This window comes from Oryzias latipes, chromosome 1, assembly GCF_053564925.1.
Source record: "Oryzias latipes strain Hd-rR chromosome 1, Olatipes_Hd-rR_3.1".
Classification (NCBI taxonomy): Eukaryota; Metazoa; Chordata; class Actinopteri; order Beloniformes; family Adrianichthyidae; genus Oryzias; species Oryzias latipes.
This window is the reverse complement of record NC_136237.1, coordinates 30,436,735-30,498,718: the sequence shown is the minus strand read 5'-3', so window position 1 is coordinate 30,498,718 and position 61,984 is coordinate 30,436,735. Positions and strand designations below refer to the sequence as shown.

At 39.4% G+C, this 61,984-nt stretch overlaps 4 protein-coding genes and 2 long non-coding RNA genes across 10 annotated transcripts; 4 read left to right on the top strand and 2 right to left on the bottom strand.

Annotated features, from left to right (window-relative positions):
• Positions 1 to 1,511: 1,511 nt before the first annotated feature.
• On the top strand, positions 1,512 to 12,909 carry LOC144992852 (kinesin-like protein KIF2A). The gene is made up of 9 exons (XM_078949451.1): positions 1,512 to 1,548; positions 1,611 to 1,700; positions 1,840 to 1,902; positions 6,615 to 6,706; positions 6,792 to 6,934; positions 7,033 to 7,246; positions 7,328 to 7,438; positions 9,287 to 9,500; positions 11,864 to 12,909. Exons 1-8 carry the CDS (start codon positions 1,512 to 1,514, stop codon positions 9,362 to 9,364), a joined length of 828 nt encoding a protein of 275 aa, XP_078805577.1. The 3' UTR covers positions 9,365 to 9,500; positions 11,864 to 12,909.
• A 1,618-nt stretch (positions 12,910 to 14,527) lies between these two features.
• LOC110015060 (uncharacterized) lies at positions 14,528 to 17,105 on the bottom strand. Its single transcript, XR_002290126.3, has 3 exons — positions 15,859 to 17,105; positions 15,741 to 15,828; positions 14,528 to 15,256 (listed from the first exon to the last, which is right to left on the bottom strand). It is a non-coding gene; the product is annotated as an uncharacterized LOC110015060 (long non-coding RNA).
• A 3,368-nt stretch (positions 17,106 to 20,473) lies between these two features.
• LOC144991144 (uncharacterized) lies at positions 20,474 to 22,637 on the top strand. Of its 2 annotated transcripts, XR_013655071.1 has the most exons (4): positions 20,476 to 20,670; positions 21,373 to 21,562; positions 21,642 to 21,771; positions 21,947 to 22,637. It is a non-coding gene; the product is annotated as an uncharacterized LOC144991144 (long non-coding RNA). The 2 variants fall into 2 exon arrangements; XR_013655070.1 differs by having other exon boundaries at positions 20,474 to 20,670; positions 21,373 to 21,771.
• A 2,262-nt stretch (positions 22,638 to 24,899) lies between these two features.
• LOC101172386 (myosin regulatory light chain 2, smooth muscle minor isoform) lies at positions 24,900 to 34,667 on the bottom strand. 2 transcript variants are annotated; one of them, XM_011475608.3, is made up of 4 exons: positions 33,541 to 34,647; positions 30,142 to 30,217; positions 27,848 to 28,048; positions 24,900 to 27,756 (listed from the first exon to the last, which is right to left on the bottom strand). In XM_011475608.3, the coding sequence occupies exons 2-4, from the start codon at positions 30,188 to 30,190 to the stop codon at positions 27,524 to 27,526; spliced, it is 483 nt and encodes a 160-aa protein (XP_011473910.2). In that variant the 5' UTR covers positions 30,191 to 30,217; positions 33,541 to 34,647; the 3' UTR covers positions 24,900 to 27,523. The 2 variants fall into 2 exon arrangements, with proteins under 2 accessions (XP_011473910.2, XP_078801096.1); XM_078944970.1 differs by lacking the exon at positions 30,142 to 30,217 and having other exon boundaries at positions 33,541 to 34,667.
• A 6,250-nt stretch (positions 34,668 to 40,917) lies between these two features.
• LOC144981285 (NEDD4-binding protein 2-like) lies at positions 40,918 to 53,931 on the top strand. Of its 3 annotated transcripts, none has more exons than XM_078953437.1 (17): positions 40,918 to 41,315; positions 42,926 to 43,925; positions 45,791 to 45,915; positions 46,061 to 46,149; positions 46,336 to 46,412; positions 47,423 to 47,563; positions 48,072 to 50,578; positions 50,915 to 51,000; positions 51,086 to 51,131; positions 51,260 to 51,462; positions 51,541 to 51,665; positions 51,920 to 52,046; positions 52,333 to 52,509; positions 52,859 to 53,027; positions 53,296 to 53,374; positions 53,451 to 53,492; positions 53,636 to 53,931. In XM_078953437.1, exons 1-17 carry the CDS (start codon positions 41,090 to 41,092, stop codon positions 53,637 to 53,639), a joined length of 5,223 nt encoding a protein of 1,740 aa, XP_078809563.1. In that variant the 5' UTR covers positions 40,918 to 41,089; the 3' UTR covers positions 53,640 to 53,931. The 3 variants fall into 3 exon arrangements, with proteins under 3 accessions (XP_078809563.1, XP_078809559.1, XP_078809561.1); XM_078953433.1 differs by having other exon boundaries at positions 53,251 to 53,374; XM_078953435.1 differs by lacking the exon at positions 53,636 to 53,931 and having other exon boundaries at positions 51,287 to 51,462; positions 53,251 to 53,374; positions 53,451 to 53,601.
• A 2,498-nt stretch (positions 53,932 to 56,429) lies between these two features.
• On the top strand, positions 56,430 to 59,700 carry LOC144994641 (rho-related GTP-binding protein RhoH-like). The gene is made up of 2 exons (XM_078953428.1): positions 56,430 to 56,806; positions 57,581 to 59,700. The coding sequence occupies exon 2, from the start codon at positions 57,958 to 57,960 to the stop codon at positions 58,546 to 58,548; it is 591 nt and encodes a 196-aa protein (XP_078809554.1). The 5' UTR covers positions 56,430 to 56,806; positions 57,581 to 57,957; the 3' UTR covers positions 58,549 to 59,700.
• The last annotated feature ends 2,284 nt before the right edge of the window (positions 59,701 to 61,984 follow it).

Sequence of the window (61,984 nt, the reverse complement as noted above, 5' to 3'; positions counted from 1 at the left end):
ACAAAAGTTGATTGTCATGTGTTCCTCTTTTAAATCAACAGTCAGATTTATATAAATATTGTCAAAACATTATAGCTGTAGTTGTTATGCAGTAAATGGACCATTATGGTGTCTTAAGGTGCAACATTTCGTAATTATAATTTAGTTTATATCTCCATTATTAAGAAATAAAACGTTTAAGATAAACTTTTTTTTAAACTCTCATATATTCGGCAGCAAAAAATTCATCCAGAAATACAACAGCAAAAAATGGCTTTCACAGAGGATAAAGTGACCTTCAGAAAACAAATAACACAGAGGAACATCTGCAAAAACTGCTTTTTTTACGACAAAGTAAATTAAAATTAAACAGAAATGAATAAGTATTTTTACTACATTGCTGTGTAATTTTTATTTTATTAAAGTTGTAACTTCTCCCCGATCCACTATGTGGCGCTGTAACTTCCGGGTTAGACCAGCTAACAGAAGAACACATGCACCGTCTGCTTCGAAAAATATACATTTTTATTAATTAGGAAATGACAAATTAATGGAACATTTCCACGACGGCAGCCAATCAGAAAAAGGAAAAATTGCTACGGCACAGTTTCAAATCTTGAAAGTTGTTGGAAAAGAGAGCTCGTTAGTGAGTTTTGTCTTCAGGCAATATTTTTTAAAATAAATTAGAACGCGTAATTCAAGAAAGTGGAAGTATGATATCACTATAGTATGATGGAGGATAATCTGTCCAGAAAACATGTGGGACTGTTTATCCAAATCAGTCGCAGTGATGGTGGTAGGTTCATATTTCCCTCTAGTCTATGTTGTAACGACTCCGAGTTGAGACAGAACTGCTGGCGGCCTGCGCCCCCCTCTAGTTTCTGCCAGTTAAATGTTGTCTTTTTCTTATTTTTAGATTGACATACGTGAAATGTGTCCACTCAATCCAGAGTTTGTGTGTCAACTCAATGCTGCCAACAAAGAAGCTGCTGAGCCTCCCACTGCTGCTACTGACAAAGTAAGTTTAGAATCATGTTTATGTTGAAAAGAGGAATGTTATTCACAATCAAAGATAAGAAAAGTTTAGTAGCTATTTAGATATTAGGAACCAGGAACATCTGTCACTTTTGTAGAAGTATGAACGACAACTTCATTTTTCAAGTATTCCTGCACCTTCCTCCTGTATGTAGATATATATTTTTTCTCACCAACTAAGGGAGTGCTGCTCACAACTATTAGCTTTCTCTGTGCTAGCAGATGATCTTCCTCAGTGTTTATGATTATTATGATGCCTCTAGATAAAATCAGCTGAGCAATTGCTTTATCAAGCTCTGCAAAATTGTGATAACAGTTATTAGAGGCTGGTGATTGAGTTGAGTCAAATAAAAGACAGGATTAATCCGTTTCTAACCCTTTTTTTCCCCTTTATAGCAATATATAGGCACAGGGCAAATTAAAACGGTTTAAAATTAAATTCTGATGTCTGTAGTAACTATATAGTTCTTCTTATTAAAGTAAAAAACAAACCAAAAATGTATTTTATGATCGTGTCATATTTCTACCTGCTTGGTGTGAAACCTGGGCTTGTTTGGAGAACAAAGCTTTACTATATTTGAATCATTTCCCTACAGCATGCAGCACATCCAGCAGTCTTCCTCAGCTCACCCTGAGACCATTCATCCGGATCTTAACCCGCCAACCAATCAAAGTTTCTGGTTCTGGTTAGTATCAAACTTTTTAAACCTTAAAAAAATGGAGTCTGTACAGTAAATGTGATGCATCTCAATGGCAGACATTTGTTATATTAATCTCTTTTCATGTTGATGTATTTATTATCGGTCTCTGTTTCTTTTTGTACAGCAGCTCCTAAACAGCACCGCAGAGGGAATGATGCCAAACCGGCGCCATCGGTGCCTTTTCTACGTGAGTCGAAAATACGGTGGCCCAGAAGGGTCACAACACAACACATTAACTTTATACACAACACACTAACTTTATACACAACACACTAACTTTACACACAACACACTAACTTTACACACAACACATTAACTTAACACACAACACATTAACTCACAACACATTAACTCACAACACATTAACTCACAACACATTAACTCACAACACAACACATTAACTCACAACACAACACATTAACTCACAACACAACACATTAACTCACAACACAACACAATAACTCACAACACAACACATTAACTCACAACACAACACATTAACTCACAACACAACACATTAACTTTACACACAACACATTAACTTTACACACAACACATTAACTTAACACACAACACATTAACTCACAACACAACACATTAACTCACAACACAACACATTAACTCACAACACAACACAATAACTCACAACACAACACAATAACTCACAACACAACACATTAACTCACAACACAACACATTAACTTTACACACAACACATTAACTTAACACACAACACATTAACTCACAACACAACACATTAACTCACAACACAACACATTAACTCACAACACAACACATTAACTCACAACACAACACATTAACTTTACACACAACACATTAACTTTACACACAACACATTAACTTTACACACAACACATTAACTTAACACACAACACATTAACTCACAACACAACAACTCACAACACAACACATTAACTCACAACACAACACATTAACTCACAACACAACACAATAACTCACAACACAACACAATAACTCACAACACAACACATTAACTCACAACACAACACAATAACTCACAACACAACACATTAACTCACAACACAACACAACAACTCACAACACAACACATTAACTCACAACACAACACAACAACTCACAACACAACACATTAACTCACAACACAACACATTAACTCACAACACAACACATTAACTTTACACACAACACATTAACTTTACACACAACACATTAACTTAACACACAACACATTAACTCACAACACAACACATTAACTCCCAACACAACACATTAACTCCCAACACAACACATTAACTCCCAACACAACACAATAACTCACAACACAACACATTAACTCACAACACAACACATTAACTCACAACACAACACATTAACTCACAACACAACACATTAACTCACAACACAACACATTAACTCACAACACAACACATTAACTCACAACACAACACATTAACTCACAACACAACACATTAACTCACAACACAACACATTAACTTAACACACAACACATTAACTTAACACACAACACATTAACTCACAACACAACACATTAACTCACAACACAATAACTCACAACACAACACATTAACTCACAACACAACACATTAACTCACAACACAACACAACACATTAACTCATGGCCCAGAAGGGTCACAACACAATACATTAACTTACCTCACAACACACTAACTCACAACGGAAGTAAAGCAGCAATTGAAGTGCTTTTATTCTGAAATTTCTACTGGGCTGAGCAGCTAACTACCTAACAGAAAGTAATGTCACAGTGAGCTGTGGAGGGAGCATGTTATTGCTACAAGAGAAGCTAGCAGCAGTGTTGCCAGAAACTTTGTCTTTACTACAGTTCTCCTTCCTCTAAACCAGTGTTTTTCAACCTTTTCGGAGCCACGGCACACTTTAACCTTAAAAAAAATCCCGCGGCACACCAGCATCCAAAAATTAAAAAAAAAGGAGAAACTCATACTCTGTATTGATCTACAGCCCCTCCACAAACTCACGTGCATTTTTGAGATAATTGTTGCAGAAAAAGCTGGAAACTGCAGCTGTTTTTTTTCTAAAAGATGCAATAAAAGATAAGTTAGAAGATTTAAAAACAGTTTGATGTGTGTTCGTTGGTTTCAAGACGTTTAACAACAGATCTCCGTATGCGCTGTCACTCTCACAACCCAATGCATCATGGGAGATGTAGTGCATAAAACGGCCGGAGATCGGTTTTCGGAGCTTCATTGTTTTGTTCACTTGTTCCACGGTCTGATACCGGATTCTGTGGGAAGCTACACCGCTAAAGACGAGCTTTAGCTGCTATTTTTTTTAGAACTGAGCGACTTTACGAACTAAATCGAGACAAGGAAGTGAAGACTTTAACCACTTCTGATTGGTCAGACTGATGACATGTGATTAAGCCTTCAAGAATGATTGGTGGAGACAGTTAAAGGGACGGGTCGTTTCCAAAATACAGCCGAAGGTGCAGCTGAATCGCGGTACCTTATCAAAATGTCTTTAATAAAATAAACAGTGATGAAAGTCTTCCGGGAATTCCCGGAAATCCGGGTTTTTGAGCAAACCGAACGTACTTTCCGGGAAATAAAGACCTGATCTCTACGGACAAATCGCTTTCCGGATCAAAAAATGGTCTGAAATCAGCTAATTTTAGCTTTATTTTCTATATTTCTCCGCAGATCGCTTCCTCTATGGTCGTGGCCATCTCTCGTCTTCCCGGCCTAATTGACCAATGACGGGACGTTTTAGTTGCTTTCGGATGCGTCGACGGGTCTGATTGGCTCTGTCTGCACCACGTGGTCAGCGTGACTCGCTTCCCTAGAGACCAAAACTGGCGGACCCACGCTAAATTTTCACAAACACATCTGAAGAGTTTGCGATCAAATTTGTGTTAAAATAATGGCAGGCATCGTCATTATTGAGCGTGGTCACGACCTCAGTTGTGAGAAGACGATAAAAAACAAATTGAAGTGGTCTTGGCTGGAAAAAAAAGATTTTTAAGGTAGTGTAGGTCAAATACTTTTTTGTGTAAAATAATCTCAAAACCACATTTTGAAATAATTTCAATTTTAGTTTTGAGTTTCAGTTTTTATTTTGAATACATTTCTTTATCTAATTTATTTGTATTTCCTAATTACCATGATTTAGTTCAGTATAGTTGACATTAATTATAAGTATTTGATGGTTTGGACCCACACTCCCTTAAAAAATAATGTTTACAATGTTTAGTTTAGTTTGTATGTTTGTTTTGATATTTCCCAGATTACTTAGTATTGGTGTTAAAGAATTGATGTATTATGTTATAGAATTATAGTTTAAAGCAGATCCCATATTTTGATGTAGTTATAGTTTGAGAAAACAGTGCAAGTGGATGTTGTACATCAGTCATTTCTAAAGCAGAAATAATGTATAAATAACTGAGGTATTTTCATAGAATATAATAGTTACTGGTGTTCTTTTTGCCATTTGGGGCTTTGATGTTACTATATTTTAGCAATTGTATGTTTTGCAGCTTTAAGGAAAAGCGTAGATTGTAGGATTGTGTTACTTTGAGCAATTTTCCAAATTCTTTTTTAGGACCAGCAAGTCCTTAATGGAGAGTCAAACTAGGGGTTTGAATGACAAATCATGATGCTCCAATTAGTCTTAGTTTCTTGATAAAGAAGTGAATAACTAGTTGCCAGAATGCACCAGAATGCATCTAAGACCACGTATTTTTCCAAAATTTCGCTCTGTGCCCGCCATATCGCTCAAAGAAAAGTTCAGGGATTTTTTCCTTGCCTGACTTTCATCACTGAATAAAATAAACACAAAGAAAAAGTATTTTATGATCTTTTATATTCCTAACTCCTCAGTGTTTTATCAGGGCCTGTTTGGATGAACAGAGAGCTGAAATCATGGAGATGGTAATTGCTTTTAGATCAGTTAATGAGGGCAATTTCCAACGGCACACTTGACCATCTCTCACGGCACACTAGTGTGCCGCGGCACACTGGTTGAAAAACACTGCTCTAAACACACACAATATGAACGCACACTCCTCCCTCCGCTCTGACACCCCCCTCTGTCGCTGCACGCGCGCTCCTCTCCTCTCCTTTTTTCCGCTCCGTCCTCTCACACAGGCACGTGCAGTCCCCAACACACACGCACACACAGGACGGAGCGAAAAAAAAAGGAGAGGAGCGCGCGTGCAGCGACAGAGGGGGATGTCAGAGCGGAGGGAGGAGTGTGCGTTCATATTGTGTGTGTTTAGAGGAACGAGAACCATAGTAAAGACAAAGTTTCTGGCAACACTGCTGCTAGCTTCTCTTGTAGCAATAACATGCTCCCTCCACAGCTCACTGTGACATTACTTTCTGTTAGGTAGTTAGCTGCTCAGCCCAGTAGAAATTTCAGAATAAAAGCACTTCAATTGCTGCTTTACTTCCGTTGTGAGTTAATGTGTTGTGAGGTAAGTTAATGTGTTGTGTTGTGACCCTTCTGGGCCATGAGTTAATGTGTTGTGAGTTAATGTGTTGTGAGTTATTGTGTTGTGAGTTAATGTGTTGTGTTGTGAGTTAATGTGTTGTGTTGTGAGTTATTGTGTTGTGTTGTGAGTTATTGTGTTGTGTTGTGAGTTAATGTGTTGTGTGTTAAGTTAATGTGTTGTGTGTAAAGTTAATGTGTTGTGTGTAAAGTTAGTGTGTTGTGTGTAAAGTTAGTGTGTTGTGTGTAAAGTTAGTGTGTTGTGTATAAAGTTAATGTGTTGTGTTGTGACCCTTCTGGGCCACCGTACGAAAAAGGAGAATGAACCTGAGAAGATGCCGCCGCCTATTATTTTGACATTTGAAAAGTGTTGATCTTCTCTCATTTCAATAAAATTGTATTCTCTCCATTTAGCCCAAGATGTTTTCGCCCATCTGAACTACAGGAACTTTGCTTATCTGGATTCGTCTGTCTATGTCAGTTTCTTTGAGATCTACAATGGAAAAGTAGGAAAAAGTACTTTTTCCATAACTAAGTTTTGCATTTTATATTCGTAGTAAACTCCAGCAAGGTATATCTTATTACATACAGGTGTATGATTTGCTGAACAAAAAGACCCAACTCCAGGTTTTGGAGGATGGCTGTCAGCAGGTTCAGGTGGTTGGACTGGAGGAGGTCTGTGTGTCCACACCAGAAGATCTCATCAAGGGTTTACAGACAGGCTGTGCATGCAGGTATTTAGCTGATTTCAAATGTAAAAAAAAAAAAAAAAACATGTTTAAATTTGTAAAACTTGAAATTATGCTTCTGCCCTCTTTTTATGTTTTCTCAGAACATCAGACCAGACGTCAGTCAATGCCAAATCCTCACGCTCCCATGCCTTCCTCCAGATTGTGGTGCGGCGCAATGATCGTCCCAAAACCTCACATGGCAAATTCTCATTGGTCGATCTTGCTGGCAATGAGCGTGGAACGGATGTCAACTGCAGTGACCACAGCACTCTGGTTGAGACTGCAGAAATCAACTGCAGCCTACTCGCTATCAAGGTAGTTTTTCTTTTTCTTTCCAACAATTTACTTAACATGTTCCACTTAACATGTTCACTAAACCAATGTTGTTTCCTATAGGAGTGCATTCACTCACTGGGAATGAACAGTAATCACATTCCTTTCGGAACAAGCACTCTAACCAAAGTGCTGAAGGATTCCTTCATTGGGGAGAAGTCCAGAACTTGCATGGTGAGCATTGGCATAATAAATATGATAACCTCTAGAAATCGTTTGGTCTGCTTGAACAAAATTAAGAACTATGGAAATACAGTGTGATAAAAAATATATCTTTTAATTTAGTTGTGCAAGTTGTCTCACTTTAATTTTAACAAGAATTAGGGATGCAAGGTTGAAGCTGAACTCTAGAAAGTTTCACTTTGCTAGAAGCCTGGGGCCGGTCATCCTTTGTTTTCACATGCACCAAAACAAAGAGCTGCTGATTAGGGAGACCAGGAAGAGAAGAGAGCTGAAATACTTGGATAAACCCTTTCACATCTATGAGGACTACATCCCTGAAGTTGTTGGCCAAAGGAAGGAGTACAGATCAGTGATGTCCGAACTGTATCGGATGGGATTGAGAGCCTTGCTGCTTTACCCAGTGCGGCTCCGCATCACTAAACATGATGGGACGCGGCAGAGCATCAGTTCGGTGCTGGAGGCTGAAAAGTTTGGGAAGGATCACAAGACGGACTAATTAAATAATTTGAACATGGGTGAAGTATAAAACTTTGTTCACTTTTAAATCGTGATTTAGGCTTTTTCAGCCACACAGCGGTTTATATTAATGACTGCCCCCTAGCGTGTCCCTCTTGATCTGGATCATGTTGTGAGTTTGTTTTTGGCTTTCCGGCCACTTGGTTTTTTATTTTTATTATTATTTATTTTTCTTCGTACTCATTATTACCAGAATACTTTGCGTGTTACCATGAATGTTTTATTTTCTATTTGGGACAAATTTTCTATTTTATATTTATTTTTTAAGGTATTGTATACATATTTCAGAAATATTTGCAAGTCATGGTGTTGCATTCTTTCAGGTATCTCTTTATTTTAATTTTAAATCAGGGCATAGAAGGGTTTAGATTTAGTGTGGAAGTTTTGCATTTTGATAGGGTAGGTGTGCTGTTTGTTCTAACAGCTAGTATCACCAGGTCGTTTTAGGGTTTCGGGGGAGGGGGGAGTATGGTTTTTAATTCCTTGCTGTCAACATTGAACCAAAGGTTTATCTCTGCTTTCATCATCTCAGCCAAAATATGCATTTATGACTGTACCTCGACTAATCACTGTGCTTACTGTTATGGTATCCTTTTTTTTTCTTATCTAAATATATTTAGGCCTTAATGGCTTGTTCTGTTGATATTGTAACCTGGAATGTCAAAGGAAAAAAGCTCTCACTCACTTAAAGAAAATGGGTACAGGAATAGCATTTGTTCAGGAAATGCACCTCAAAAATGTAGACAATGCCCACTTGAGAGGTGGTTGGGTTGGACAGCTATTTCATTAGACTTTTCAGGCGAAGGGAGTTGCAATATTAATAAATAAGAATATCTCTTTCCCCCCTCCTCAGTCTTAGCTGATCCCAATGGTAGATATGTAATAGTCACAGGTTTACTCTATACCTATATATAGGTTTACCCAAGGTCACTCTAGCTAATATATACGCTCCAAACATTGACAATCGAAATTTCTTTCTCGTAATTTTGAACGACTGCCATGTTCAAATTCCCATGTTCTCATTATGGGTGGAGACTTAAACTTGTGTTTGAATCCAGAAATGGATAGATCCTCTATTAAACCAGGATACGCAATACCCAAAGCCGCTTCCGCTTTCAGTCTTTCCTCTCTACCTATGGCGTCTTGGACATCTGTCGTTTCTTGCATCCACATGACAGACAATACTCTTTTTCTCCAATGCTCACAAGACCTACAGTAGAATAGACTATTTTCTAACGGTTTCAAATGTAAAAAAAAAAAAAAAAAAGTTTAAATTTGTAAAACTTGAAATTATGCTTCTGCCCTCTTTTTATGTTTTCTCAGAACATCAGACCAGACGTCAGTCAATGCCAAATCCTCACGCTCCCATGCCTTCCTCCAGATTGTGCTGCGGCGCAATGATTGTCCCAAAACCTTACATGGCAAATTCTCATTGGTCGATCTTGCTGGCAATGAGCGTGGAACGGATGTCAACTGCAGTGACCACAGCACTCTGGTTGAGACTGCAGAAATCAACTGCAGCCTTCGCGCCATCAAGGTAGTTTTTCTTTTTCTTTCCAACATGTCTATGGACATGTCTATAATGCTGCGAGCAGTACAGTATACATTTCTTGGCGTCTTAAGACAATCCAGAGAAAGATTAGATGAGAATCTACCCCTTCAAATAGCCTCACTGGCATTTCTCAAGTGGGAGGTAATACATTTACAAACTGGTTACATTATGTCAGCTGGTGTAGTAGAAGAAAACAGAAGGTTTTAGGTTTGTATGCTGTCACCTCTTTCACATAAGTACCGTATTTTCCGGACCATAAGTCGCCCTTTTTTCATAGTTTTGCAAGGGGTGCGACTAGGGCTGTGACGATAACTGCATCACCGCGGTGATGATCGCATCACCGCACTTTTTTTTTTTTACTTTTTGCATATGGTGCATGATTGATTTCATTAAACGCATTCATCTTTGCTGATAATTTCCTTTTTCTGCTAGTCCTGTGTTCAGACTTTCCTTCTTTCTTTCAGACTGTTGTCTCCTTTTCTCCCACCGCGCCTGTCACTCTCTCTCGTAGGTGCGCGCTCTCACTGTCTGCCTCTGCGCTGCACGTGACACGCGGCTCCTTTTACAGTTACACAAACAGGCGCGCGCTTTCAGAAGCACACATCCTCACTCTACAACAGAAGTTTCCGTCTCGCAAGGAAATACAACAAATTTACTGCTTTCTAATTATTAATTTCCATTGTATTCATTTCCATTACAAGCTGCGTGCGTTCTTAAGTGCGCGACACTGCCACCCACCAGAGGATTTTGTGTTGGAGGGGGGGGGGGGGGGGGGTGGTATTACTGTTCTCCTTCACTCTGTAACACCAAACATGAACTGTTAGATTTCCATGAATATCACTACATGTTTTGTTTGGGAACTATTTTTTGCAGCGTAACGTTACGTGTCTGTATAAACAAAGGTGGAGCCTCCTGCCCCGCGTTCTTCATGGGTGTTAGTTAGGCTTCACGGCTACCGGAAAGGTGACAGTGTCTGCAGTCTGCTTATTACTGGTCAATACATAATATTTGAATAAGATGTCTGTACCAGAGAGAACAGGTGAAACTTGCGTGCAGCTCCAGAGCGGTCCGCTGCAGAAGAATCAACACACACCCCCAACACACGTGTGCGCACCTACCTACTATTCCTACACAAGACACTCCACGCTCACACACACAGTCAATCTACCACACCTATAGTTAGTTCACAAGTTAGATATGTAGGTGTTACTGTTATTTGTTAACAAAGAATAGTACGTTGTAATTGTATTTATTTCCGATGCGGCCGCCGGGGGATTTTGTGGGGTTTTTTTTGGGGGGGGGGGGGGGGGGGGGTGCCTGGTGGTTCATCACCGCGGTGATCAAAAATTCGACACCGTCATAGCTCTAGGTGCGACTTATACTTCGCAGCGACTTATATTAGAAATAAATTGAAATAAATACATTGTTAACCCTCCTGTTATGTTCATTTGTGAGGAACAGAGATGATGTTCCTGGGTCAATTTGATGTATGAGGTATGTTAAGTGTTAAGAGTATGTTAAGTGACTCAGAGAATCAGCAAACCTTTTTTTACAGTAAGATCTTGAAGGCTAAAAACATAATATTCTATTTTCCAATGATTTCATAGATTCAGAAATGCAATAAAAATGACAATTGTTTCTACAAATACAGGATGAAAACAGAGTATTAGTTGGCCAATGATGCTTCATGAAAGGAATAAATAAATAAGTATGAGAGAAATACTGTGAAATTATGAGACAAACAGTCTGCTATGATTGTGTTATATCAGTTTGTGCAAGTTATTATATCTTGGTCTCAGATTTTGTCAAATAAATTTCCCGTCAAAATGCGACTTATAGTCCAGTTCGACTTATCTGTGTTTTTTTCTACTTTATAATGCATTTTTGGGCTGGTGCGACTTATACTCCGCAGCGACTTATAGTCCGGAAAATACGGTAGTTTGTATGTCTGACATTAGGAAGCAGCTTTCCACTAACTAGATTTCATGAACATTTTCTTGGAATTACTGTAGTTACATTATTTTTTAAAATATTTACATATCTGATCAGCAACTAAGACTTAATTTCTTTAAAGTGTGTGTGTTCTTTTCTTCATGGGGCCCTAAATTCCAGAGATCTGTTGTAGTTGAGGAGCAGCTGGAAGGAGATGCTTGTCAGGAGGCAATGTCTTTGCTCAACCGTACCACAGACACTACACTCATTTTCCGAAAGAGAACTTTCAGCATAGGCAAAAACCCATCAATGACTCAGACAAAACAGTGGACATCCTGTCTTTCATAATAATAAAAATAATAACTAAAATAAATAATAAAAAATCATTTATATTTTTATTTATTTTTGTGTTGCAGAAACTTCCTTTAGACACCATCGTGTATGACGCCATATCCAATGTCACAGAACTGAAGGAGAAAGTCTGTGCTGAGCTTTAAGGTATTCTTTTGTTGTTGTTGTACTTTGCAACTTTTTAAAGCAAAACAGCTTTAATAATGATTTATTTTTACTTCAAGAGGGGAAATGATTTTATTGAGGCAATGAAACAGCCCTCATACAACATTGAGTTGGTACTTCCAGACTTGTTGAATTATTCTCAGAAGTTAATGGGTTAGTTCAAACCCCAACTCTATTAGTTTTAATAGAATAATAAATTAAATGTAACCCCTTCATGATGTGCAATGTACTATATGATGTCAAAATGTATGTTACAACCTGTTGAGAAAAAAATTGTAAATGGGTTTAAATAATATGTTTTGTCTTTGTCATTGTTAGCGCCATTTATGTGACATGTTTATAGTTTATTGCCAGCGATGTTATAATTTAATCTTAAAGAACAATGTATGCTTTTATTTTGAAGTCAGTAAGTTCTGTTTTTTCTAAAAGGAAATCTTTTGGGTTAATGATGCAATGTGCTGCTGGTGAACTTCTGAAAAAATGAATGGAACGGTTGTTATACCGTTGTTGGTATGGATGGCATCATTGGCACCTCTACAGAGCCACTCAAACGATTAAGACCGTCTCTTGTTGTTCACTGAGTTTGTTGGATTCAAGATTGAAATGAGAGAAACAAGAGAGTGCAATGAAGAAGAAAGTTTAACAAAGGTAACTTTACAGTCATCCAGGGACTATTCTGGCTGCCGTGGACTAGGAGCAGATAGCGAAACTAAACCACTGGAACTGAGCTAGAAAAATGAACAAAATGCAAGTATTTTAGGAACATTTTGTTGATTTCTTTGTTGTTTTGTTTATATGCATAACTCATAAATTAGAGTTTCTATTTTCTAGCTCTGAATTGAACTTATCCATCTATACACTATGTATTTTTTTCCATTTGTTGATTAGATTTGCATTGTTGTCCTGCATGTGTTTATAGTTAATAAAACCAATTTTTGGTGGATAATATTGTATGTGAGTTTTTTTTAAATAAGACTGAAATTGTCGCACTTTATTTTGGGTAGTGAAAACATAGGAAATCATGAAAAAAAGGGGACATCAAGATGTTTACAAACCCATATTTTCTTTTTAACATCACAACATAAAAAGGCAGCAGGTTAAAGAAAAAAGCCTTCATCACCAGCGGCATCCATAATTGGTTGCCAGATTGTTTTTTTAAACTCTTCAATATTGTCATGAAGGGTATGCGTTAGTTTTTCCAGAGGGAGAATCTTCAAAACCTCTTCACATGCTAAAGGTATGTGCACAATTTATTTATTGCGTTTTTCTTGCATAGGTTTACTGCCAACCTTTGGTGCGATCTATTTTTGAAGGGGGTGTGGCTACTTGCTTTGCTTAGACAGGAAGTGGAAAGACCCATGTAAGTCTACATTCTGATTTGGAGCAGCTTTAAAATAAGCCCTGTGTCCGAATTACCGCCCTAACCCCTATATAGTGCACTATATAGTACGGTCGCCATTTTGTAAGGGTGTCTGAATCTACAGTTCCAAAATCGAGTGCAGTAGAAATTTCCCACAAGTCTCTGCGAAAAACCAGTCTGGATCGATGCTCACTACATTAGCAACTATAGACCACAATGCATTGCGTTTGATCTATCCGAAAGTGGCGGACGGTGGGGCGAAGGTGACTTATAAATGTAAGTATGTTAAGAATTAAGTATCTGTTCTCAAGTATATATTTGTATATATATTATATGACGTGTAATATGTTATATTCCTCGACAACCTACATTATTTTGAAACGTATCAATTTCGGTAATGCTATAACTAACGCTAATTAGCGTCGAAGGCTAAAAACAAACGCAGTAGGCAGTACATCTAAAAAGGACGAGTTTTAATCACAGTCATAAGTTATGAACACATCTTTTAAATGTGTTAACATATATAGGGACAGACAAAGATGTTGAGAGATTGATCCGCCTGCGGATGGAGAAAGATAGCTAGTATAGATAGTTTTCAGGCAAAAGATTCGCTTTAGATGCCGGATGGGAGTAAGATGATTACAGCTCAGATTTGTATTCATTTATCATTAAACTGTCATCATTTGGGGTAAAGGTTTTTGTTGTTCCCTTGTATTTACAGCAGTGATACATGAAATGGGGCTGACATAAATGACAAGTCCAGCCAGAGCAGCAAAGAAATGGAAAAAGCTAAAGACAACATATAAGGTTTGTGAAGAAATGAAGGCCTAGACATGTCCATGCAGTGGTACTGAGGCAGGGGAACCTTCAGCAGCTTTGTGGAAGTGGTTCTCCTTGATGAATGAGGCAATAGGCAGCAGGGCATCAGTGAGGCCTCCATGCCTTATCCTGGGAGAACCCTTCCACATCCTCTGCCTCAGTGCAACAACAGCAGGAGCAGGCAGGGGAAGATGAGGAGGAGCCCCCGCCAGCTAAGAGGCCACGGCGAGGCAGCCTATTCAGTCTGCTAGAAAAGGCAGAGCAGAGAGCAGGAAAGAGCCAGAAGGGAGGAAGAGCGACAGGAGAGACTGTTAAGATTACTATAAAAGACTATTGAAAAAATGTAACATTGTTGTTGTTCTTATTTTTCCAATTATTTTAATAAATGCATGAACAGAAATTAATTACATGTATTATTTAAACCTGAGCCATTTTTAACAATCTCAAATAACATTAACAATCATAAACATCAAAGGTAAATATTTACAGTTTCATCTTATATTTAACACTTTTGTGTACATCTTAACAATACTCATGGTCTTCTAGAACCATTTGTGGAACAGTTGGAGCTGACAGGAAATATTGCTCTCCACCTTGTCTTCATCATCCCAAATGCTCTCTCCACCACAGGGCCTCAACCGCAATCCTCAGGGGTTCCCTGTAGGGTGTCAGCAGTGTGATTAAATAATGTTTTGGGGCCTTAATTCTTATGTGGCAGCCATCAATGCTCCCGACGACCTCTTGGAAGGCAGCAAACCCAGCAAGCTGCTTAAAACCAATGGCCACTAATGGCAGTTAATACTGGGAAGCCGGATGACCCTTTGCATCAGCAGGCAGGATGCGGTCCGCCGTCCTGTGGACAATGTCACTCACAGTGGACCGTGGCATGTCAAAGGCCCTGGCTACAACACGGTAAGATGTGCCAAAAAACGAACACCAGGACCTCAGTCTCCTGCGCCCACCCCAGATTGTGAGGAACCCAAAGCTGCTCCACCAGATGCTCAATGGTCCTGCGGGCCAAGTGAAAATCTGGTCTTGTGTCGGACTGACCGTCAGCGTAGAGGACCAGGACAGACACCTTTATGTTGGCAAGGCAGTAGAGACGCGGAAGACCCTGTAAAATAGAACATTAATGATTTCATTTTGGAAATTAAATCTCATTTTTGGAAAGTTTCTATTTATTCTGATGTCTTACATTTTAGTTTATAAATTATTTTTGAATGCTGGAAAATCTCATGTGCTTTTGGCTGGGTTTTAGGAGTTTCATATTAAGTTTGAAAAATGAAAGTATTTTTGTTTAAAACAAGTATGGTGTAAATCTTTTTTCTAAATAAACTGATATAGAATACTTTGTGTTGAAGGCTGATATGGTTTGACTTACTCTGAACTCACATGTATTTAGACTATACAACTCATAATCCAGTGTTGAAAAAGAATGTAAAACTCTTGCCCAGCAGATGGCGTAACCCCAAATGCTGAAGTGTAACTCACAAGTTGTTCATATTATATGCATAATAACAAGAACATAGAAAATATAATAGAACCCCTGTAATGCATAATGAAAAGATCATAGAAAATATTATGGAACCCCTTTTCACCTCAACACTGGCTAGGGCAGCCAGAGGAAAACTTCTGAATCTGAGACGTCTGCTTCTCCTCCTTGCCGCTGTGAGACGTCTGCTTCTCCTCCATGCCGCTGTGAGACGTCTGCTTCACCTCCTTGCTGCCCCGTGCTGCATATCTGCTCATTTTCGGATTGATCTCACAAAAAACAATCGAATTATTGCAAACAGGAAAACCGCCAGGTTAATATTTATAATATATATATAATATTTAGTTTGCCTCCAGACCAGGTGGTGGCAGTAATGCGCCATTCTGTTTTCTTGTCAAGTGCCATATGAACAACACCCGAAAGAGAAAATTAGTGAGCATGGGTGTCCGAATTGCTTTTAAATCATGGGAACTATCTAGTGCCGCACTATATAGGTTTTAGTAGTTTGGGATTAGGGTGGGAATTTGGACACAGCCAAGGTTTACTGACTTAAACACTAATACTTTCTATTAGTGGCAGACAATGGGAGATTTCACAACAAGTGGCAGAAGATCTCCAAAGTAATAAATATATGCTCTTGCAGGTTAGGGGACAATCTTAATGCTTGGTCTCTGAATTTTTTAGTATTTCTTTTTAACTGTAGAGCCAGAATAAAATAATTTTGAAGATACAAAGAGGTATTATTTTTACATTTGAAAAGTGTTGATCTTCTCTAATTTTAATTCAATTGTATTCTCTCCATTTAGCCCAAGATGTTTTCGCCCATCTGAACTACAGGAACTTTGCTTATCTGGATTCGTCTGTCTATGTCAGTTTCTTTGAGATCTACAATGGAAAAGTAAGAAAAAGTACTTTTTCCATAACTAAGTTTTGCATTTTATATTCGTGAAACACACCTGAGAATTAACTTAGGAGAAAAGCTTTTTTCTTGTGAAGAATGTGGTAGAAGCTTTAATCAGAAGGCTTATCTCCAAGCACACCTGAGAATTCATGCAGTGTTTACATCCCTCCCAGAGCGCACGCAGAAACAGCAATGGAGGTGGTTGTTAATACGGTCATGGAACTACAAGCACGGCACCCACAGGCACTTGTGGTCATCTCAGGGGACTTTAATCATGTCTCCCTGGATTCCCCCTTGTCATCTATGCAGCAGTATGTGAACTGCCCAACTCGCAATGACATGACGATTGATTTGTTTTATTGCAACATCAAAGATGCCTATCAGGCCACACCCCTCCCCACTCTCTGCAAATCAGATCACGTTTTGATCTCCTTACAGCCTACATACACACCTTTGGTGAGGAGACAGCCTGCAATAAAACGGAGCGCGAGGGGGTGGACACCTGAGGCGGAGCTCAGGGACTGTTTTGAAACCACTGACTGGAGTGTCCTGCTGGATCATTATGGAGAGGACATCTCAGAGAGAGCATCTCAATGCATAACAGATTATATGAACTTCTGTATGGAGAATGTTGTGCTCACAAAAAAAGTTAATTGCTTCACAAATAACAAACCCTGGATAACGAGGAAAGTTATCCAGGGTCCAGTTATCAGGATCCTCCTGATCCACGGATTTCGTTTCTCGTTCACAACGGCCGTGTCCTGTGGCACATCAGCTACCCCGAACGCGGTAATATGATTTGTCAAATTCGAATTTACTTCCATGATTAAAGTGAGGCTGCACCTACGATGACGACACTAAACGGTGCACAATAATGTGCCTTGGCAGAAGATTATGTTGCCCAGTGGCACAACATAGTTGAAACAAATGCATAACTCTTCTGTTGCTTGTTGCCAGAGATGTTGCCGAGTTGACGTAGATATCACTGCCGACTTCCGGAACTGGTACCGAGTTGATAGCCAGAACTGCCAATGTCGTACCCTGACTAGGGAGGCTCAGGGTGTGCTAACACTTGCCCAAGGTGTACACCCAGGCTAGTGGAGGGAAGGAGGAGCCTTACATCTCCATTCTAGACCGGCTCCAAGCAGAGTCTAGCCACTGCCCTCTGTCACCTATTACACCAGGAACATCTGTTACTTTTGCAGGAGTATGAACAACAAGTTTGATCTTCAAGTATTCCCGCACCTTCCTCCTGTCTATAGATACATTTTTTTACTGACCAATATGCTACGACCTGTCTTAATAGCTCATATTATTGCAAAGCTACTGATTCAGCGAGCTCAAACTTCAAGAGTCAGGTCAGCATATTCATTTTTTGGAAGTAGATGAACCAAATTTTCAAATTGCTGGTTGTAAGAGCAAAAAGAGTTGCTGGCCTCTTAATAAACTATATTTTTACTGTCTCTGCTTCTACTAAATCAATCACTGGGGTGAAAATCAAAATTAGCTTCTTTTATTTTTAATGACTTTTCAGCTCTGAGTGGCAGGCATAACTGAGTGCTGCTCACAACTATTAGCTTTTTCTATGCTAGCAAATAGATGATCTTACTCATTGTTTTGCTACTCTGATCCACAGATCCACTGCCCTTTATAATAATAAAATTAATGGGAATAATAATTGGGGCTGCAGGCCATGCCTCGAGTGGCGAGGTCCAGACATTTTGGAGTTGCAAAAAACGCTTTTACTGGGGGCAATGTAGGAGGAAAGGGAGGACTTTTGCCGTCAGTGCAACCTCTGCATAGCCTGCAAGGGTCCCTCAGACCAGTCACATGCTCCTCTCCAACAATTTCAGGTGTGAGGGCTGATGGAGAGGGTGGCAAAGGACATCTTAGGCCCATTGCTGCGCTCTGCCAAAAGGTAACCGGTATGTTCTCTCTGCCATAGATTACTTTACTCTGTGGCCAGAGGCATACGCATTGCCTGACCAGGAGGCAGAAACGGTTGTGGACGCCCTCCTGGAGGGCATGATTAGCCGTTTTGGAGTTCCGGAGACCATACACTCCAACCAGGGCCGAAACTTTGAGTCCCGGGTGTTTTCCCTCATGTGCAATCGTCTTGGGTCACACAAGACTCGCATTACCCCCCTGCAACCTGCACACCCCTCTTTCTGCCAGTTGCTGGAGGCGGGATCTACCTATGTGTGTGCATTGGGTGAACATCGTTGCCCTGCAGAATGAAAGAGCAGGCTGCGCCATTTTGCTCCTGTTGTAACCGTTCCGACGTGGAAAGTGAATAAAGAAAGCTTTTTGACAATCGCCCGACTAAGGAGTTTCCTTGTGGCCATTACAATATATTTATATTTGTTGTTGTTTTTTCACCCCTCCGGGACATTAGTTTTTCTCTGAATTCGCTTCCTCCTAACAGGTCGAGTCCATTCAGCCACAGTGAAAACCGTGGACAGTGAAATCCACATTATGGTGGAGTGGATAGAGTGGAATGTATGCAGAGAAAAACAGGTTGATTTCTTTCTCTAGTCAAAACAACTTGTCTTTAGTTTTTATTTTTAAACACGTGAAATGTGTCCACTCAATCCAGAGTGTGTGTTAACTCAATGCTGCCAACAAAGAAGCTGCTGAGCCTCCCACTGCTGCTACTGACAAAGTAAGTCTAGAATCATGTTCATGTTGAAAACAGGAATGTTATTTACAATCAAAAACTAGAAAAGATGAAGTTTTTGTCACCACCATTTTGAGCAAAATGCTCACATGGTTTTGTGCAAGAAAGTTTTTCCAAGCAGTCAGCAGTTGATTTCCATCAGTTGGCCTTTAGAGTATAGAGACATGTTGGTGACAAAACTCAACTGTTTTATTTATTTGACAGGAGGAGCTGAAAGTCAGTTCCAAAAGCAATCACGCACCCAAGACAAACTAGTCTTTCAACAGTTCCTCTGAGGACTTGAGTTAACCTTTAACTGTCAAGTCTTTCGGAATAATAATAATAAATAAAATAAATAATAATAAAGTTTGTGGTAGACCCAAAAAAAATCATTTATATTTTTATTTATTTTTGTGTTGCAGAAACTTCCTTTAGACACCATCGTGTATGACGCCATATCCAATGTCACAGAACTGAAGGAGAAAGTCTGTGCTGAGCTTTAAGGTATTCTTTTGTTGTTGTTGTACTTTGCAACTTTTTAAAGCAAAACAGCTTTAATAATTCATTTATTTTTACTTCAAGAGGGGAAATGATTTTATTGAAGCAATGAAACAGCCCTCATACAACATTGAGTTGGTACTTCCAGACTTGTTATATTATTCTCAGAAGTTAATGGGTTAGTTCAAACCCCAACTTTATTAGTTTTAATAGAATAATAAATTAAATGTAACCCCTTCATGATGTCAAAATGTACGTTACAACCTTTTGAAAAAACAAAACTGCAAATAAGTTGAAATAATATGTTCTGTCTTTGTCATCCAGGGACTATTTTGGCTGTTCAGTCTGCCGTGGACAAGGAGCGGATGGCGAGACTAAACCACCCAATCCCCCAATGAGACTGAGCTAGAAAAATGAACAAGTATTTTAGGAACATTTTCATGATTTCTATGAGGTGCCGTGTAGGACATAATTCAGAATTAGCATTCACGAACACATATGAAATCTCTCACACACACTAGTGAAATGCTTGTATACATACAACTGAAAATGTATTCATTCACATACACATGTGAAATCTCTCACATACACATGTGAAATCTCTCACATACACATGTGAAATCTCTCACATACACATGTGAAAATGCTCTCACATACACTACTGAAAATGCTCTCACATACACTACTGAAAATGCTCTCACATACACTACTGAAAATGCTCTCACATACACATGTGAAAATCCTCTCACATACACATGTGAAAATCCTCTCACATACACATGTGAAAATCCTCTCACAGACACATGTGAAAATGCTCTCACATACACTATCCAAAATGCTCTCACATACACTACTGAAATTTTCGACAGAAACGGAAGGCATTTCAGTAGAAACGGAAGTTGGCTGATTATCGCGAGATAATCAATCGTCTGAATCATTCGAAAATGGCAGCCGGTTGCGCAAGGAAAACCACCGAAACGTGTAAGTATATTAAAAAATATCCAGTATCTGTTGTAAAATATATTTGTAAATACTTAAGATGATGTGTTTAATATGTTATATTCCTCAATCAACAACCTAGATTGTTTTGAAGCTCATCAATTTCAGTAATGCTAAAGCTAACGCTAACGCGAATTAGCGCCGAAGGCTAAAAACAAACGCTAGATATTACATCAAAAAGCAGTGACTTCTAACCGTAGTCACAAGTTATTAACACATGTTTTAAATGTGTTCATATATGTAGGGACAGACGAGGATGAGGAAAATCCGATCCATTTGCGGATGGAGAAAGATAGCCTGTGCCAGATGGGTAGAGACATATGATCAGATTTGACTTCATTTTAATAAACGGTTAATCGTTGTCGTACTGGGTTAAAGGTTTATGTTAAAGACCCAGAAGAGAGAGGAGGAAAGGGCTAGAAGGGAGGAACAGCGACAGGAGAGTCTGTTAAGTTTACTTGAGTTGAAATTATTGTTCTAAATGTAATGCAGCCATTGTTTTTCCAATTTGTTTAATAAATGTATGAACAAAAATGAATAATTTACATGTATTATTTAAATCTGAGCTATTTTTAACAATCTTAAAAGGATTTTCATATAAATATCAGATGTACATATTTAGAATTTCGTTTTATATGTTAATATTTATTTTTATACATGTTAACAATAATCCTGGTCTTCTAGAGTCATGTGTGTCACAGTTGGAGCTGAAAGGAAAGCAAAGATTTGTCCTTGCAGACAGACGTGACTCTGCTCGTCCTGCATGTTCCTGGTGTTGTCCTGCTGTGGCTCAACATCTGTGGCTAAGCAGTCGCCTTTGCTGATGCACAGAGTGTGCAGAATTGAACTGCAGGCAATGATTTTCATTGCAAAGGTTGGTTTTACTTCCAGTGCCCCCAGAAATATTGCTCTCCTCCTCATCTTTATCATGCCAAATGCTCTCTTCACAACAGAGCGTGTTCTGGAGTGGTTCTGGTTGTAACTGCCTCAATGGCATTCCTCATGGGTTCCCTGTAGGGTGTCAGCAGCATGATGGGATGTGCAATGCAGGGATACCCACCATCACCCAAAAGGATCCTTCAGGTGGGTTCGTTTGATTTACATAAATTGGGCTTTTACGTAGAACCCGTGAATCATGGATTGATCCTGGATTCCCAACAAAAATATCTATAAATTTGGCATTAGAGTCACATACAGCATGCATTTTAATGGAATAAAAAAGCTTCCTGTTAAAATAACAAGCTGCATTTTCTTTTAGGGCCTTTATTCTTATGTGGCAGCCATCAATGCTCCTTGTGACCCTTTGGAAGGAGAAAGACCAAGCGAGCTGCTAAAATCCAGAGGCGACTTATGGTAGTTCATTCCCACTGGGAAGCTGGGTGACCCTGCTCATCAGCTGGAGGATGCGGTCTGCCGTCCTGTGGACAACATCGCTCACAGTGGACCGTGTCATGTCAAAGACTCTGGCTACCACACTGTAAGATGTGCCACACGCCAGCCAGAAAAGAAACACCAGGACGTCAGTCTCCTGTGACCCCCCAGAGTGTGAGGAACCCGAAGCTGATGCTTCAGGACCATCGACCCAGATGCTCGATGGTCCTGCGGGTCAACCGAAAATCCAGTCTTGTGTCGGACTGACCGTCAGCGTAAAGGGCCAGGACAGACACCTTTGTGTTGGTGAAGCAGTAGAGACGTGGAAGACCCTGGAAAATGCAACATTAATTATTTCATTGAGGAAATTCAATCACATTTTTTTAATGTTTCTATTTATTTTGATGTCTTACATTTTAGATTATGAAGTATTTATTAATTCTGGAAAATCTCGTGGTTTTTATTTGGCTGGGTTTTTGGATTTTCATTTAAACTTTTAAAAATGAAAGTTTTTGTTTTGTTTTTGTTTAAAACAAGTGATATGGTTTGACTCTGAATAAAATATTCTAAACTTTGAACTCACAAGTGTTTCATGTAATTGGACTACACAACTCACTTGAAAAAGAATGTTAAACTCTTACCCAGCAGACTGTGTAACCTTGAGCATGATTAGTAACAAAGTTTAAGTTAAAGTTTAAGTTTAACTAAAAAAAAAGCTTTAAGTTTAACTCAAGTTATTCTGTCTGGTCAGGGCATCCAGAGGAAATCTTCTGAGATGTCTGCTTGTCCTTGCCGTCCTGTGATGCTGCATATCTGCTCGTTTTCAGTTTGATCTCACGAAAAACGGTTGAATTATTGCCAGGAACACGGACAGATTCATTTTCAAAGCCATTTTCAGTAAGGTGTAAGAAAACTACAGAAAAAAATGCCTCCTTGCAAGAGCCCGTTAATCGTTCAGTGGCACAAAAACAAAATAAATATTGGCATGAAAAAATAACTTGGGGGTTTATTTATGAACAAATACATTAAATCAACACCAAAGTGTTTGTAATTTAATTATTTATAAATCAGTCACGTTTTCCATGATCAGAACACAGCAGATTCATAAATAGTCTTTGTAAAATGTTCATATTTATTATGTTTTTACTCTGACAAATAAGTGTCATTCTCCGCGTTAAATAGGAGTAGTTCGCCTCCAGACCAGGTGGTGGCGGTAATGCGCCACTTTGTTTCCGTGTCAAGCGCGTTATGAACAACACCCAAAAGAAAAAAGTACTGAGCACGGGTGTCTGAATTGCTTTTAAATTCAGAGAACTATATAGAGAACTATATAGTTCTGCACTATATAAGGTTTTAGTAGTTAGGGATCAGGGCAGGAATTCGGACACAGGTTCATTTCCACTGAAATGCCTTCAGTCGACCAACTTCGTTTCTAACAATAAAGTAAAAAAAAAAAACGTTGTTTCTACTGAAATGCCTTCCGTTTCTATTGAAATTTTCACATGTGTATGTGAGAGCATTTTGGATGGTGTGTGTGAGAGCATTTTCACATGTGTATGTGAGAGCGTTTTCGATAGTGTGTGTGAGAGCATTTCACATGTGTATGTGAGAGCATTTTCAGTAGTGTGTGTGAGAGCATTTCACATGTGTATGTGAATGAATACATTTTCAGTTGTATGTATACAAGCATTTCACTAGTGTGTGTGAGAGATTTCACATGTGTTTATGAATGCTAATTCTGAATAATGTCCTACACGGCACCTCATAGATTTCTTTGTTGTTATGTTTATATGCAAAAACTCATACATTAGAGTTTCTATTTTCTAGCTCTGAATTAAACTCATGCATTTATACACCAAGCACTTGTTTTTATTTTTAGATTGACATACGTGCAATGTGTCCACTCAATCCAGAGTTTGTGTGTCAACTCAATGCTGCCAACAAAGAAGCTGCTGAGTAGAGGGCTGCATTGGGATTGGGCGGTTTGAATTGTGCTGCGGGCGGCTAAAAAAAAACCCGCGGGATCAGTGCTGCCATGAATATCTCATGAATATATATTAGCGGACTACGTTAGGCTGTGCGGCTGTTGGATTCTTATGTACTGAAGCTCCGTGAAGGCACCAGGTAGAGACGCCCAATGGCCTCTGTCATCTAACCTGTTGTTGGGGGTGTGCAACGCCCCGCCCCGCCTCTTACTAAGAGCGCGCTTCAGGCGCGCACGCACACACGCACACTTTTAACCGAACAGGATTTGTGAAAATATATTTAATAATTAAGTTGCAAATTACACAAAGGAGGAATGCATGAAAAGATGAAGCTGGAGGAGGACATGAATCTCTTTAGTAATATCAATACAAATACGTGTTTTTTTCCTGCGGGACGGGAGACGATACAAAATCAATGCATCTCTATTAATGTGCGGGACTAAATTCTATGAGTTTTGCGAGTGCGGGCGGGAGTGGAGATGCATATTGCGGGTGCAGGCGGGAGTGTAACGCATACGTTGCGGAAGCGGGCGGGATTGGTCAGAAATTCAGCGGGCGCGGGCGGGATGAAGAAAATAGTCCCGCGCAGGGCTCTACTGCTGAGCCTCCCACTGCTACTACTGACAAAGTAAGTCTAGAATCATGTTTATGTTGAAAAGAGGAATGTTATCTACAATCAAAAACTAGAAAAAATTAAGTTTTTTGTCTAGTTGTGCATGCACCACTTTTGCAGCTGCTACTTTTGCAGAAGTATGAACTACAACTTCAATCTTCAAGTATTCCTGCACCTTCCTCCTGTATGTAGACTCTGGGTGAAATAAAATTTTGTTCTCTCCATTTAGCCCAAGATGTTTTCACCCATCTGAACTACACAGTGATGAAAGTCAGGCAAGGAAAAAATCCCTGAACTTTTCTTTGAGCGATATGGCGGGCACAGAGCGAAATTTTGGAAAAATACGTGGTCTTAGATGCATTCTGGTGCATTCTGGCAACTAGTTATTCACTTCTTTATCAAGAAACTAAGACTAATTGGAGCATCATGATTTGTCATTCAAACCCCTAGTTTGACTCTCCATTAAGGACTTGCTGGTACTAAAAAAGAATTTGGAAAATTGCTCAAAGTAACACAATCCTACAATCTACACTTTTCCTTAAAGCTGCAAAACATACAATTGCTAAAATATAGTAACATCAAAGCCCCAAATGGCAAAAAGAACACCAGTAACTATGATATTCTATGAAAATACCTCAGTTATTTATACATTATTTCTGCTTTAGAAATGACTGATGTACAACATCCACTTGCACTGTTTTCTCAAACTATAATTACATCAAAATATGGGATCTGCTTTAAACTATAATTCTATAACATAATACATCAATTCTTTAACACCAATACTAAGTAATCTGGGAAATATCAAAACAAACATACAAACTAAGCTAAACATTGTAAACATTATTTTTTAAGGGAGTGCGGGTCCAAACCATCAAATACTTATAATTAATGTCAACTATACTGAACTAAATCATGGTAATTAGGAAATACAAATAAATTAGATAAAGAAATGTATTCAAAATAAAAACTGAAACTCAAAACTAAAATTGAAATTATTTCAAAATGTGGTTTTGAGATTATTTTACACAAAAAAGTATTTGACCTACACTACCTTAAAAATCTTTTTTTTCCAGCCAAGACCACTTCAATTTGTTTTTTATCGTCTTCTCACAACTGAGGTCGTGACCACGCTCAATAATGACGATGCCTGCCATTATTTTAACACAAATTTGATCGCAAACTCTTCAGATGTGTTTGTGAAAATTTAGCGTGGGTCCGCTAGTTTTGGTCTCTAGGGAAGCGAGTCACGCTGACCACGTGGTGCAGACAGAGCCAATCAGACCCGTCGACGCATCCGAAAGCAACTAAAACGTCCCGTCATTGGTCAATTAGGCCGGGAAGACGAGAGATGGCCACGACCGTAGAGGAAGCGATCTGCGGAGAAATATAGAAAATAAAGCTAAAATTAGCTGATTTCAGACCATTTTTAATCCGGAAAGCGATTTGTCCGTAGAGATCAGGTCTTTATTTCCCGGAAAGTACGTTCGGTTTGCTCAAAAACCCGGATTTCCGGGAATTCCCGGAAGACTTTCATCACTGACTACAGGAACTTTGCTTATCTGGATTTGTCTGTCTATGTCAGTTTCTTTGAGATCTACAATGGAAAAATAAGAAAAAGTACTTTTTCCATAACTAAGTTTTGCATTTTATATTCGTAGTAAACTCCAGCAAAGTATATCTTATTACATACAGGTGTAGGATTTGCTGAACAAAAAGACCCAACTCCAGGTTTTTGAGGATGGCTGTCAGCAGGTTCAGGTGGTTGGACTGGAGGAGGTCTGTGTGTCCACACCAGAAGATCTCATCAAGGGTTTACAGACAGGCTGTGCATGCAGGTATTTAGCTGTTTTCAAATGTGAAATAAAAACACATGTTTAAAATTGTACCTAAAAATATGTTTCTGCCCTCTTTTTATGTTTTCTCAGAACGTCAGGCCAGACGTCAGCAAACGCCAATGTTACTCTAGCATCTGTCCATCTCAATTCATAAGATGTTCCTGTAGTGCAGCTGAAAACACTTAAGACTGTTTCTTTACATTGCTTTGACCTATATTCTATATTTTTTAGGGGGAATTTGTACATTTATATTTTATTTATATACTTTGGATCTTTGCTATTAAACATAAAATTAATTGTTTCCTAATTTTTGTGATTTTATTTTATTTTTGTAGTAAAAAAGACAAACTCTGAATTGTGTTTTTTGTATGCCATATCTTCACGACTATAAGACACACTTAAAAAGTCATAAATTTTCTTCAGCCAGCAGGGGGCGCCCTATGCGCCTTTGTAGTTGCGGGGCTGCTTTGGCAGAGAAGTAGTAGACGTAGAAGACAGCATGAGAACGAGTTGATGGAAGTGAGGACGTGTTACAAGACAGCATGAGATTGGACAGGGAAGTGAGGGCGTGAAAGAAGACATACCCCAATAGTACAAAAGAGCAGGTGTGTGCATGCAGCAGAACATCGTTTCTCCAAGCCTGAAAATGCTGCCTGCTAAGAGACACGCCTATGAAGCGCCTAGTTAGGGAGAAGAATAAAAAGGTTTTCTGTAAAAGAATAGAGACCTGTTCTTTTATTAACCTACTCTAGAGGCTGTGAGGGTCTGAATTGGGCGTTAAAGTGCCCGTGCTTTAACACCCGATGTGCCTTTTGTATGTGTCAAAGACTGAAAAATCCCCTGTAACTGAGACCGCGCGCAATGACCCGGTGCGCCTTATGGTCGTGAAAATACGGTAGTTTGAGGTTCATGTGAAATTATTGCGGAATATTATAAAATCCCTGGCTGGGATTGTACTAAGAAGTGCCACAAAAAACTACTTTATAGGTACGTTTTTGGAGCAAATCGTATAAAAGAAAAAAAAAGGCTTAGAAGGGCCCAGGACTTCTCAGGCTTAAGAAGGCTTTCCTAGAAAACCCTGTTAAACAGATGGACTTGCCTGTTCCCTCTTCATCAAAGCAGGCGAAAGCGTTGCAGATCACATCCTCTGGGTTGGTGCCGTTCAGCTTCTCCCCAAACACGGTCAGGAACATGGTGAAGTTGACTGGGCCTGGAGCTTCGTTCATCATGGCTTCCAGATACTCGTCTGTGGGGTTCTTACCTGGAACAGATTCAAGTCACAACTTTAGAAAAACAAACCCCGGATATTTACCGGCCCCACATGCATAGATACACATTTGATAAAGCCCAACCTAAAGAGGCAAGCATGTCATGAAGGTCTTCTTTGTCAAAAAAGCCGTCCCTGTTTTGGTCGATCATGTTTAACGCCTCCTTGAACTCCTGGATCTGGGACTGATCGAACACGGCGAACACGTTGGACGTGACCCTCTGGAGACGCTTCTTGGTGTTCTTGGCCCTCTTGCTTGACATTTTGGCTGCTGCTTGGGCGACTTCTGAAATGCAGACATCAAGACAGGTCGGAACTGATGTACAAAATCCAAAAATTATTTGAGTGAAGTTACAGTTTGACAGATGGGATGTGACTGAACAAATCCTCAGATTTTAGAACATTTAGTTTGTGAACCTGTGAAACAGAAGCTCTACCTGAAAATAAATCCATCAAACGTATATTTTAATTTCTTTGGAATATTTAATAAAGACAAATGATTGTCAGTTTCAACATAAACAATAGGCCGTGTTGGTATTGTTACCAAACATAATATTAACAATTATCTTTCTATTCAGTATTACATGTTAAGACATTATTGTAATAAATTGATTGTGTGCTAGATTACAGTTTTTGTTTATATTGAGTAGTTTTTATAATCAAAACACTTTAGTTTTTGTTTCTTTGCTGAAAAACCTTTAAAAAGAATCAACAGATCTGGTCTGTTTGAAATTATTTTGAAATAAATTAGATGCAACAAAACTGTGATTTTTAAAGCACAAAAACCTACAGAACAAATATTTTTCTAAACATATTTTTAATGTCTTATTATGATATGATCCTTATTTTTAATTGTAAAAACAATATTAATAATATCTTTTTTATGGTATCTTGTTAATTGTTATATTATTGCTAGCATCATCTGCTACAACACAAAAATAAACGTAAAATTATATCAGTCATTGGTTAAAAATAAAGCAATAACAAAAAAAAAGGATGATAAAGTGTTCTAGTGATGTCCTGACAAAAATATCACAGTTAAAGAAAAATATCCACATTTTACTTGTAAAAAATTTTTTTTTTAATTTATCTCATCTCTTGACATATAACTAACAGGCTGGGCTAGCTTTAGCGATACAGGGGATTACTTTAGCACTAAAGCACATCTCCGATGACTTTAAATCGATGAACACTAATCTGTTCACAGAATTAAAGACCAAAAAAATAACCCGAATGACCCACCTTAGTGCAAATATTGATCAGAGAAAATGACGATTAAAAACTAAGCCACAGGCTACTGAAGAGGAGCGTCAATATTTTATTTTCTGGTTATGAAAATAGGCCAATCAGAGGGCAGCTGGACGAAACTAACGGTCTAGAATGTTCCACTTTGCAGCGCCGTATTAAACACATTTTTAGTTTTTAGTATATATTCTTAAAAATAAACATTCAAAGTATGAGGCATTTGTGCTGAAATTTATATTTATTGGTAATAATAATAATGTAATATTAATAATATGTATTTACATTCATTTATTAAAAAGATTGTAGTAAATGTTTCACCACTAGATGAAAACAAAACCAAGGATAACGGTTTTCTCACTATATTTTTATGTATAATTTTAATTCAATTTTATTCATTCATAATAAACACTGTCACGGCTTTGGGTGCTGTCATCAAACTCAATAATTATATTGAAATAAAATATCATTGCGTCTCATGATTGTTTTTGCCCTGCAGTCCAGTGCTCAAGGGAGGTCTGCATTTAGATCCAGATTGGCCCTTCTGTTCTCATGTTCTATATTTAAAGCGGCTCCGGCCTTAAAAGGTTCTGACAGTGTCTTTGCATTCTACCGATTGGTAGCCTTATTTCTGCTCAGTGGAAAGCTGCCGCATCCACGGCCCCTCGCCCTGCCGCTTTGCCTGGAACTAAACCTGATTTTAAGAATAACAGATAAAAACTGATTTTGTTGCTTGCAGGTGTTGGCTGAAGCATGCATCCAGCACATGGTTTATTCAAAAACATTACGTAGACAGTGATGGGCAGGGCGGCTGAAACCAAGCTTTACGTATTCATATTTCCAGGAAAATATATTGGAATTGTGAGTATTTATTTATTTATGGGCTGCATGGTGACGAAGTGGTTAGCGCTTTTGCCTCACATCAAGAAAGCACCCGGTTCAAGTCCCAGCTTGGGGGGACCTGAAGCTGAACATCAATGGGGGACCTTTCTGTGCGGAGTTTGCATGTTCCCCGTGGGTTTTCTCCGGCTTCCTCCCACCGTCCAAAAACATGCTTCATAGGTTCATTGGCAACTCTAAATTGACCATAGGTGTGAGTGTGAGAGTGAATGGGTGTGTGATTGAGGACATTCTAACCTGCGACAGACTGGCAACCTGTCCAGGGTGTCCCTCTGCCTTCGCTCATAAGTGGCCGGGACAGACTCCGGCAGCCCTGTGACCCCGAAAGGGATAAAACGGAATAGAAAAAAAATGAATGAACGTGAGTATTTATGGACAGTCATCTTTAGACCAAACCTTTAATCCAAAACTTGTTTGCTGTAGAACATCATCAGATGAGATTGGATGGAAAACTGCTTGTGTAATCGTTTAACTTGTTTTATGGCAACTTTTTTTGTCACAATAAACATCACTTTTAGGTAGTATTAAATACGTTCATTTTTGTTTTTTTTGGTTGTGATGAGACAAGTTCTTGTCCAGTCTTGTGATGCTCTTTCCACACTTTTGATCAACATATTTTGGTTTCAATTGATCAGTTTGCAAAATTGTAATTTTTCTTTATTAAAAACATTTTGTTCTAAAGAAAGACGGTCATAACAGCAACTCTTTCTACAATATTTGGAGCAGATTCTAACCCCCCCCCCCCAGAGTTTTACTAATGGCCCCCCGTTCTGAAATCCGTCTACACGAATAACAGTTAGATTGACTTACAGAGCTGGTAAGGTAAAGGACGGCCAGTGTAAGTTGGCGGGGTGGCCTTCACGATGTCGGGATCAATACAAGCGGCGCAGAAGCAGCATCTGCACCAGCATGACTATGAGAGCAGCTATTACCTAAGCACCAAGTCGTCTGTTAGCCAGCAGGCTTTCTCTGCCTCCGAGACCACCAGCAGGGCTCCAGACTAACTTTTTTCACTAGGAGCACTTAGGGGCACAACCAGAAAATTTAGGGGTGCATAGCGTAAATCAACATTCAAACCAAATCTACTAATTTCCACTGTGAAGAATAAATACTATAATAATAGATGCAGAAATTACAATGTGCTGTTTCAAAATCAGTGTCACATTTTATTCTGCACTTTTGAAGATGCAACAACAGGTAAACTGACAGCACCATCGCTGTCATGACAGTACAAATAGTAAAAAAAAATACCATACATTTAGAATAAAAAAAAGTTTTTAGTAACAAGTGATTACCGTAGTAACCTTTCGTCATTTCACAGTTTCAAACAATACTTAAATGTATGTAAATATTAGAGGATGGAAATTCATGTTGGCGACACCAAATAGGTTTAGCCAAGATGCACAATAAGTGTGTTTGAGATCACCCAGATGGACGCAACACTGCACAGATCACCTGGTGTGTGACGTATATTTTTGTTTTTGCTCTAACATCACCTGTCAATCAAAACAAAAATATCAACAGAAAGGGGTGGAAGCAAGACCCCAACCTGAGCGAACACAGCTGGAAATTTAGTACTGAACTGACTGAAAGCTGCCCTACAGACTACAAAACAATGCATTATGGGACATGCGTCCTGATGGGTTTTTTGTAGTTCAGTGATCAATTAAAATAATTTAAAATACCAACTGATTAAAAAAAGGCTACATCCATTACAAAACATTAAAATAATTATAAAAGATGTAATATCACAGATCATACTTAGGGGGAGAGGCATATTAAAACTAAATTGAATGTTAAGGACAACTCCTAATTCCTGTTATCCTTCAGTCTCGCTGCAGCTTCGCCTTCATGCCCCCACCCCCAGGGCGCTGGTTCATCTTAAACACGTCTATCTATCGTTGCATTTCCCCTGCCTGTTTTAAATCGTGTTGTCGCTCACACGTGTTTAATGTCAAGAGCCCGTTAGCTGTCACGCATGAACGTGTGGGGCATTTATTCTCCTCAGCTGACCATCTCCCGCGGGAGCGGTGTGCTGCCGTAACAGCCGTGCATGATGAGAACCGCGGTTTGCTTCGCGAGTTTGAGACCCCTGCTGTACACTCTGGCTCTGGTACACTAGCCGCAGGTCGGAAGAACGAATCAATCGTTCGCTTGCTCATAGCTCAGACGCACATATCAGGTTGTGATGATATTTGTCTCCGTTTCCTTCACACAGATGTTTACGCGCACTCGATTATCTCTAGGCCCCGCCACTCCACATATTTTAGCCACTTACAGGGACTTTCCCTATTCTTCTCACACGCATTGGCTGCCTCAGGCATCACTCAATGACACACGAGTGTGCGCTTGCGTGTGCTCCAGTCTCATGAGTATTCGCGCGAGTGTGTGTGTCTGTCTGCGTGCGTGTGCGCTCGCGTCTCATTGATGATTTCATTGCTCATTTCATCGATCATTGACGTGCCCCTTCCACGTTTAATGTATAAAAATACGGAGGGTGGGGGAGGCAAATTTACTGGTTGCACATGTGCGACCGGATGTAAAATTCAGTCGCACACTCTCAAATTTTGGTCGCAAAATGCGACCAAATGGTCGCAGTCTGGAGCCCTGACCAGCCGTCGGAATAATCCCAATCAGCTGAAGATCCCAGACCATTGGTGTCAGCTGTCAGTCAAATCAGGGTCAGATGAGTCACTTCACCATTATTCTTCTCCTTCTGGGATCTTCGCTGATTGGGATTATTCTGTTTTTATATCCGTATACCCAGAAGTTAGAAAACATTTCATAATATGTATCTAAAAACCTTTATAATCTAAGAGTTTTTATGTGTTTTTTAATGTCTAAATCCAACAATAGAGGATTCCTTCAGTGTCTTTTTGTGAAGTTCTTTCACCAGGCGTGTTTAATTGTTGAAATGTCATCTATAAAACAAAACATTCAATCTTCACTACAAACACAGTCCACTTTAGAAATTATTCATATATTCAACCTCCATTCAATGTTTGCCTTATCTTTGCAATCTTCAGATTTACTTTACAAAATACATCAAACTTATAACTATACAGTCTATAGGTTTGTTTGTTTGTGAATGAATTAAAAAAAGCAGCAGAAAACCTATCTTTTTAAAACTGCTTTTTCATAGTTATTTTGTATATTCTACGCTTTACCGTGAAGCACTTTGTGAATTAGTATTATTATTTGGTTAAGCTTGGCAAGGAGGCTGGCGAGTTCACGGTGAGCGTGTACAACCCGGAGGAAGAGGAGAGCAAGGAGGGCAGGAAAGAGTGAATGCTTGTATTGATTAGGCCTTAACGTACCTCACTAGGAACGAAAAGGTCGCTACGATATTTTTATGAAAAAATTAAAACCGCCGCAACAACTCAAAACCCGCCTATTTAAATTTTTCCTATCCTCCAAAAGCCATTTTTACCCGCAAATTTAGAACCGATACCGCCAATTTGCCCGGAAAACAGCCCAATCTCGCAACACTGTACGCTCATAAACAGAGTTTTTGTGTAATAACAGTCACATTACCTAGCTTGAAACCGCATAAACTAACTGTTAGCTTGAAGCTAAGCTAAACGTTTTAACTACAATACATAAATGTATGTAAACTTTTACATCAAAATAACTCACAAAGGATTGGTGTAGTTCTGGTTTTCCATTCCGATGATCGTTTCTAGTCGTTTTCCACAACTCTTTGACAATCCGGAGCAATGTCCCTTGCGTCAAGCGGGAAAAAGACTGGCCGTATTTGCCGCGCTTGTATTTATAGCTTGGTCAGATGTGGGCGAAGCTTTCATATGTGAGTGACATTGGTTTGACCAATTAAACAACAGTTCTAACTATCTTTGTCAAACAAAAATTTGTCAACCATTAGACCCTATCTCTCCCTCTTTTTGTTTCATTTATTCATTTATTTATGTATTTATTTATTTATTTTGGGTGGTTCTGGTCACATATCAGTTTTTTTCCTTAACACAATAGCTATTTATGTTATTAAGTAGTTGTACTTCATATTTATAGATTAGCTTTGAGAAATGACACATGAAACCTCACGCTCTGAGCAATGTTTTTTATTTTTTTATTTATTTTAAAAATTGAAATATAATTATTACAAAACTCTCGCAGACACAATCAGGAGTAGTCGCAAAAAAGGTGATGGAAAAGGCCGGTCTTGATCCATTGGCGGAGGCCTGGGGGTGGAGGTGGGGTTGTCAAGAGGGCGCCCCGGCATCATTAGGTGGAAACGGAAATTCTCCAAGATTTCTAAAACTTTGGAAAACTTTGTGAATGAACGGTTCAGCGTGAAAAATGCACTTAAAACATGGCAAAAACTGCTTATCGTTTTACTGTTATACTGTTACACTGAAGCTCTAGTTCCACTCCAGTGTTTAAATTCCAACCAAAGGATTAAGGCGCCATGTTGTTGCCTGTAACCAGGTCCTCTTGATTTTTATTGCACTGGTAATGATAGGTGGCGGATGCGAGTGTCTGCAAGCTAGTTGGAGAGACTGTGAACAATGTCATGATGACCTGACGTAATAATATGACAACTTTTATGTCTTTCCAACGCAGTTTTGATGAGGTACCACTCTGCCGTGAGCTACTGGAATTCATCTTTAGAGAGACCCAGCGGCTTTGTGATCAACTGGAATCACAAAGCTACGTAATGGATTTGGATTTCCTTTATTCCCGCAATGAAGAATTCCATTGAATACTTCTAATATGTGCACACAGGGGACTTTTACAAGATGTGGACATCATTGAAGCAAATATACAAAAAGTGCTGCAATTACTACAAGCCCATAATGAACCTTCTTTGGGATTCAGGCCTTCCTTGCTGATAACTGGAAATTGGGAAATTTCTTGTGAACAATTGCAGTGCTTTCTTGACTCATTTTACAGTGAGGGAAATTGCACACTTATTTTGTGTCAAATACAGCAGTGTTTTTCAACCTTTTCTGAGCCACGGCACACTTTAACCTTAAAAAAAATCCCGCGGCACACCAGCATCCAAAAATTAAAAAAAAAGAAGGAGAAACTCATAGTATGTATTGATCTACAGCCCCTCCACAATCTCACATGCATTTTTGAGATAATTCTTGCAGAAAAAGCTGGAAACTGCAGCTTTTTTTTTCTAAAAGATTCAATAAAAGTTAAGTTAGAAGATTTAAAAATAGTTTGATGCGTGTTCGTTGGTTTCAAGACGTTTAACAACAGATCTCCGTATGCGCTGTCACTCTCACAACCCAATGCATCATGGGAGATGTAGTGCATAAAACGGCCGGAGATCGGTTTTCGGAGCTTCATTGTTCTGTTCACTTGTTCCACGGTCTGATACCGGATTCTGTGGAAAGCAACAGCGCAAAAGACGAGCTTTAGCTGGTATTTTTGTTAGAACTGAGCGACTTTACGAGCTAAATCGGGACAAGGAAGTGAAGACTTTAACCACTTCTGATTGGTCAGACTGATGACATGTGATTAAGCCCCTCAAGAATGATTGGTGGAGACAGTCAAAGGAACGGGACTTTTCCCAAACACAGCCGGAGCTGCAGCTGAATCGTGGTACTGTCATTCTTATCCAAATGTCTTTAATAAAATAAAATAAACGCAAAGAAAAAGTATTTTACGATCTTTTATATTCCTAACTCCTCAGTGTTTTATCAGGGCCTGTTTGGATGAACACAGAGCTGAAATCCTGGAGATGGGAAATGTTTTTAGATCAGTTAATGAGGGCAATTTTCCACGGCACACTTGACCATCTCCCACGGCACACTAGTGTGCCGCGGCACACTGGTTGAAAAACACTGAAATACAGGACCACACGGCGAAGAATCTGAAAATATGGTTTATCTGTCAGAATGTCTTACAGTGACCTACCAGATCCGGATCTTAAAGACATAATCAGTCATTTCATTTGGAAATTTCCCAATTCTAGGATTAAAACTGGCTCTGGATATCTCAGCAGCATTGGATTACTGTATGTGTAACCAGAAATATTAATAATTAATAAATTATCAATTTACAATGTAAGCTGTACTAGTACTGATATGGATTCTGTGTTATATGCTCTTTTAGAATCCAAAGATCTCGGATAATGGAAACTTTAAGACTTGTTGATCCAGTTGGAACCTTTTTTTATGGTCTGAGCATTAATATTATTCCAAGAAGAGTCTACTCTGTACCAGCACCCATGGCTCTCCGGCACATTGATGGGAATCATAAATTGATACGGTACACATTCTTTGCATGGGGCCGGTTTAGCTCGTGCTGGTTTGCAGCACCTTCCGTCCGTGAAACCAGGGTTAAATTCCAGACTGCTCCCTATTCCCTCCTCTGCTGCTGTGCCAGTCTCAAGCCCAGTTGGATTGAGAGGGTTGTGTCAGGAAGGGCATAAAACATTGCCAAGTTAACCATGCAAGTCATCCTCAAGGGAGGGTTGTTTCCAAAAGTGAAAGTAGAAAACACATTCTTTGCATATTTTATTTTTGAACAATTTTGGAACACTACTTCACTAGTAATTTTCTTCTTTTGCTGTGTGCAGATGTAGGATCGTCATTCATGGGGGAATCAATGTAAAAATTGTGTACCTCAAGGCTGCTGACAACAAAAAGGCATCCATTGTTCTTTCAGCCTTTCTTGAAGCCATTCAGCAGTTTGGAGTTCCAAGACATGTCCGCGGTGAGAAAGGGGGTGACAATTTCTTGAGTAAAATTGTTATTGCACGAGGATCCCTGATGTGACTGATGAGACTTTTATGAATGCATGCATTTGATATTCATTATGCATGCAATTTTAGGAACAAAATTTCAGATTTCAGTTTCTTAAAGTATCTTAAAAACAATGGGATGAGGATGAATGCCTTGATGTAGTATAACATTGGATATGTAAAGTGACATTTAATAAATCAAAAAATTGATTTCTGTTCTGACTTTATTTTCCAAAACTTTAATTTCTACATTCATAGCAACCCACCCTGAACTTTTTTTCCTTATTTTGATTTATAAATATAGCAAGGGGAAATTGCCTAGACATAAAATTGTTGTATTCTTGCACTGAAATCTTCATTTTCTTTATGCAGAGAGAAGACCTTTCATTACAGGCCAAAGCGTCCACAATCAGCATATTGAGAGGTTATTCAATTCAATTCAATTCAATTTTATTTGTATAGCCCAAAATCACAACAACAGTCGTCTCGATGGGCTTCGAAGTAAAACATGAACTTAAAAGGATCACGAATACAAAGAGTTCAATAGGAAAATACTAAAATGAACTAACAAACTGACTAAGCTATACTGGCATCCCTGCCCTTAGACCCCCCTTCGCGGTAAGGAAAAACTCCCAAAAAAAAACGGAATCCGGAAAAAACGAAGAAACCTCAGGGGTGCCCACAGCTGAGGAGGTTATGGAGAGATGTTTGGCGTGCTGTTACTGAAAATTACTATCAAGCTCTCCAACACTTGTTTCATAACAATGCCTTAACAATGTCTTAACAATAACCATGTCTTTAAGGCGTGAAGTCATGGGATGCTGCAACACCTCATCAATCTTTTTTTTTTTTTTTTTGGTCCATCTGTGCCCACACAGATTCCAGTTCTGTTCCACTTGAAGAATAAATGGCAATGCGCACCATGAAGGTCCAGGAGAGCTTTTTTGTGTGGCAGACAAGTTTAGGAGTATGCTGTTAATTACATTTTTATTGTTTAATGAATACAATGGCATTTGTCTCTTCATTTTGAGTGTTCAAAGGCCTTACAAAACTTCTTAGATGAGTTACCTTCAGAAATTTCAGTGGGTCGAACCACTAATATTATGGAAATAACAGTCAAAATCTTTGACTGGATTTTGACCTTGATGTTGACCTTTTCTTTCTAATTTGTTATGTATTTATTTGACCACGAGATGGCGCACTCGGGACCAAAAAGAAAAGTCAGTTCCTCTGCGGGTAGCAGCTAACTGGCGCCCCCTTCAGTTGGATCACAGGCTACAGTTTTCTAAGAAGATATTACTGAGTAGTACACAGACATTTTTATAAAATTACAATTTGATTTCAGGTTATGTGTTTGGAATAGGACTCTCACAGTGGACATGTACCTAAAATGAAAGTGTCAGACCCCTTCAGTCTCCCACTGAGGGGGTCTGACACTTTCATTTTGCATCACTTGCGTCACAGGGTGTTGATACTTCTTTGCCTCACTGTAATTAAAGTGAATCATTGATCTTACCCCGTAGTTTCTTACACAATAACATCAGTTTACCTGAACACAACACCACCAGTCTGTCTTTGCGCTTTGAATTCTCATCATAGTAGAAAAAAGGATGAGAAGAGGACTTGATCAACCACACATTTCTCAGTGGGGAATTGTTGTGATCATTTGGATCAAAGCAGAACCACAACCCAGCCGTGCACACACTGTTGTTCCAGTTTCCATTAGATTCAATGTCATAAACTGGTCTCCCCTCAGTGCCGTAAAATATTTCCAGGACCCCAGCACAGCGGCTGTTCAATTCCACCAACATTAAATGGGCTGGAGCAAAATAGAAAGTGATGTAAAAATAAGTCATTCTGTTAACAGCACTTTTCCTCTACCTGAACAGGTGAGGGCAACAGCTTTGCCAGAAAAACATAACTTCTGTGATGAACTGCTGCCTTTGCAGTCGAGTAAAGCAGACTCGTGACTTTCACAGAGGAACTCTCTGCTCCAATCTGGAGCTTCTGTTTCTCCATAGAGCGCCCACCAGAGGCCTAATGGAGCTCCACAGCCCAGCTCCCTATAGATCACTTCTGCATCCTGCTGGTCAAAGACTCAGGACCACAAGCTGTTAAACCTCATCTCCAAGCCTGTCTGAGCACAGATCAGCTCCAGCCTGATGGAGTCTGTGGATCCAGAGGAGAAGATCAAGAACAAAGTTTAAAAAGAAAAGAAACCTTCTGAATCCTTTTGCTAATATGTTGCTAGCCTTTTGTTCACATTTGTATGATTTTGGCATAATACGTTTTTATGGAGAGCAAAATATAATACATTTTTTTAGGATTAATATACCTGTCTGTTTTTATTCATATTTATGCTCAAAAGGTTTAGTTTAGCTCTAGTGTGTTCAATAAATGTTGTTTGGCCCGCAACCTAAAGCGTGTTTTGGATTTAGGCCCCCTGTGTTACTGAGTTTGAGACCCCTGTATTACGAATATATAAAATTAATGCATTTCTTTTGTGTAAAATGGCCAAATATAAATAGGGAACCAGTGGCGCCACTGGGGTGGTGGGGTTGTATGTTCACCAAAGATGGCTTGTGATACAGAGATAAATGAGTCAGGGTGCCCCAGGAGAGTTGCAAAGACTGACAGAGACACGGTGGGTATGTAGGTATAACGCTTGCAAGACAGTGACAGACTGCCAGCCATTGTACATCTTCTAAAAGAAATATCAGAAGAGCAAAATGGTGACAGAACTGTAGAGGCAAGATGTTTGTTAGCCCAAATAGACTATAGCTATAGCCTCATTCTAACATTTACCAGTTTTCTTGGTGAGATAAACTATCTGTTAGATCATTTACAGTTTCCACAACTTGATTTGGGCACAGCTGTCACACTTGTGGACTCTCTTGTTGACACATTGGAGAGTTACAGAGAGGGCTCTCTCTTTAATGACATCTGGGACAATATTTCAAGTCTTACTGAGCAATCCAAAATTAGTGACACACCTTCAGGGCTTCAGGTCAGGGCAAGCTCTTTGCCTGAAGGGCATTACTTGTTCATGCCATTGGTTCAAAGACAAGGGAGCATAGAGGAGGAGTCCAGTCGGACAGGTTTATTTATTCCTGTTATTGATGTGCTTCTCTCTGAGGTGAAGAAACGATTTTCTAAAGAACATTGTGTCATAATGAAAGGGATAGGAGTGTAGAACCAAGAAGGGCTAGGGACATAGATCTTGATGACTTTGTGGATGTGTTTGCCAAAAAACATAGCAACATGCGCATAAAGCTATTCTGAAGCGTGGTAAAGAGAATCGCGGACTATTGTCCCTGTTAGGGAAGTATTGTTATATAAAACAGCTGTTATGCAAGTATGTGATTGTTTCTGCACATACTGTATTTCTTGTTTGTATCTGGTTTCCCCGGCTTTGTTTTGTTTGCAATAAATGCTCACCTTTTGACAAATGTAATTGGAGAATAAAATGTTTGTGCAACTCAAAATGTTAACTGTACTTTTATTTGTTCACATTGTTCGCATTTTAGCATTAAATAGTAACACAATAAATCAAAATATATCAGTAGCCATTTTACTCTCTGTTAGTTATCTAAAGGCGGTTTTACAATGTTTATTAGAATGATTTTTGAAAATATAGCTCATGGTTTTCGTGTGCCACCAAGATTTAAAGTGGCCAAGGTGTTCCCAGCCAGCTCAGAGACGTAGTCTCTCCAGCATGTCCTGGGTCTTCCCTACGGTCTCTCGATGGAGGCGTCCAGGACGCCACCTCAACTGGCTCATCTGTATGTGGAGAAGCAGCGGCTCTGAGCTCTCTTAGGGTGACCAAGCTTCTCACCTTATCTCTAAGGAGGCACCCAGGCATCCTACAGAGGAAGCTGATAAATTGAACATTAGTTGACAGCAACCTGACAGATACTTCATCATTAACTCCAAAAGATGGCAGTAGTGAAACATTTAGGAATCAGGCTGGTTTGGGGAAAAAGAGAAAAGATGATTTTTTTAAATAATCTTTATTTATAACAAAGTAGATTTTAAGAAAAAAATCAATTGGAGTATGAAAGAATAACTTTTCAACACAACAAGAGCATATACATGTTTTATTTGAATATTTATGCACATGTACATTAAAAATCAAAATAGATGCTTGGATTAATCGAAATCATTGGTAAATCTGATTACATATTTTATAATAAATGTATTTAACTTAAATATGAGTACTTTGTTTTTAAATCCTAGCAATCTGCACGATCTATTAAATACCGTTTTTTGTTTGTTTTGAAAGTAAACAAACGAGCACATTTTTTTGTAGTTTCACCACTTGGGGCGCTGTTGAGCCCTCCCCTGAATTTGATTTTTGCAGAAGGAAATCGTGTTTACAGTTCTAGGCCAATCATCCTCTGCTTTCTCTTAGCTAACAGCTTAGCCCCAGTAGCGCCTAATGAGAGCCATCAGCTGCTGCACAACATCCACAGAATGCCTCGAAGAAAGAAAACCGGCCAAAGCCCCGCCAGGCCAGCAGGTGGGCCACCAGAGGGAAGACGCTTTGGCTATAACACTGGGGGCGATCACCTTATGGCAAATAACAGCTTCTCACCGAGTTCCACCGAGAAGGAGAGGATCGTTAAGAGCATGCAGGAGATGTTTTCCCACCTGGACCCGGAGGTTATATACATCGTCCTGTCCGAGTGTGACTTTAAAGGTACCCGAATGCAAACCAGCCCTTAAGCCGGTGTTACCTGGCTAACCTGTTAGCCGCGTCGCTGTTGTGGAGCTAAGGGTTTGGGCTAAACAACTCCACAGTGCCTGGGTGACGGTGTTTTGACTATCATTGTAACAGAATGAACATGTCACAGTCACTGCTGAGTTTTGTCATTCCTCTTAACAAACTCATACTGTCATGAGCGTTGAAAACTGATGAAATGCGCGCGTGATCGGTGACACAGACACCTGCTAGCTTAGCGCGGCCAGTGGCGGACTTAACACTTTGGGGGGCCCAGGCAACAACACGGGCCCCTCTGCAGCCTTGTATTCATCATCATCTTCTCTTTTTTTAAATCCTTACCTGGGGTAAAATTTCTGTTACAACTTCTTCACTGGTCCACTTGTAGACGGCATAAATGTCAAGAATACAAGTGTTTTCATAAGGATTTAAAATCCCACTCCAACAACCTTTTAAATCTTTTGTAAAAGCCTTCCCTGTGGTCTTTTATTTATGGTTGTTGTTTTTAGCCAAAATAAAAATAAAAAAGTTATTTTTCTTAAATAGTTTCAGCAAAGCTGCAGTACGTCATTAGAAATTCGTCTCAGAGTTGGGACCTATGCGCAGTAAGCCAGGCCCCCTTCCCATCATCCATCTGTTTAGGCGCTGTCTCCCTCCCTCCACCTTTTGAGCCAGATGCCAGCTCGGACAAGGAAAGCGAAGATGTATATGAATCTAGTCGTTCACAAGTAGATGCATCAGAATGGAGAGGAGCAGGGAGCTTGTGGCTTGCCGTAGTAACTTGTACACCACCTCACAAGCTTTTTCCAATGGAATTATTTCGTCGGCTCCTGATTCACAAAAGTTTGAATATAAAAATTCTCAGATGTGCAATTTTAAGCTTAATTTTCTATATATATATGTGATCAGCATGAAAAAAGTGCCACAAGAAAATGTAAAAAAAACAATTTTTGATTGGAGGAGGTTTTTAAATACTTTGATTTTGTTCTATATATTTTTGTCATTGTTTTGTCTCCCTGCAAATGTGACAACACATTTCTTGCTTTCTCTTTGCTTCGTTTTGTAACTGATAACTGCCTCGCTTTACCACTATTTTTCAAATCTCTTTCTGTTTGCTTACTTGCTGTTGATGGAATAGTCCATTACTGCAGAGGGACAGGGGAGGACTAAACACTTTCTCACAAGCAGTCTTTTGTCATTTCAGCGATTTAAAAAAAAACAAACAAAAAATTTTTAATTTATTTTTTTGTGACAAAGTTGAAAAGAAATGGCTATGGAATTTATTTTAGACATTTTATTAGGTGTCCAGCTCTGGGACCTCAAGGTATTGGGTGTCCCAGGCATTCGCCTACCTTTGCCGAAGCTCACCCTTGAGCGCAGTTCCATTATTTACCAACAGTGTCTGGAGCAAAACTCTGAAATGAAACAATATGCTTCATAATGTGAATTATTGGATTTATTGTTACTGCTTTAGCATGTGGGTTTGTAATTTGCACATTTAGTTTTTAAAATTATACTTGTGAATTATTATCCTACATGAATTGAGCATGCGCCACTGTGTGGTCTGGTAATGTGTGTCCTCTTTGTAGTTGAAATTGCCATGGACTCCCTGCTGGAATTGCATGTGGCCGCAGAAGGGGCCGTCCCACCCTCCATTTCTGGCTTTGAACGCACCGCTGCTGCCTTGTTCTGCTCAGAGGACTCTCCACAGAGCAGACTGATTGCACATTCCCCAGGAGAACCCCAACAGCCCAACTTTCCCTCGCTCCATGACCCGTCAGCAGAAAACCTGGACCTGCTTATTGATCAAGAGTTAGAGGCTCTCAGCTCTTGCCAAGAAAAAGAAGAAGGCGGGACCTTGTTATCACCTGATGGGGGTCTCTCCTCTTTCCCTTCACTGCCTGCTCCTCAGCAGGCTCTCCCAGAGCTGCTTCAGAGCGGCCTGGATGCTGGAAGTAGAATGCACCTCACCAAGCAGCCGCCTCCAGCAGGAGACATGAGGGAGCAGATCTCTGGAGCTTCCTCTCCCATCAACCAGCACAGACTATGGGGCAACCAGATTCCAGAAACACAGAGAGATGTTCTGGATTTCACACATCTGTTGGCAGAAACGTCTCCAGAAGAACAGAAACTTTCTTTGGACCTGGGAGCTTCGGGACGTCCCTCAGCCTTTCAGGTGTATAAAAAACAGGAGACATTACTCACACATTCAGAGAGTCCTGCATCTTCAGGTACAGCTGTCAGCGGCTCCAAATCTGAAATGAACTCACTACATTGCAATCCACATAGCCATGGGTCCTTACCATGGAACCTGGAGGCACCAGCGTTTTCTCCTCGTAGCCACGGAAACCAAAGTCCATGCTTCATCACTCCCGTGGCCTATTCACCCTCCGTGTGGACTGGCCAGAGCCGACTTCTTTTCTCCCCACCAAGGCAGCAGCATCCTAAACCTTTTGCTGCTTTTCCACGGCCTTGGGCCCTGCCAGTCCCCCCACGTTTTACCTCCACCTCTAACAAGCTGCAACTGCAAGGGAAGGTGCTTGTGCTGCTTCGTGGTGCTCCAGGATCCGGCAAGTCAACACTTGCAAGGTAAAAATCTTTTGCTATAGTCTGACTGTGCAGATTCTTCTTTTGTCATGCATTCTCAGTTTTTGTCATTTTTATCTTGTTTCATTGCATGTTTGAGGTCAAGCAAAATAAAATTTAGGATAAATTTAATATTAAGTAATTTTTTTTCCTTTGTCACTTTTGGTTTTTATATATATAATGTTGTAAATTCCCTTGTCATTTTAAAAATATTTAACATATTGATTAATTTAGTATAAAGAAGTGTCAGGAACCAGTGATGTAGGAACCAAAATAAAGGAGACCAGACTTGATGGTGAAATTTTAAACATTTAATGAATAAACTTGAACATGACTAAACAGAAACCTACCCTGAATTTACGACTCCCTTTGTGTCTCTGTTGCGTCTCTGGTCCTCCCTCCTGGATCCAGGAGGAGTGGTTTGTCCTGCCCTATTTACTCATCCAAAACTTAAGCGATCAGTCCCCATGTCCTCTCCTTTCTCACTAAGTCCTTCTAAAATGCATGTTTCATATCATAATGCTATGGTTTTGTACTGCCAAAATTTAACTTGTCATACATGGCGAAAATAAATGCCGGGTTTTATCTGTAGTGTTAAAGTGCGTTATCGGGTGGGCGCGGCCTTAAATAGAAAACAAAAATTGATAACGCTTTATTTTGAAAGCCGGACCGATTTCCTGTTTGTTTTTTGCCATGACATTGACGCGTCAATGGACTGGAAATGGAACTCCTGCATAAAGCTCGCATAGTGGCGCGGAGGGACGGATGTGAGACACAAACTTGACGAAGGCGATGTGAACACTTGGATTGATTATTGAATGTTCAATTTTTTTTTGTGTCGACGGAACGCAGACAGACCAGTGAAAATCAGCCTTTAGGGTGACAAAGCAGATAATCTGATGGGGTGAACTGAATAGCAGATGCATATATGCTGAGGATAATTAACAGAAATGAAAACAGCTGTGAATCGTTAACTTGAATGACTGTGACAGGGAGACAACTTAGAAAAAAAACCTGATTAAAAACCAAAAATCATCCATGAAAAAAGCAAACTAGACAACTTACAACAATTTTAAATGGTAATACCACAAATCACAATATGTGGTGTGGCACTTAATAAAAAATGATGTAATAAATTAAACATTCAGCTGGTAAAAATTTTTGTCTCGTGATAAAGAAATATTTTTTAAGTTGTAAATTGCAAATGTGAGCCCTATATTTTGTAAGGGCAACACGTGCAGTTGATTTTCAAAAATATTCATATCTTTTGCTCTACTTCCACAGCTCTAATCTATCTGCATTTGGTATTTATATTTAATTTAAGGGTGGCTGTGGATCCTTAAAGCCTTGAAAAGTCTTAACATTATTAGGACTAAATTTAAAAGCGTTAAATTGTCTTAAACTCTGGTGAATGGGTCTTACATTTCAAACTCCTTGTTGCAAAAAAATAAAATAAAATTCAAGACACATTTTGCCACATGATCGTGAACTGGTAGTAAATAACTTAACCTCAGCTAGCTAATTGGCTCATGCTCGTCAATGCAGGATGCATGGGTGAGTGTAAATTCATGGAGAAGTGGCTTGGTAATAGGGATTACCAGCAGTGCTTAAAGTGAATCGCAGATGCAGAGCAAGAGAAATGGTAGACTCCAGCTATTTGTTTCATTTTCTTTGTACATGTGGTTTTAAATCAGAAGAAGATGGGTTCTTGAAAGGGTCTTAAAAATCCTTAAATTTAACGTCTTTAAATCTGTTGACATCCTGAATTTTTTTTTTTTTAACATCACCCTAAAAGTTCTTATTCTCTGTTGCATGAAACAGTGACAAACTAGGCAGCCCTAAAGCTGTTTTTGCTTTTGAATTTGCAGAGCTTTTCTGGAGCAGAACCCAGGAGGAGCCATACTGAGCACAGATGACTATTTCCTTCGCAATGGAGAGTATCGGTTTGACCCCACAGTCTTGGGGGAAGCCCATGAATGGAACCACAAACGAGGTTAACAACACGTGTACACAGAGTTGAAATGAAGCCCGCACATCTGCACAAAGCGCCTTTCACTTCTTTCGTGCCACTTGTTTGACTCCTCTTCAGGTAGACGGCAAATGAAATGTCATTTTCTGTGATATGCTTCATCCCACAGCCAAGGAGGCCTTTGAAAGGGGCACCAACCCCATCATCATCGACAACACCAACATGCAGGGCTGGGAGATGAAACCCTATGTGGCTCAGGTCAGTCAGCTCTGCAGGAAAACACAAATTAAAAAAAAAACTCTTGTGAAAAATGTAAAAATAATATGCAAACCCACTGAAAATTAGGTTTGTTTATTTTCTACAAGTTTTTTGTTCTAAAGTGATTTGTTTTTTTTAGCCAAAGCTTATTTGAAAAAACTGAAGAAAATGTTGTCTTGATCCTAGGCCCTGAAACATGGATATAAGGTGCTGTTCAAAGAGCCGGATACTTGGTGGAAGAACAAACCCAGAGAGCTGGAGAGGTGAGAAGAAACAGAAACTAAACAGATGAGAAGCTGCTCACACCTGCTTTTATGATTAAACTCCAACTCCAACTTTATTTATTTATAAAGCGCCTTTCATTTCGGTTAAAAACACAAAGCGCTTAACATCAAAGCAGATAAAATAGTCATAAAATATGAAAATGAATTAAAACAGAAAACACAGGACAATCACAAACAGATTGGACCCCTCCCTCACAAGATTCCTCCCTCCCTCCACCCACCCAGTTCCCCCAGTAGAACCCTGAACAAAAACACAACTGCAGCTTTAAGAAAATTACCGTAGTTCCTCTTGCCTCCATTTTTTAAATAAAAGGTTTTAATAAAGAAAAGTGTGCACTTTTATGTCAACATTTGGATATCAGAAATATCAACTTAATTGTAACCAAAATATTTATGAATGCGTTTTCCTACTAGTTTTAATATGTGATGCGACCATTTAGTTGGTGTGATGTGACTGTTTTATGTAACAGAACTTAAATCATAATCATTTTTATATTTACATTTTGTTTTATAACAATTAAATAAACTCAGAGTATGCACTTTTTCAGTTTCTTTTTATGTATTGCTTTGAGTGCTGGGATTGAAAAGACCCCAAAAAACATGACACCAATGGTAGATTCATACAGATTTGTTAAATGTTTTCAAGCATATTCCCAAATTTTCATATAGAGTTAAGTCTGGACTTGTGAAAAAGCAATGACTCATGCCTGAGTTATCATAGATGTGTTTTCTTGGAATTAACCCAAGCTATCAGAAGAGATGACTTGACCAGAGAAAGGTAGTTTTCCCTCACATTGGGTGGAGTGCTTTTGCCCCAGGTGGAGGAGTTTAAACGTCTTGGGGGGTTTTTGTGAGGGACAATTGGAGCGCGAGATTGACAGGCAGATTGTTGCGGCGTCCGTTGTTATGCGGTCGCTGTAAGCCATCAACGACCTTTTATCACAGCCAGTTAAGTCAGGTATGTTTCATTGTGGTGCGTTTCTGTGCAGGCGGACCGCTCATAATGTGGTCGTGGAAACAATCCGCCGCATGCTGAGTGGATATGAACGCTTTGTCACAGTCCAGTCCATCATGGGCGCGCTCATGCCGGAGCGTAAGCAGCACATTCCTCAGGAGAACAAGCCTTCAGAGTGAGTTTGTTTTCTTTTATAGTAAAATTGATTGATCAACAATAATTAAAGTTAAGGTTTTTCATTGGGATGAGGTAGTATAACAGTATATTTTAAATTGCATTTATCAATTCATAAAGAAAGTCCAGTAAAAATCCTTGTTTTTTCACTTTGCTGACTGTAAAAGCTTAAAAATGAACTCTTAAATAAAAAATCATGACGTCATTTTGAGAAAGTGTGTCTATAAGTAGGATTTTTTGGGGGGCTCATTGAAATCAGTTTTTTTATAATCAAGCAATTTTTGGTTTATAAGGCTCACAGTTTAATAAATGAATTCATAAAGCTTTAAAACTGTAAAAAAACATATATTTTGTTTGAAAAATGTAGGATGTTTTTGGTAAATTTAGGTGCAAATTTTAAGGCGCTCTTGACCAGACCTTTTAGAACACAACAAATTTCGACATTATTCCTTAAAATTAAAAAAATGGCTTGCTTTTTTTTTATTTTTTATATTGTGTATTGTTTTTAGGCCACAGCCATCCGCTCCTGACCTTATCAGTCGGCCTGAATTAAGAGAGGGATGCAAGATGTCTCAGTCGCAGCTGTTTTCTTCGCTCCCCGATTTATCGTCTCTGAGTTTCCCAAGTGAGGTCACGGAGTCCGATCACAACACCAGCAAGTCCACCGAGTCTCTCAACCTCAAACTTTATGGAAAACCTACCAGGGACACCAACATTTCTACACAACATGAGGGTATTGATTTGGGAGGACTGGATGCAGAGTTAGACGTCCAGTTGGAGCAGAACAACCAAATGTTGGAGCAGAGAATCCCAGATTGTATTGTGGAATCAGTGATGAACGAAGAAAATGCTGAGGAGGAAATGTCTCTGCCTTTATCTGATTCTATTGCACAAAGAGTGAAGAGGGAACGGCCAAGCAGAAGGTCTGATTTTGAAGTGGTTATGAAAGATGCTAACCAGTCAAAAGAAAATCCAAAAGCAGAGGCAGCAGGGTGTGAGGACATTGGGAGGGATGTTGGAGAGCAGGAGATGCTTCATTTTGTTGGAGATTGGCCTTCTGCGGGGTCTATGAAGCAGCGACGGGCGAGGAAAAGAGAGGGCCATGGAGAAACTCGTGCCAAAGCAGAGGAGGAAAAAGCCAATGGGGATGAGAGAACAATCCATGTCCAGCCGGGTCCAGACGTGACGGAGTTTCAGAAGCTCATTGATCTCCTTCAGAATGGTACTTTTTCAGCTCAGACAGACTCTTCTGACTCCCAGGCTTCTCCTGAGAGGGCTGGAGAGCAGTTTGAGGTGGAGGATGAGCCAGGCGGTGTGTTTGAGGAACTCTGTGATTCCAAACCTAACATTGAAGAGACTCAGCAGAACATAAGACAGCTTAATAGCAAAAAACAGGAATTACCTGACTGCGTGTCAGACAGGAATGCTGTTGACTGTCTCACCATCGTAGAACCGAAGACTGATGAATCAAAAGATCTCAAGACTGAGAATGAAATAAATGGCATCAGTGAAGGGAGTGATCAAGCAGGCGGTGTTCCCACTGTTCAAGACGAATGTCGTCCAGGTGTTGGCGTGAAGGTTTGTTCTGAAAACCACAGGGATGCTGAAGTGGAGAACCAACGCAGCCTCCTCACAGAGGCTCCTCAGAATCTGGGATGTGACAGCTTTGTGGAAACGGGAAGTTCCGGAGGGAGTCAGGAAAAAAAGCCACGTCGGAGATCAGGGAAACTGTGCAAACTAGCGCTGTCCTTCCCTCAAAACAGCCCTGCTTCATCATCAAGTGACCCCCACTGTTTAGACTCAACAGTACAGGGCACAGATGAGGACAAAGCTAGCGGAGAACCTGTTTTGAATCCTCAAAATAAAACCTGGCAGGATGAACCGGTCTCTGACCCGTCTGTCCCTTCTATTGATGAAGCGCAACAGCAGTTGCCTAACTCTCCTGGTCCAGTGGTAACGGGCTGCTACATTCAGACGGAACCTCAAGACTTTGCCCGTCTTTGGCGTTTTAATCACCATGGCGAGAGAGATGATGCAGTCATTACAGATGGACCCCACTGCGGGGATTTTAAAGTTCTGCTTGGCAACTCCTCACGTTTCGTGCCGGAGCTCTCTTCTGCGGTGTCCGCTGCAGTTGCTGTTCATCCGTCCGGCCAGACGGAGGTACCCGACCGCGTGGTGCACGAGAAAAGCACACAAGTGGAGGAGAAGGAGCTTGGGGTCACTCAAGACCGGCTCGAGAGCCTACGCATTCTCAGTCGCCACTTTAAGCTAGTCAGCTTTGACACATTGGAGGATCTCTATGAGAAGTGCCATCAGGACTTAGAGTGGACCACCAACCTGCTGCTGGACTCTGGAGAGAGGTTCTTTAAGGATGAGGATGTGGAGTTGGAGAAAGACTGTGAAGCTGCAAACAATTCATCCAGTCTGCATGGACATGAGGTTGAGGAAAACCAAGAATGCACCAATGATTTAGATGAACAACAGCTTGAAGACCAGTTAGAGCAACCTGGAGCTATGGAAGGTCTTCAGCGAACAACCTGTGAGACCGTCCATAAACCAGATGAAACCCCCACTAACATTATCGTGGATGTTTCTGGAGCTCCGTCTGCCTCAGGCACAACTGAGGATCAGTCAGATGCAGCATCAGCCTTAGAAAGCCGTTCGCATGCAGACGTTTGCCCAGCTAAAGCGCTAAAGAATTTAGATCAAAGCCACATCGCTGATCTTGAATCTATATTCAATCCTGACCTGGAGGATGGAGCTTCAGGAGGGAACTGGGATCACGCAGAAACAGCTGATGAGCCCACAGTTCAGACGGAGGATGAAATCGCCAACATGGACGAGATCAACCGACTGCTGCAGGCAGAGCTGGAGGAGATGGAGAGGGAGGAGAAGCAAAAACAGCAGACGAGGCGGAGCCAGCATCTGGATATTCAGTCTGTGGAGCTGAAACTACCCACAGAGCTGGCGCTGCAGTTAACCGAGCTGTTCGGACCTGTTGGAGTGGAGCCAGGTAACGCAAGAGTTTGTTGACATCAGAAAACAGTGGGACAATTTAGCTAAACTGAAGAAAGAACAAATCATTTAAAAGAAGATTGTTTGAATGCAGTCTTTGAGCATCATGTAGAAAGTATTACATTTCCTTTTTTTTTTAATAATTTTTTTGTGGTTAGTTGGTAGTACTATGTAAGTGGATCTATTAGATTTTACCTTAGAAATGAATCTCTATTAAAAGGTAAACAGTGGTTGCTATTTTTGGGGAACAATTTAGAGATCTTGTTGTAAATCTTAATGCTTAATATTTATTTATTAAAACAATAGAAACAGCTCTTTTGTGTGATAATCACAGGTACCTGCTTAGACGATGACTTCACCGTGCAGATTGATCTAAATTTGGCTAAACAGCTCCATCAAAAGTGGAAGGAAACCATCCAGGTGAGGCTGCTAACATCCCCACAATAATACAGGTGCTCTTATTTTGAAAAGCTTTTGGTGCACTTATGTGAATTTTGTTTTTCAGATAAAGCAAAGACAAGCAAATATTTCTTTCCAATTGCTTCAGCAAGGTGAGTTTTACAATCGTATACATAACCAATTTAGTGCTTAATCAGATATATATATTTATATTTTTAAAGTAAATATTAGTTGAGGAAACTGTCTTTTAACTAGTAAAAGTGGATATTTGTATGTTTAGACTCAGCTTTTTGGGGTCATTCCCAAGGCACCAAGCAGGGGCCACATGCCTACGCTCATCCAGCTAACTTCCTGACGAGCAGAGATGGTTCCCTGTCCGCTGTGAAGCAGCCGGAGACGGCAGTCCACTGGAATGTTCCCCATCCACCGGTCTCTCTCAGAGATATTATGAAAGAGGAGCAAGCTTTGGAGAACGTGCAGAAGGTATTAAGAAGCACTTTGCAGTCACTTGCATTTGCCACATCTTTTGGCTTCATTTGGTTGTCTTTCTGTCGGTTTTAGAGCAGACAAAGTCGCATAGACCTCGATCGGCGAGACGGAGCCACCATGTTGAAAGAGAAGCAGCTTTATTCCATGTTCCCCACTATCGACCGTCGTTTTCTCCAAGACATCTTTAAAGAACACAAGTGAGAGAATAATTACTTACTACATTTATCATGTAGCCTATTTAACACCACCGCCTTGTGATTGTGTGTTTTTTTTTATGTAATTTTTTTTCCATCTACAATGACAAATGTGCTTGATTCACTACAGCTGTAATGTACAAATAAAGGCTTTTTTTAATGTAATTATTATATTCAGTGAGTATATATTGCAAAGAATCAAACATGCCCAGCAGTTTATTTGTGTGTATTAATAAGGTTTTGGTTTTTTTTAACAGTCACAGCTTGTCACAGACGGAGCTGTTCCTTCGTTCTCTGCTAAACGAGGAACCCGTGAAGACAGTTTTTGCTCCAGAAGTTCCTCCGGCCGACCATCACAGAGCAGCCAGCAAGGAAAGAGAAAAGGTATTCACAACACGGGCAGTAATAACTTCAACACACAGATGCTGCTTCAAAAACATTTCACTAAGCAACTTTGGTTTGTCAAAAAGGGCCAAAGTACTTTCAAAATAATGAAACTGAAAAATAGACAATAATAAATAGCTCAACTAAAATCAAATAGAATCAACCTTATAGTAAGTCATAAATGCCAATAAAGCAGATGAATTTTTAGAGACTTAAAATCTAACAAGATGTCCCACCTTTACAGTCAGAGGCTGCATCATCAGGAGATTCCCTTTTGATTTCACAGAGACAGAAAACTCTGGAATTGGCTGCATCCGACTATCAGGACACCCAGGACCCAGAATACGAGGACTTCAGGGCGGAGGCCAGCCTTCAGAGGAGTCGACAGCTGGAGAGCTTTGCGAAGGCGGCGGAAGCCTTCAAGCAGGGGCGCAGACAAGTGGCTTCATTCTACGCCCAGCAGGTAAGAGCATCAATGCTGAGGTTCAACCAGATTGTGGATTGGATAAAGTTTATCCTATTCTCTTGTTGACTGTACAAATGCTGTTTAAAGTTTGTTTCATTTTTTTAAACAGCACTTACATCTCATGTTAACATTTAAGTAAGTAAAGGTGTTGGATGTGGACCACTAATTTATAGTTCAGTGAACAATTATTTGAACAAAGTCAGCTGGATAAACATATTGACATGCGAATAAAAATCCTTTTTGGTGAGATCTAGAAATGAACAACAGATGAGTCAATTTTATAGCGTTTACAATGTCATCTGAATGTGCAGCTTGGCTGTTTTGCGTGAACCTTTTTATCTTTTAGGGACATCTGCATGGCCAGAGAATGCGCGAGGCCAATCATCGTGCAGCAGTTCATATTTTTGAGAAGGTCAACGCATCACTTCTTCCCAGAAACATCCTGGACCTCCACGGGCTGCATGTAAATGAGGCCTTGGAGCATCTTACTCAGACCTTACAGGACAAAACCGCAGGTACTCTACTGTGACTCTTCTTTTAGATGGGATCCATTCAATAACCAAAATCATATCTAGAGAAGAGGTGATTTCAAGGAAAACCTGCACAGAGATGTTAAATTGAAGTTTTTCTTTTCATGGTCACTGCCATAAATGTCTTATTTCACATCCTCTTGTTATTTTGTTGCTGTTAAATACGTTTTTTGTGTTTTTGTTCTTGTTTTTGTGTGTCTTTGTGTAGAGTGTGCACAGGGTTTGTGTCAACCTCAGCTCTCTGTCATCACAGGAAGAGGGAACCACAGCCAGGGGGGAGTGGCCCGCATCCGCCCCGCTGTCATCGACTACCTCACTAACAAACACTACAGGTATGCACACACGTGCTGAGAGGAAAACGAGCCGTTCTTCTTCACCCACCTTCTCTCCTGTCTCTGTTTCTGTCAGGTTCACCGAGCCAAAGCCAGGTCTCATCTTGGTGTCTTTGAAGTGAGAAGACCTTTTTTTTTTGTTTTTTTGCTGCTTTAGAGGACAGTTTTCTGCTTCTTTAGCACAAGAAAGAAATACATGTGAGGAGCATATAAACACTGCAAACCAGTTGAAGTATTTATTTCTACCTTTTTCATCTTCAGTTAAAGCTACAAGATGAGATGGACTGCATTCATATAAAAAATGTTTATTTCTGCATCTGTAAAACAAAAATATATTTTTATTGTTAAAATGATTTTATAGTTGATAATTGTCTTAGAATAAACACACCCTGGATTTAGCAAACTCCATGTTGGAGAAGTAATTTTATCCTGCAGTATTTTCTAACTTGGAGTAACCTTTAGGACACGATGTATTATTTTTATGACGCCTCTCTGAACTGCAAAATATATATGTAATATGAGTGTTTTTGATGCAAATTCTAAACTATTATAAAGACCTGGAAGAAGAAAACTTCTCTTTTCTTCACAACTTCACCAATAATTGAAGACCACCGAGCAGAAGTCGCACAACCGGATTCAATAGACTTGGACCTTTGACTTCTTCATCAGTTCCTCTTCTTTGATATCATCACAAATGCTCTGCAATATTTCAAAACTTTACTTTTGAATATGTTCAAGCAAGAATAACCAGAAAAAAAAAACAAGTCACAATTTTAGTTCAACTTTCTTCTATTTCAACTTTTGCTGGCTCTTTGTTTCCTATAACAGCTTGTGCCAAATGCCGTAGCAGTTAGCTTTATAATGTGGCTACAAAACTGTAAAACTCAACTCTTTTTTTTCTTGCCTTTTTAAAAGAATTTCTTAAATTTACATTTTTTAATTTAACAAATGTTTCGAGCTCATGAAACATTTTATTTTTCAATGCTTTTGGTTTGTAAGATTTTATGGAGGACCTATACTGTGTAATAAAGTCTATTTATGTAAAACATTTACATTTGTCATCATTTGGGGATTCAATTCATTTCAATTTTTTTATATAGCCCAATATTAAAACACGGTTGTCTCAATGGGCTTCACTAATTGTACAAAACATAAAATCAGTTTTAAAATACAATAGCTGATTGTTAAACTAAACTAAACAGACTATGGCGTATACTTATGTAGCGCCTTTGTTCCTACAAGGACAAAGCGCTTTACAGTCACGGACCCAGTCACTCACACATTCACACACTGGTGGCCGCCGACTAAGCTAACGTGGACATCGCGGCCCTTAGACCCTCCCTCTCGGTAAGAAAAAACTCCTAAAAAACAGATTCCAGGAGAAATCTGTTTTCCAGTTGGCCATCTGGAATCTGGAAATACCCCCCCAACTAGCCTTGCAATAAGCCTGTCCAAAGAGGATTGTTTTACACCTAACTGTCGGCATGTATTTGTATTCTTATACTTGCATCTCTATATCTTAGACTTGAGTTACATTCAGAATAGAATTTTTTTGCTAATATAAATGTTTTTTTGTCCAGGAGGCACAGACTGATGTGTGATGTGCCTCAATGCTCCATCCTGGTTCCCACACATTTAAACCTGTACACGCTTGTGCTTGATGTCAGGAGACACAGCACTGACTTTCATAAATACACATACATCACTTAATTATATGTAGCTTTGCCTCCTGATGATAACAGGCCCATTGATGATGTTTGAAGATGTATTTTAGATTTTGAAACGTGGATGAGAGGTAACGTTTTACAGCTCAATCAAGAAAAAACAGGTTTTAATTGTTGCTCCTGATACAACATGTCAACATTCATAATATGAATGTGTGCAATAAAGTCAGAAACATCTGTGTGATTTCAGATGCAGTCCATTGCTTTGAAGCACACACAAGCCAAGTTACAAAGGCTGCATTTTACCATCTTGGAAATATTGCCTCAGTGAGACCCTTTCTCTCCAGAACCAATCTAAAATATGAATTCATGCTTTTATAAATTCCAAAATAGATCATTGAAATGTTTTTATTTTTGGCTTAAAGACAAATATTGGGAATGGGCTGCAGCTTGTTCAAAACTCAGCTGCACACCATTTAACCTGGTGTGCAGCTTTCCACTCGTTTTGAAATCTTCACACTGGCTCCCAGTCAGCTTTAGGATTGATTTTAAGATTCTATTTTTAGATTATGAAAGTCTTCTTTATTTTTTATTAGAATTGGTGTTAGCTCATGATCCACCCAGAGCCCTCAGGTCCTCAGGTGCAGGTCCACTGGAGGTTCCCAGAATCAGAACAAAAACCCACGGCGAGGCTGAATGTCGGCACCATGGGCCTCGCTTGAGGACGTGAGGATCTTATCTACTCTGGAGGTTTTTTGAAAAATGCAAAACCATCATGGTTTTGTTTAGCTTTTGCATACATTTACACTTCATCTTACCCATCAGCTCACGAGTTTACTCTGGTACATTTGATTTTCAGGATGTAAAACCTGACCAGTCTGAATTGAAATAAAAGAAATGTGATTTATCATTTTGTCATAAAAGGTCTTTTGTTATAACACAATACACACAAATGAACTGTGTAACGTTCATTTTATAGACATCTTTGTGGCCGAAAAAGTTAATGGGATTTAAAACCACTGATGGGAAATTCCTGCAGCTGCACTGACTTCTTTTTTTTTCACCATCTCAGGTTTGTATTGTGAGTAAAGGGAAGGTGCAAAAGATCTTAGGTGAAAGCTGAGGAGTACATAACACACCAAAGCCTTCAGAGCTGCAGCTGGCTACAACTTCTGATCCCGGCTTCTTCTGTCACAGATTATACTGCCTGCTTCAACCACACTGCTGCTTCACTTGTTCTTCCTGCACAGCTGCTCACATGCTTTTAGTCTGAAAGATGAAAAATAAGTCTGTATGCAGATGAACTTTAAAGCAAGAGACATAATTCCTTCCTTTTAGAATATATTTAAAATGGACGGTCAAATGAATCCTGGTTCCAAAAAATTAAACTCTTTAAGATCCGTCAATGAAGCAGGAGAGAGATGTGATGAAGCACAGCTGCTGTGGGGGAGGCGAGTGGTGGAGTCGGTGAGTCACACCTCCACACTCCTTCAAGCGGATGTGCTTTACTTGACTTTCTCGTGTTTTCTGACTTCCATCCCTCTGACTGCAGAGCTAAACCTTTCTGAAGGGGCCACCGTTTCTCTTTTTTTGAAGGTCTTTTTGGCTCAAATTACTGCAACTTTGACTGTGGCACTCAAAGTTGACCATAAAATAATCTCCATCATGCATAAATGAGCTGAATTTTGAGAGTTTGAAGTCTGTTTTTTTTCAACACAGTGAAGTCTTGAAGGCGGCAGTCAACATCCGCTTGATGAAGATTGAGACGGTAGGCCCAACTCCTTTGCTTTCTGTTCTTTCTCAGACCAATTCTGATCATTTTATGATTAACCTGCATTGAAATGTGTGGAAACGACACTCCTGACATATTTAAGCTCAATGTTTTGATTTGTTTGTCCTTTTTTAAAAAAAAAACTAAATAGTCATAAACCAGTTCATAAACAGTGAGTGGAATCTTCTTATAACGATTCTCGGCATCTCAAAATGGAGTTCCTTGTTTGGTTTTTAGAGGAACTGTGGAAACATCTCTCGATAACGTGTCCCACCTAAAAGAGGCAGAGTTTTCCATTCAGAAGACTTGTTTTTTATGGCGTGCGGTTTTTGGGGCTGTTTTGAGTAACTCCTACGATCAATTATGTTTTTGTGCAACAAAAAAATCAAAAAAACACCCAGATTTGGGTAAAAAGGCTTTATTATCGAGTGTTAGAAGACCATTACTGATCATTAGCTCGTGATGTAAATTGTAAAAGACAGACTTTTTAGATGAAACCCTCAGTTGGAAAGAGGTTCAAACTGAATTCTGGGGTACCCCTAATCATCTTACGAATTGAGCTTGTTAGGTTGTAACAGACCAAAACTCTGTACTGAATGGGCCCCATTATCTGCCATCTTTCTATGCTAGATTGTATGTTTGGCGGGTAATGTTCTAGTAGGGTGTAAAAAAACAAATTTATTTAAGAATTAATGTAAAATTCCAGTCAAAGATCTTTTATTTTCCAGACTAAATGGTGTTTTCTGTTTTGTTTTTTCTACCCCGGTACAGCCTCCTTCTCAACAGCAAATATTAGACCTGAAAGGACAGAACAACGATGCACAAAGCGACCATGGAGGAGTACCTGCACAGACCGGAGGGGCAGCAAACCAAGATGGCCTAAAGAACCTTCACAAAGTCTGGCCATTGGAGATGTGTTGACTCTACAAGTTTGGGACATTTTCAAGAATAGACGGGCACCGATCAGTTCAGCAGTAGTGTTGTCGCTTCCTTGAAACTGGTTTAAACATTTCCGGCTCAATAGAAATATCTGATGCTTGCATGCGGGAGCTCGGCACAAAACAAAGAGGGATTGCTTGAACAGAACGGAGAACCTTTTCTATAAAGAACCAGAGAAATCAGGAGGACTACGATAAACATCAGCAACAATGAATGGCTACGAGGCAGAAATGTCTGTGAAATGTGTTCTGGTTGGGGACTGTGCAGTTGGAAAGACAGCCTTGCTGGTCCGCTTCACCTCAGAGACCTTCCCTGACGCGTACATGCCCACAGTGTTTGATAACACCGGCGTGGAGGTGTACATGGATGGCGTCCAGATAAGCCTGGGCCTGTGGGACACTGCGGGCAGCGACAACCTCAAACAGATCCGACCGAGGTCATACCAGCAGGCCGATGTCGTCCTTATTTGCTTCTCCGTGGCGAACCATAATTCTCTAGCCAACATTCAACGTAAATGGATCGCGGAGGTTCGAGAAAACCTGCCCAAAGTCCCAGTGCTGATTGTTGCGACCCAGACAGACTTAAGGGAAATGGGCGCACACCGGGGTAGCTGCATCTCACCAGCCGCAGGAAAACAAGTCGCTCGTGACGTCCACGCTAAGGGCTATCTGGAGTGCTCTTCCTTGAGCAACCGTGGGGTGCAGCAGGTGTTTGAGTACGCCGTGCGGACAGTCTTCAACCAAGCCAGGAAACAAGCCAGGAGGCGCATATTTAACATAAACCAGTGCAAGATCTTTTGATCCTTGACCTCGACTTGATCAAGACATCATTGTCCTGATCTTTTAGACTGTCGTTTAAACTCACGTCTGTGAAGAATCTCAGTCATCCAGGTCATGTTTTTACAGGATTCTGGGCAACTGAAGCGCAACTCAACAGACTTTACAAGTCCAGAAGACACGTAGATGTGTGATATTTTGGATTTTATTGATGCTTAACTGTGTTACTTTTTGAGAAACATTTGTCAACACTCACAAGTCTTACAAACTCAGAATAGACTTTAAAAAGGGATCATGTGGATTTCTTACTGCTGCAAAAATCTGTAAAAGTTGTTTCTATTTAAGTTGTTTAGGAGAGCATATATGTTGTGATTTGCACATTTGTCTAAATCAAGTAGTTATTTCTTTATTAATAGACAAAGTGTGTGCCTTTGAATTTGTTCCTTGTGATTTCAACAGGGGGAAGTGATGCTCAGACTTAAAACTTTAGCCGTGGCAGATCAACATTAACAGTGTTTTCCCGTTTTCTAATAGACAAGTTTAATACGATGGAGTTGGAGTGAAAATGTATTTGTTTCAAAATCAAAACTGCAGGATTAAACATGTGTTTTCTTCGCATGTTGTTCTATTTTTCCCTGATACAACTGTGTTCATAAATCATTTGACGACCAAATTCATCTATCGGTATGAAGCCCATTGAGACAACTATTGCTGTAATATTGGGCTAAATTAATAAAATTGAATTGAATCTAAACAGGATATACAGAAAATGCAGAATATATATCGTCAAAATATTTAAATTATTATTTGCTTAAATCTTATTTGGTTAAATGTATTGGTGCTGTCATTACTGCGGTATAATAAGGCTGTATGCGAGTGACCAACAGACCACATCGAAACTTTTCCGGTGTCGTCTACGAAACTTTAAAAAATACGAATATTATTCAAGTTAAGTTTTTATGCAAACGTTGTCTATAAATAGCATGAAAGCTAAATTAAATGTTCCTAAAACAAAACCCTGAAGGGCATAAAACCACAAGTGACTCAAAATTTTGTGCATTATGAGTTTTTTGCAAATGATGTCCTTATATTTCCGAAAAAACCATGTTGTGCAACTTGATTGTGTGTTTTTACCTGTTTAAAAAAAGCAATTATTAAACAAGTCGTTATTTGCAATTTTCTTATCGTTTCGTTTTTGCCGCTACACAATTTCAAAATTTAGTTTACAAGAGTGATTAAATTATTACTAATTCAAAAGTAGTTACTGTTGGACTTTTTGTAATGAAGTTTTCTTTTTTTTGTGTGTTTTTACTTTGTTTTTTTAATCTTATTTCTAGAATTTTAGCTTCAGATGGTTTGGCAAAAATAATTTAACCTGTTAGGAAACATTATACGCAAACACATATGTTATGTTATTATTACATTATTATTATTACATAATAACATTACGCACATAATTTCCATTTGTTACGTTGATTTATTTTTTCTGAATGAACACTTATGGATGAAAGTAGTGCCTTAAATCGTCATGAATAGTTATGTAGTAACATTCAGCTAAATAAAAAGTATTGATAGAGGATTTGTATCAGATAGTTCTTGCAGTTGCTGGCTGGACTTGTTTGCTGTTTACTATGTTTTTACCATGTTTTAAGGAAGACTATTTTCCGAACAGTTGAAAGTTGAACAGCTGAAAACTGTATACTTAGTTGATAACACCTCACTTAAAAGCCTTTGCACTATGATTGATATGCACTAAACATAGATTATTTTAGTTCCTACCAAACCTTATGATGAAAAATTCCTAATTAATTAAATAAAGGTAAAAAAATATTATTTTCTTTGCCTTTAGCATATTTTAACATAGCAATAATAGATGGTGCAACTCAAAAGTTAAAAAAGTTCCTTCTCCTGCTCTTTCTTGGCGTAACCTTCTTTTTGTGGTGTTGAGAGTTCTGAGGATGAGAGGCTCCATACTTTTAAAGAATATGTTGAAGAATACCTAACCACATCCCAGTGTGCAAAAGCGCACACATTTACATGAAACATCATGAAAGCATCTTTAACATCTACGTGTTCCCACATTTTACAAACTAAATTTTATATCTTTTGATTTTCTGCACATATGTCCAGCAAACTAATGTGATAACCTGAACAGCAGAGGAACTGCGCTGAAGCTTAATAATTGAAGCAGAAAAATGCGACAGGAATTTAACAACTCCTAAAAAACTAAAAGAAAAGTAAAGATAAAATTGACATTAATGTGTTTTTAAAGTCAACAAAAACCTGTTGAGTTTAGAGCTGCCCAAGTAGAAAAAAATAATAAAAATAATCTAATAATCTTTTGTTACAGGTAACAAAGAGAAATGTTGAACTTTGACTGTGCAGCGTGTTTCATTCTGTGCTGTGGTCATGTCTTTTTGTGCCTCCGTGTGCGCTTCGCCACAGCTACCACAACGCCTCATCCTCATGTCTCCGTCTCACAGAGACAGACACACTAGTGGTGTGCACAGCCGTACGAGACGAGCCACTTCACAGTTAGTGGTAGTTGGTGTGCTCACTCCTGCCTCTGGAGATTTTTGAAGGTTGAAGTAAAGAGAAAAGCGGGGGGTAAAAACTAAAATGCAGACATTTTGAATGGGGTTCACAGCAGCAGTCGCAGCCAATCATATTAAAAATTGACTTACCAGTGCAGCTACTTTTGCTTTTCTGTTGTTATGCACGAATGTTACACTTTAACTTTAATATATGAGTAGTGCTCAGCGCCTCACTGGCCTCAGTGGGGTAAATATTCACGGTAAAGATCCTTTTTTTTTTAAACTTTCTTGTTTCTTCTCATTTGCTCTTGTAAAAGGCCACCCTCAAGGAGGGACTTCTGTCCTGCACTGATCATCTCTGCACCCATATTTACAGATGGTACCAGAGTGGAGATTTTTTTGACGTTCAGTCTTTCTGTTGTGAAGACCAGAAATAGTTCACTGATCACATTTTAATATCTTGTATGAGCTTCCTCAAACTTTATTGCTTTCATTTATGTTTTTCTTTTCAAACTATTAAATTGGGATTTGAAATTCAAAGGAAAAAAAAAAAGAATTTCAGAGTGTTTTAAGACCATTTTGTTTTGTTTGAGAAATGAAACATCGTTACATTTTTCTCTGGGATCAGCAGGAAAAAAAAGTTCCGTAGTTTGAAAATGGCTTTTTTTTTACATCCTACTGACACATCAGATTAAGATAAACAATATCAAGATAAACAGCTTTTTTTTATCAACCTACTGAGCAGCTTCTCATCTGTTTTTGGTTCTTCTATAAAGCTTTGGTCTTTAAACTGCATGCAGGTGTAATCGATGCTCTGTAAATAAACCACAAATGAAGAATATGCTTCACCAGCTGCATCATCTGCTGCTTTGACTGCAAGAATTGCACTTAACAAGCTTGCAGTTTTAAATATTTGAGGATATAAT

What these genes read in the sequence shown, in the direction of transcription:
- LOC144992852 (XM_078949451.1), top strand. Translation starts at nt 1,512, where the DNA reads ATGTATTTTATGATCGTGTCATATTTCTACCTGCTTG. An exon ending in AATCAAAGTTTCTGGTTCTG is followed by an intron (nt 1,701 to 1,839) that starts GTTAGTATCAAA and finishes CTTTTTGTACAG; the next exon opens with CAGCTCCTAAACAGCACCGC. An exon ending in CAGACAGGCTGTGCATGCAG is followed by an intron (nt 6,935 to 7,032) that starts GTATTTAGCTGA and finishes ATGTTTTCTCAG; the next exon opens with AACATCAGACCAGACGTCAG.
- LOC101172386 (XM_011475608.3), bottom strand. Translation starts at nt 30,190, where the DNA reads ATGAGCGAAGGCAGAGGGACACCCTGGACAGGTTGCCAGTCTGTCGCA. An exon ending in AGGTTGCCAGTCTGTCGCAG is followed by an intron (nt 28,049 to 30,141) that starts GTTAGAATGTCC and finishes TCTGCATTTCAG; the next exon opens with AAGTCGCCCAAGCAGCAGCC. An exon ending in TGACATGCTTGCCTCTTTAG is followed by an intron (nt 27,757 to 27,847) that starts GTTGGGCTTTAT and finishes AATCTGTTCCAG; the next exon opens with GTAAGAACCCCACAGACGAG.
- LOC144994641 (XM_078953428.1), top strand. Translation starts at nt 57,958, where the DNA reads ATGAATGGCTACGAGGCAGAAATGTCTGTGAAATGTGTTCTGGTTGGG.
- LOC144981285 (XM_078953433.1), top strand. Translation starts at nt 41,090, where the DNA reads ATGCCTCGAAGAAAGAAAACCGGCCAAAGCCCCGCCAGGCCAGCAGGT. An exon ending in AGTGGAAGGAAACCATCCAG is followed by an intron (nt 51,001 to 51,085) that starts GTGAGGCTGCTA and finishes TTTGTTTTTCAG; the next exon opens with ATAAAGCAAAGACAAGCAAA. An exon ending in CTTACAGGACAAAACCGCAG is followed by an intron (nt 53,028 to 53,250) that starts GTACTCTACTGT and finishes GTCTTTGTGTAG; the next exon opens with AGTGTGCACAGGGTTTGTGT.